This window comes from Melospiza georgiana, chromosome Z (genome assembly GCF_028018845.1).
Source record: "Melospiza georgiana isolate bMelGeo1 chromosome Z, bMelGeo1.pri, whole genome shotgun sequence".
NCBI classification, from domain to species: Eukaryota; Metazoa; Chordata; class Aves; order Passeriformes; family Passerellidae; genus Melospiza; species Melospiza georgiana.
This window is the reverse complement of record NC_080465.1, coordinates 79,292,219-79,364,307: the sequence shown is the minus strand read 5'-3', so window position 1 is coordinate 79,364,307 and position 72,089 is coordinate 79,292,219.

Here is a 72,089-nt window from a genome sequence, read left to right as displayed (position 1 = left end):
ACAGGAGAGGTGAAGTCCTGAGGTCTACTGAGAAAGAAGGATTGAAGGCAGGGGTACACAGGGGCCCCCTGGGAGCCTGGTCAGAAGAATTAAGTAAATAAGAATTAATTCTTATTGTCCTCAGGTTCCTGGCGACTTGCAGCAAAAAGTGGTCATAAAAATACAGGTTGAAGAGTGACTGATGCCATCTACTTGGATTTGTGTAAAATATTTGACATTGTCCCACACCACAGACTCATCTCTCAATTGGAGAGCCAAGATTTGGCAGATGGTGAATAAGGAATTGGCTGGGTGGTCACACTGAAAGAGTGGGGACCAGTGCCTGCAGAAGGACTTTTCACAAGGGCATGAAGTGATAGGGCAGGGGAAAGGTTAGGTTGGATATTAGAAATAAATCCTTAGCTGTGAGGCGGAGCCCAGAGCAGATGTGGCTGCCCCATTCCTGGGGGTTTTTGATGCCAGTTTGAGTGAGGTCGGAGCTCTGCTCTACTGGAAGGTGTCCTTGCCCATGGCAGGGGGTTGGAATGAGATGAACTTTAAGGTTCCCCTGAACCAAACCATTCTGTGAGCCTGTGATTCCATTTCCCTGATATTTGTGGGCCCACTTTCAGTGTGTGTGTACAACCAAGAATCATCACGTTTGCTCAGCAGCCCACCATTCCTAGGTTATCACACTTGAAGGAGTTCAGCAGCACACACCAACGGTGCCTATCATTAGAAAATCAGTATCTCATTTATGTATTTTTTTAGACACATGAAAGAAGTTTGCAAGGAATATGGAGTGAAAAAGAAAAGTACACAGGTTCAAAGTGCCATGCTAATTACTAGAATTAAATAAAGTCATTATTCAAAGGGATTTCACTAACTTATTTGCCAGCTTGAGTGAGAATTCATGTCTGAAAATTGAAAATTCTCCCCTTGTTTGAAAAAGACAAGAGAACAGATATGAACAACTTAAGGAACTTGGAATTCATTGTAAAGAAGGTGTGGGATCATGAATTTGAGGCAGCTGTGGAAAATTGTGCTCAGGTGTGTAAGGGAAAAAAACCCCAACATTGTAACATTGTTGACTTGAAATATTCAGGTGGATGCTCAGGTGAAGCAGAAAAAGGATTGTTGGATTGTAGTCAATACAGCTTCTCAAATTCAGATTACTCTGTCCACAGACTACATTTACACTAATCATTTGATGGTCAGTCATATCACCTGTAAAGTGTAGGTGAATGAAATCTAAGTAGGACAAAAATAATCAAAGATTTTTCTGAGAAAATGTAGAAAACTATGACAACAACAAAAAACTTGGTTTTCTGGGCACTTTTTTCAGCAAAGACAGACGCATGAAATGGAACAAATTGCAGGGTGAAAGCAGTAGTCCTGGTCAACAAGACTTGCCATTTGAAAGAAGGAAAAAAAGAAAGAATCTGGCCAGAAGCATGGAAGAAGTTATTATACTGTAAAATACTGTCTAAATAGTAGTCTTGAGTTCTACAGAGAGTGACACCAGCTCTCTACAGACTTGGCACTTGGTGTCACCAGTTCTAAAGCTGATCCTTGCAGCTGTGACTTGCCATCCTTACTTGAGAGCTTAAAAATATGTTCTGAATGGTAGAGGCTCAGAGGGTGTCTCTGCTGTGTGCTGAATGTTGATTCACTGCTTTCTGAGGAGACAGGACAGTTCCTGTCATATCCTCTTGAAACAACTAAACGTGATTTAGAGAGGAGTGGAAATTGAGCCTGTTGTAGTAGAGCGCAGAATCAGGCTTTGGATTGTTAAATTGGCAATGAGGTTAAAAAAGGTGAAAAAAGCCTTTCTACCAGAACACTATCTCTTTTCTGGGATTTCACTCATGACATTAGAACCTCATCAGGCCGTTCCCAAAACCTCCAATATTTGCCCTCTCCATGACTGTTTCTAAATGCTGACTTGTTGGCCTTATTGACAGATTAGTGCTGAGCATAGAATTAATGAAGAAACATGGAATCCATGAAAAGATTGGTTTGGAAGGGACCTTAAAGCTCATTCATTCCCACCTTCCGCTGTCCCAGGCTGCTCCAAGCCCCATCCAGCCTGGCCTGGGACACTGCCAGGGATCCAGGGGCAGCCACAGCTGCTCTGGGCACCCTGGGCCAGGGACTTGCTTCCATTTTGAATAAATTATTTTCTCCTAACATCTGACCTAAATCTCCTTTTTCATTTTGAATCTTTCTATTCCCTTCTTGTCTAGCTCGTAATGCAGAAAATGTTATTTATAGTGTGTTCACAGAAGTTGCCTTTTTTTTTTCCCTTTTCCAGTGTATGGAGTCTATTAATAGACAACACTTTCCTCCTTTCTTTTTTAACTTTAGGAAATAGTGAATCTTTTAATTCAGTAGAGAGAATAATGAACTGTAAATTATCAGAGAGGCTACCTCTGCAGGGAAACATAAAGAAATCTGAACAGCTCCTGTATGTGTAACAAAGCTGGTTTTCCTTATTGTCTCCAGATGGGGTTGCATGTTTTGTCCATTCATGGTTTGTGAATTCTTCTATAACTGGTCATGCAATTACTTTTAATAGCAATTTTTTGCCACACTTCTGAAAGTTGTTTTTAGTGATGTTTTTTGGTGTTTTGTTTAGTTGTTTTGTTTTTTTGTTTTTTTTTTTTCCACAGACCAGAGAGGAAAATAGATCTCAAGAAGCCACTTGGTGAACTAATCAGATAAAAAGAAATCTTAAGATACTAATATGATGATCTTCCCATGGTGGAATTTATAAACCACATGATCAAAAATACAGCAATCATATTAATGACTAAGCAGTGTTTAGTATAGCACCTAGGATAAAGAAGAATATAAATGGTAAAATACAGTAAAAAATAATACCAAGAGCACTATACAAGAAAAGAAGGAAATTAAAGAGACTTTTTTTTTAAATTTGTATGAATAGGAAGGATAGTGAAAATACCCAAAATAAACAGCATATTAAACAGTCATCAGATAGAACAGTTAACATATTATAAGATAATAAATAAGGGGAGAAATTCAGGGAGCACAATAATGACAAAATTTTGTATTGTAGTTTAAATCAGCTTGTACCATGTTGATTCAGTAATGGTATTTATTGTGATCTAATACAAAATATTCTCATTTGCAGTATGAGAAATTAGTTTCTCTGCTTGTTTGGACTTTTGCTAACCAGCTGAAAGCACGACAGAAAATAAGCAAGATTGATAACTACATCATGTATCTATCTCTGCTAAGAAACATAAATGAGATTTGTTTACAATAAGAGTACAAATTAGTCAATAAAAAGAAAATAAAAAAAATCCTGTATAGGATTTATCAACAGTTCTCAGTCAATGGAAGAGCTTGGGAAGTTGAGTTTTACCACTGAATTCCTGATACCAGTGATGTGTATGGTGGAATAAAATCTGACTTCTAAAGTACTGGGTCAGAGACAAGTAGGAAAATCTTGATGCATTTTGATGGAAGGAAAATTTATTCAAATTGACCCATTTATATTAGGAAAATATGTTGAAGCATATCTAGATTGAAATTCAGTGAAGAAAAACAACTGGTAACATCTTTTGGGAGGTATAATCTGTTATAAACTGGAAATGACAGGCTTAATAGAAGTTCTGTAGGACAGCATGAGGAGTTCATAGAGGACCACAAGCTAAACACCAGCCAATGATTTTTTATAGTTTTAGAGAACAAATATTGTATTAAGGTAAGTAACAAAGAATATAAGATGACCTCTTGAATTTTCCAGCTCTATATTGCAAAACGGAAGCAGAACCTAAATGGAACATTTGTGAAGACCTGATCAGGATCACACTCCAACAGAAAATGCATCTAATAACCATCTGATAAAATAAACCATGGACTTTAACACCAATTTTGTGAGACAGCAAGCAGGAGAGAGCAGAGGCAGTGAAGAGCTACAGAATAAACATCCATGTGAGATTGAGTGAGCCAGGGACCGAATTTGAGGTGGGATGGCATTGGAAAGAACACACTCAGGGCAAAGGAAAAGAGCTCTAAACATATAATGCTGCTGTGGAGCCAGATTTTCATACCTGCATTCTTAATTTCATACCTGCAACTTAATTCACACACACCTCTTTTATGTCTGTATCACTTTCTCATAAGCCCATCTGTCAGTGTTAACCGAAAGAAACATCTGAATTACTATCACAACCAGAAGATCCCTCAGCTTATTTTATTTTCCTTCACCCACACACTTTGTCTTTTCTTTTTTTTTTTTTTTTAAATAAGATATCTTCACTCCAGCATTGTTGACATGTAAAAAATGTGAGCGTGCAAAGGAAGAGTCCATGGGGGAGTCATATCCTATAGAGCACTTTCTCTTATTGCCAACTTTTATGTAGGACATAGTGTTAAAATAAAAATGTAACAGCTCTCCTGTCGAGGCTCACTCTGGTAACCACAGCCTGTTAAAGAAGGCAAGCAGCCATCAGATAAACATCCAAGTCTTTATGGGCAAAGGGCTGAGAGTACAAAGACAGCCCTTCGTGGAGGGTTTTTCTTTTTTTTTTTTTCAGTTGGTTGATGCTTTTTGTACATGTGAAAGGACAAATCAATATTCTTGGTTGAAAACAGTTTAGATAGTCAAGCCTGAATTTTAAAGTAATTACCCATACTCAAATGTGTGTCTTGGTTTTTAAAGAACTTTAATTTTCAGCGTTAAGTGCAACACAACTGATCACAGGGAACACAAAAAAAAAATAAATTGTCAGATGGGTTTATGAGCAAAGTTGTGTAAAATTTTATGCATAACATAATTGTGCATCTCCATCAGTAAGCAGAAGTTAGACTTCTGGCTCATATCCAACAGCTTCTAGTATTCATGAGAGTTATTTTCTCTACTCACTGTGTCTGAAAAAGTACAGGTAGATTTTTAAGGTAGATTTTTTTTCGGCCACCAGCATTATAAAAGTACTGGGAAGACCGGAGTTTGATGAAAATATCAGATCTTAGAATGGTAGAATAATTTGAGTTGGAAAAGGCCTCCGAGACCTTAGAGTCCATCCCCTGTGACCAATACCCACCGTGTCACCAGCCCAGAGCACTCAGTGCCACCTCCAGGCCTTCCTTGGGCACCGCCAGGGATGGGGACTCCAGCACCTCCCTGGGCAGCCCATTCCAATGTCCAACCACCCTTTCCATGAATACATCCTTCCTGATGTGCAGCTCCCCTGGCTCCAGCCTCAGGGCCTTTCCCCTTTTCCTGCCCCTGTTTGCCTGTGAAAAGAGGCTGACCTGGCTCCAGCCTCCAGCCAGGGAGCTGCAGAGGGATAAGGTCACTGCTGAGCCTTCTTTCCTCAAGGCTAAACAGTCCCATCTCCCTCTGCTCTTCCTCGTATGGCTGGCTTCTATATGGATTCTTTCTTTAGTGATATATCTTTATATTTATTTTATATATTCTAATTATGCATATATATTTTATCTGTTTATTTAAATAAATTAATATCTATTTATTTAAATATACTCTTTTATACAGACTTTGGAATGAAATAGTAAGAGCATTTATGATATATTATCAAGATTCTTTCCCCAAAATCAAGACCATCCTGCCTTGCCTTGCCTTGCCTTTCTACCCATGGCCCCACTCCTGTCCTTGCTTCCTGCAGAAGTTCTCACATCATCTCATATTTCCAGGAGCTCAGTTACAGAATCACAGAGTGGTTTGGATCTTAAAGCTCATCTTGTTCCAGCCCCTGCCATGGGCACTTCCAGGGATGGGGAATAAATAATATCAGCCGCTCTGAGATGCGGTCATGGAAATTGACATCACCAATCTCTCCCTAGATGTTTATGTAGCACATAACTCAGTGAGGGTTTCATTCCTCAGTTTAGAGGTTTCCAAAACAGCGGATGTGATTTCTTCTCTGGTTCCCAGCAAAAAATATCAAGAAAAAATTTGTTTGACTCGATGTGATGTAAGCAATTAATAATAGCATTAACCAAAGTCAGAAACAAAATCATGGCTCCAGCTGTGCACAATTTATTACGTAATATTTCTCAGCATGAGTTTCATTATATAGAAATATATGGTACAATATTATTTGCATTTCTATCTTCTGCACCCTGCACATAGGTATCTCAGTGCACGCTTCCACTTTATAAAAATGGAATGAAATATTTCCATGTTCCTGAGATCCTTGACATGTAATAATCCTGTGAGTCAAGATTTAGGCTGCTGTTTTCTGTTAACACGTAGAGCAAAAGAAATAAAATGATCCTTGTGCATGTTTCCTATGTATAAACTCCTTGTAGCTATTATTGAACCAGCAATTGGTTCTCCAATCTTCTATTAAAATATCAATAGTATTTTTCAGAGCTTAAATTGAGCAGTGATTTTATTTAAGGCTACACCTAGACACCACTTTTCTTCGAAGAAATCTCTTGTTGTTGCCAAAAATGAAAGCCATTCAAAAGAGTGTGATTGAAACAGGGACAGGGAAAGGGAAAAAATCAATAGAACATTTTCCAGGGTACTATATCTGCTTTTGAAAAGAGACCATTAATAACATGCTTACAGTAAAAGCAGCTGCTTGTTCAAAGTGCATTCAAGGGTGAGCTGAAAGGATGGCTCTCTCCACACAGCCTCCCTGGAGAGAGAGTTTGTAAAGACTTCAAAACCCAGCCTCAGACTATGAACAAAAGCCTTTCCTAGGAATTTTAAACATTCTCATCTAATGTTAAATTGTTTGAATGAAACACCTCCTAATATTTTGCTCCTTACGGAAGGCAATGTGGGTCAGTGAAGGAGTTATTGGTCTGAAAAGCACTTTGCAGAAAATGCACTGGCTGTCGTGTTCAGCCTCTGAGGGCAGTGGGTGCCATGCTAATGCCAATTGCTGCAACCCTCAGCAGTGGTGGGACATTGAGCTGGCTCAGCCCATTCAGAAAATTTTACAGAATCCTTCCTGGGCTGGAAGGAACCCATGGGAATCATTCAGTGCCACCTCTGATCCTGCACAGGAAAGCCCAGAAGTCACACCGTGTGCCTGAGAGTGCAGTCAAAACTCTTCTTGGATTCTGTCAGGCTTGGTGCTGTGCCCATTCCAGTGCCCAAACACCCTCTGGGTGCAGAACCTTCTCCTGACAGCCAGCATAAACCTCCCCTGACACACCTTCCATTGCCTCAGGTCCTGCCACTGCTCACCAGAGGGGAGGGATAGGTGCCTGTCCTTCCCTTTCCCACCAGGAGAAAGCTGTAGACCACAAAGATGTTTTCTCTCTGTCTCCTCTTCTCTAGTAAACACTTATAGCACCATAAGGCAAATTAAAGCGTCAGGGTTGGACCGAATCTTGGATCACTGCCTAATTTGCTTCTTGTGTTATTTATTTCATGTGCTTAAAGGTGTAGGGTGTTTCTGTTTATGGTTTCAAATTCATGAAAGATGAACAGTGCAGGTCATCTCAAGAGAAGTGGTTAAGCAGAACTTGTTTCTCTTGGGTGCAATTGTGTAACCTCTCACTCTCCTTGTCTAGACAGGTCAAGCAGATCTCTACATTTGGTTCAAGCAGATCTCTACATTTCAGGAACGCTGGGGACAAAATGCAAGGCACACCTGTAACAGTGAGCGTGCCACAGGTGTACGAAGACCTGAGCTTGTACTTGTAACAACTTGCTATTTATAACTTACATACTATGTGTGTAACTCTCTATGGAACAATATTGTCAGTTGAAGAGTTTATAAACTTCGGGTGTGTGAATGTTCTTATCTTTCTTGTAGTGATGATCAATCTGGATCTGTCCAATCCTCATGATCTTGTTTCCAGATTTTGGGTAGCTAGAACAGCTTTGGTAACTCTGATATAAGCCACTAACAGCAAGGTTTTTCTCATCTCCCTCCACTGAGGCCCTCAGCAGCTATTTCTAAATTAAGCTACTGCTTGCCTTTGGTCTTCATTCACTGAAGAGTGAGCAAGCCTACGCAGCACAAATCAGACCTTGGGTTGATTACCAGATCCTGCATTCTGTAATTACCAGCACAAATCAGACCTTGGGTTGATTAGCAGATCCTGCATTCTGTAAGGTTTTGATCAGAGGTGTCTGGAGGGAATATCAGACAAAGGACTTACAGCTGCTCCCTTCTGTCTTTGGTTGTTTCTCCCTACATTCACATTGCAGGAAGAAACATTCTGGGTTAAAAATCTTCAATACTCAGAACTACAATAACAGAAAAGCAAGATATTTGCCTTCAGAAACAGAGGGAGAAAGCTCAGCTCATTGATCCATCTCACACACAGATACTGTCCATAAGCAGGTTGTGCTAAGGTAGGAGAAAGCAATGTGAAAAGGATGTGATACATTCTGACCCCTTTTTGGCCACTAAGGCTTCTGCAACATGAAAAAGCAGAACTTCCAAAACATACACTCAATGGCATATAGTACTCTGAAAACAGAGACCACCACCAAAATATTCAATCAATCCTTAGTGCCTTTGTTCCTGGTCTCAGCCCCGCTGACTGCAATTCCATAGATTTTTGTGAAGCACTAATAATTTGGCGTCCTTTATAGCAATGGATTCGTGTAGGCACTCAGCATGCCAGATCTCATTGATTATTACATCTCCAAGTTTCTATTCTAAGGAGATGCTACTCATATAATCTGCTGGGTTGATAGATGGGGAGTTAGCATTACTGCAACAGGCTGTCCACAGCCCCTTTTCATCATAGTTATAGCTACGGACTAGCAGGAGCCCCTCTGGAAATGAATGCTGGAAATCATAATGGCACTTTGTGTGGTGCAGTTTTATTTAGGGAAATACTGTTCAAGAGCAGAAAATAAGGAGCTCCTGTAAAGAAAAAAAAAAAAAAAAAAAAGAAGAGAAAAGAAAAGAAATAAACAACTGGATACTTTAATATGATGGTTTCAATAATAAGGGTCGTTGTTGTTTTCAGTAAGAATTCTGAGGGTCCTTTTGTATTCTAGATTTTTACATTCATTTGCTCCAATTTTGTCTAAAGATTAATATGAGATATTCACTTCAAAGAGAGAGATAACCACGGTGATTAAAATCTCTTTTGTTATGTGCAAGCAGAAGAAGAACTTATTAATACTGAGAAATATATTATGCATGTCTCCCTTCTGCTCTGACTTCTCATGGAAGATATGCTTATAAAAACAAAATAGGCTTTTCTGGAACACCATTATGATTAATTTCTATGTTCTACCGCTAGCTTTGAAAATCATAATTTGCTAAGGTTTTTCTGATGGTCATTTTGTGTACAAAAATAGTCTCCCATTTGGAAAAAAAAAATCCCTGAATAAAGGTTAGTAACACTTAACGATGAAGGGTTAGACCTCAGAGTTGATGACAGGACTTTGGCTGACTCAAAATGCCTACATAACATGCATTAATATTTAAAAATATTATTTATTCTATGAACTTCCATTCTCCCTCCTAGTAAGGGAAGTGCAGCTATCCCTATTTCATAAGGGGAGACTAAGACATTGAATTATTTAATGGTTATTCAAGGAAGAGAGGGAGACTGAAATTTTCAACTGCTCATTAAACACCTCCACCCTGTCTGATTTTCGAGTGAACTTATGCACTGAGGAACCCTGAAAATATTACCACCTTTTTTAATGAATGAACAGGATATTAATTTGATTTAAAAAATCCTCAAACCTGCTGACGTATAACAGAGTTTGTTTTTCATTCAAGTCTGAGATTTTTCATTCAGCCCTTAAATTACACTCACTAGCCACTCAGTGGCTGATGCTGATGGTGACCACATACATCAACCATACGGACAAAATAATAATTTGTGCACGCAATACAAATCAAATTAAATGAGGGTATACACCAGAATGAGCAAGGTTTCCATTCTGAGGTAAATTTTGACTATTTGGATTTTGAGCATGACCCAAAGTGAGTTTTAGATGTTGACATGTCTTTAAGGTAGCTGTCCAGGGCTTGCAACCTCGAGGAGTTTGGAATAGAATCTGAGAATCACAGAACGATTTTGGTTAAAAAAGATCTCATATGTCATCCAGTCCAAGCCCCTGCCATGGGCAGGGACACCTTCCACCATCCCAGGTTGCTCCAAGCCCCATCCAGCCTGGCCTTGGACACTGCCAGGGGTGGTGGCCGCAGCTTCGCTGGCCAACCTGTGCCGCACCACCCTCACAGGGAGGAATTTCTTCTTATGTATTTTATGACTTGACACCATGACTAGAAACTTACAGCTGAAGACCCTTCAGGCTGTGGCCAGCAGATCAGCCAGAGGATAAAGTGTACCAAAAAAGCAGGATTCCTGTTTTTGTTCTTCTCCACAAGGAGCTTGCCCAGAGCAGCACGCGGGATACAGAAAAAGTCTGCCAAACCCCAAATCTTTGAGCCAAAGCAGCTTGAGTCACAGTGGCTTCAATACATCCCTAGTTGTCTATTTTTTGACTAAATTTTGACTAAATTTTATAATTTAGTCAAAAATTTACATAATCATAGGATCTTTTAGGTTAGAAAAGCCCTCCAAGATTGTAGAGTCCAGTCATTAACTCAGCTCTCCCCTAAACATGTCTTCATTGCCACATCTACACATTTTTGGAATGCTTTGGAAGCTCCATTGATTTTTAACCATCAGTCAGGAGAAGGCAAGACACTGACTCTGATAGCAGTATGAGGTACTTAGCTATATTAATTACCTAAGAAACATATCATTTGTGAAAATAATACTTAGTTTCTTTAATTCGAATGGTCATTCTGCAGCAAAAAAAAAAAAAAAAAAAAAAAGGAAGTATAAAACATAGAGTGGATATTATCAATGTCAGATATGGGAAGAGAACCTAAAGGCTTGGGATGCAAGGAAAGAAAGAAAAAGTGGGAACCTTCTTTATGAAAGATGTTAGCCTGAGAGAATATATGGAGGAAAAGAGAAATGGACTCATTTAAAGGGTAAGAAAAAGTGAGGGAAACTGATTATATAAATGTAGAAGAGATTTAGACAGGAGGAAGAAAAGAAAGGTTAAATGAAGAAAGGGAAAAGGAGGAAAAAGAGGATAAAACAGAAATCTTTCCTCTCTGGGAGGCTTTTGCACTTCTTAGCAGCTGTAATTAGTCTTCTCCAGTAACCACAACTAGGAATGTATGTCATCTATATAACATCTGAATGAAACTAAGTCACTTCACTGATGATGTCTCAGACAACTTTTCTTGAATGAAGAGAGTGTGATATGAATTCAACATGTGTATTTCACAAGCCATACAGTTTTCTTTATCTTTTGGATGGGTTTGGATTTCCCCAGTTGCTGCCTGCTGAACTGAATACATCACATTCAGTTTAAAACCACTTTATCTCACCAAGTTATTAAAGGAAGAAGAACTTCAGTACTCAGTAATCAGGATGCACACGATAGCATTCATCAAGTTAATTTCATTTAATTACCCCAGTGGTTTTTAAAGCAGACTCTACCTATTTCTATGCACATGCATGTGTTAAAAATTAAAACAATAACAACATAAACCAAAATCCTCAGTGGTGAAAACTTCTTCATGTGAAAATTAATCAGGGTTATTTCATTGCCATGAATTTCTCTAGTCTCAATTCCTTTGTGGGGAAGCTGGGGAATCCTACTTACTGCTGCAGATTTATTCTGAAAGTTTTCTCAGAGAAACATGCATGTTTGTATGCATGTTTGTATGTACAATCCTATTTGGAAGGATCATTCAGGGGCTTCTACTCCAAAAGCAGGTCTTTTTAATTTAGTAAATTTCTGTTTCTGTGATATTACAGAATAGAACACTCTTGTCTAATTCCATAGCAGATCTGAAGGATAGAACACAAAATTAAAAATAAAGGTCTAGAAAAGTCTAGATAATTCCACAGAGCAGAAGGAAGTGGGTAACAGATAGGCTCTTTCATAATACAACTTGTCAAACAGGAAAATATTCTGGAAAAAAAAATAATAATTCCACTAACTTTTAAGAAAAGGTGTTAATTCTGTTAAAATGTATTCAAAGAACACAGTGTCCATTGCCTTAAAATGTGGAAAAGAGGAGTCTTGTATAAGTAGATGGAATGAAGCAATTAAATACCCTCTGTTTAATTCACCCTTCTAAACAGTCACACGAAAAATTGGAAAGATATTAGAAAAAGCAACACTGAAAAAGCAAAACCCCCTCAGATTTAATCTTTAATTAACACATTGCACAGTCTTTTAGCACTATAAGCATTAAGGACTTTGAAAAAGGTGAACAATTCACTACAAAATATGAATATTCCCTACACCTTTGGCTCAGTAGAACTATGAATGAAAGATACTGTATATTCGGGTAACTTGAGCTTTTCTCCCTGTATGGAACCCTTTCCAATGAACCCCCTGGTTCTGCACTTCACATTCTGGTTAAATTACTTTTGTCTATCAATCAGTGTGACACTTGCACTAGAATGTCACCAGACACACCGTGTTGTCAAACACCAACTTTGCAGGCAGCTTTAAAAAACATACCCTAGCTTCATTATCCTCTTATAAGAATCCTTGACACTAAATCTCCTTTATGACCTAGGGCCTAACATCTAGTGAATTGCAGTGTTAATTGTTTGAATTGCATCCTTAAAAGCAATAATTTCCTTGTAAATAGAAAAACTTAATATTATTCTCCCTTATTAAAAATAAGGAAAAAAAAAAAAAACCAAACAAACAAAGAAAACCAAACAAAAAACCAATTTACCATCATCTTGCTAGCCATTTATCTGGCTTTTCAGTTGTAAATCCTCAATAGTGAGATGCCTGTAAGTGACAGCTTGGTCACAAATACATCAATCCCTCAGCTACAGCCATCACCAGATTTCCATCCGTGATATTTCAGACAATCACAGAATGGTTTCGGTGAGAAGGCACCTCAAAGTTCATCCTGTTCCACCTCCTTTACCATGGGCATGTGTGCACAATAATAAATATACACAAAACATTTTCTTCTCCAGCCAGAAGAAATGGATGATCTAGGAAAGGTTAGATGGTTGCTTCAATAAAACAATTCCAGACATAATAAAAAAATTGTATTTACCATATGCCAGAAGTCTAATACAAGGGTGGGCACTGTTAAAATGGCTAACCACCAGAATCATGTATCAGATTATTTTTTTTCCTGCAAATCATAAAAAGGTCACTGAGTTCTGTAGAGGTTTATAATTTAAGGTGTGAACTATACAAGGTCCAACTAAAGGTGCTTCTAATCTTTGCTGGACTGAGCATATGTTAATTAAACTCCTTGGAGCATATTACTTTATGCAAATGCTGATGACAATTGACTCCAAATAGGTTTTCAGTGATTACTTTGCTATTTCCTTCCAACACATTCCTCATAGGAAGCTGAGTCAAATGAAAACCAAAAAAAATCTTTTTTAAAAAAATTAAATTCACCAACAGAATTCACTGACTGGTGAAGAAAACTAAATTTACTAATTCATGATAAAAATCACTTTAAAAAGGTACCGTAATATAATAATAATGAAACTACGTAAATGGTCAGAGAACATTTTTGAGATTTTGTTTTTTATATAATCAGTCAGTTCCTCATGTAAGACTGAGGCTGCCTGTAAACAAATCCACACTTAGATTGGTGTGATTCAAAAGAAAAATTTGCAACAGCTGTTGTGTGAATAGCACCGTTCTGAGATTTGAGTTCCTAGGCTGATTGCAGGCGAACATCTGGAAAATTGAATTGAATCCAAATCTACTAAAAATTACTGTGCCTGTTAGTTTGTTGTGTTCACTTCAGGAAATGAGCAATTTCATCATAATTTAAGGAATTTCATTGCACAGTTGGTGGCATATACATTGAAAGAATGAAGTAATCTCTATTCCTTTGCTATGGAGAAAATAATCTTTACAAGAGGGGAAACTGTCCCACTTCCATCTCCAGACATGACTGTGAGATCCTTTCATGGATTCTGGGCAACCGAATGAAACCTGGGTTAATTGAAAAGTGAACTTATTTATGTGCCTAGATACTGATTTGTTTGGACCTTTAAAGCAGTGAACTGAGTCCTCCTTCTGAAGCTAAGGTGGGCTGAAGCCCAATCAGTGTACAAGGGACGGATTATTGATCAAATTTGAGCACCAGGTTTTTGCATCATGGAGCAAGAGAAAAGCAACCTTTTGTTTTATTTTGAGATTTTTTTTTTTTGCTTGGATATTTTTTAAAATCATTGACCTCATCCAAAATTTTAAATACTCAGACAACACTTGGGATAGTAGGTATTCAAAAAGCCTGGTCTGAAAAAATTATTAGTCATTGAGAATGATGTCTTATTTACTGGCTTTGTATCACACAGTGTCCTATGAAAAATGAGAATAAATTTGCACTTTTTTTTCCCAATTTAAAGTAGAATTTTAAATGAAGTTTAAACAAAACTTTCATTTAGTGCATAACAATATAAACTTCAAAACTGTCCTCACAACAGGGGTATGAGCAAAAAAACGTTGAACTGTACCATTTGTCCAGCTATAGACATTTCCCTGAAGGTTTTGTGGAAGTAAGTGGTGGAAGTGTCAGAAGGAAGGAAGGAAGGGAGGGAGGGAGCGAGGGAGGGAGGGAGGAAGTGTCGGAAGGAAGTGTTGGAAGGAATGAAGTGTCGGAAGGAAGGAAGGAAGGAAGAAAGGAAGTGTCGGAAGGAAGGAAGGAAGGAAGGAAGGAAGGAAGGAAGGAAGGAAGGAAGGAAGGAAGGAAGGAAGGAAGGAAGGAAGGAAGGAAGGAAGGAAGGAAGGAAGGAAGGAAGGAAGGAAGGAAGGAAGGAAGGAAGGAAGGAAGGAAGGAAGGAAGGAAGGAAGGAAGGAAGGAAGGAAGTGTCGGAAGGAAGTGTCGGAAGGAAGGAAGTGTCGGAAGGAAGGAAGGAAGGAAGGAAGGAAGGAAGGAAGGAAGGAAGGAAGGAAGGAAGGAAGGAAGGAAGGAAGGAAGGAAGGAAGGAAGGAAGGAAGGAAGGAAGGAAGGAAGGAAGGAAGGAAGGAAGGAAGGAAGGAAGGAAGGAAGGAAGGAAGGAAGGAAGGAAGGAAGGAAGTGTCGGAAGGAAGGAAGTGTCGGAAGGAAGGAAGGAAGGAAGGAAGGAAGGAAGGAAGGAAGGAAGGAAGGAAGGAAGGAAGGAAGGAAGGAAGGAAGGAAGGAAGGAAGGAAGGAAGGAAGGAAGGAAGGAAGGAAGGAAGGAAGGAAGGAAGGAAGGAAGGAAGGAAGGAAGGAAGGAAGTGTCGGAAGGAAGTGTCGGAAGGAAGGAAGGAAGGAAGTGTCGGAAGGAAGTGTCGGAAGGAAGGAAGGAAGGAAGTGTCGGAAGGAAGGAAGGAAGTGTCGGAAGGAAGTGTCGGAAGGAAGTGTCGGAAGGAAGTGTCGGAAGGAAGGAAGGAAGGAAGGAAGGAAGGAAGGAAGGAAGGAAGGAAGGAAGGAAGGAAGGAAGGAAGGAAGGAAGGAAGGAAGGAAGGAAGGAAGGAAGGAAGGAAGGAAGGAAGGGAGGAAGGAAGGAAGGTAAAAAAGAAAAAAGAAAAAAGAAAAATAAAAAGAGAAGGCAAAAAAAAAGAAAAAAGAAAAAGAAAAAAAAAAGTCCTTGCTATTACAGCTTCAGCTTAGATAACAGAAATAAAATGCTGGCCCTGAGATCTGCATGGAGTCATTCAAATGGCTTAATAACACAGGGCATAAATCACTTATTATTATGAAACAGGAGACAGGGTTCTTTGGGACCGGGAACTGTGCAGCTCAGCTCCAACTGCTGTTCAACATTCAGAACTACCAACTTCATTTCCTCCTAGCACGTAATAAATAACACATCTACCCAACATAAAAGCATTTTTATAATAGCAGTAAAGGAGCTGCAGAGAGTGTGATTATCATGAGCTAATAACACCCCTCAGAAGATATGCAGCACAGCTTGGAGATGACCTGGAAATGTGACAGCGGTTCAGGCAGCTGGTCCCATACCTGACCAGACCTTGTCCTCTTTCGACCACGCTATCCCAAAGTGCTACCGCATTTTAGTGCTCCCTCCCTCTGCCGTGGTGATTCGCACGGAGTGAGCCCATGTATCATTGCTGGTTTCCTCTCTGAGCCGTGGCTTCCAGCACAAGAGCTGAAAAGAATGCTGCTCTTGAATCCGCGGCGCTGCTCGTGCACCAGCTCGCGCTGCCTGTGGTATTTTCACAGCATCACACATCTCGAGGAAACAGAAGGGGAGCTCAGCTGGTCTCTTTTCAGTGATACTCTAGCTTTGCAGAGGTGATGACTGTACCCTCTAATGGGAGAGAAAGGGCTGCCTGGTGGTTAAAATATACAGCTGGCTATTAGCCAAATCGGGTTTGCTCCGTACATTTGCATAGACTTGTGGGACCAGCAGCTTCATGCTTCACTCGCGCTGCCTGTGGGGTGGATCCCATCTCATTCTGGCATGTGTTTTACCAGAGGTCCCAGCACACATCCGAGTGCTGATGTTGGAATACCTGCTTCTGGCAGGGGAAATTCTTCTGGGTGGGTGCTCCATGAGGTTCTCATGCATTGTCTCACAGGAGACATTTGCACATCCTGTGAAACAATGAAAAATCAGCCCAACAGCCCCACATCTGTCAGCTCTGGGAGAGAATGAATGGGCACACTAGAACTATCCTTTAATAAAAGTCCATCCCTCAATTACAGCCTCACATAATTTCCCTCTGACAAATTTTAGCAGCGTATGAAAATCACATGAACTACATAATTTCAGATCTGAAAAGATGCTGGGAAGGTTGTATTCCTATGGTTGAAGTACCTTTTAATTTTTTTCACCCTATAAATTATTTTATCTCCTCTATGATGGGTGTTTGATGACCAGAAAATAGCTGCAGTGATCCAGAGCAGTCTTGTCTGACAGGAGGTTTTAATCTTCAGATGAGGTTTGGTATCCCTATAACCTCGTGAATTCTTCTTAAGAGAGCTGTGGAGCAAGAAAACATTGGCAGCTATAATCTTAAAGTTTTTCAGTCTTAAATTAATCTTTTTATGGGATTTTACCAGATTTTGGGGACATCTTGTATAATGTTATCATTTCAGATCTAAAATAATGCTGAGCAGAAGAAAGCAGCAGTCACAGAGGGAAGACCAGCCACACCTTGATGGAAAAAAAGACAAGTCTGAGCTCTGATCCTCCTCAGCCACCTATGGGCAGCTAGCAGCAGAGCAGTGAAGGTCCATTTATTAATCATAAAAATATCCTTTGTCTTGCTTGAGAGTTGGATTAAAAACTGGGAAAAAACGGTGCTAAGTTGTTCGGAAAGATTTTTTCTTTTTTAAAATTTTCTCACTAAAAGAAAATAAAATACAGGGTCTGGTTTGCACATTTGTTCCACTTGAATTAGGAAGTTTGATTTTCGAGGGAGAGAGGTGACTTAAATTACCTAAAGTGCCTGTCAATCTCATTCTCCTGAAAGTTACAATTTGGGCCATTTTAGCACAATTTAAAAAATGAAGGGGTGCAATAAGCAATATATTTTCCTCATACCAAACTGTTTCTCATATTGTCTGTATGTGTTTTGCAGTTTTGAATTGGAGCAAGCTGAATATACATCAAAAGGATAAAAAGTTAGTAATCTTTTCTTTTGATGTGATTACACATTTTAGGGACTATTGAGATATCCATCAAAAAGAATAGTGAATTTTCTTGGAAAGAGTGAAGAGACATAAGACAAGGAAGAACTATGGTAAGCTGAGGGTTCAGCTGAGCCTGGAAATAAGCATGATATAATGTAATAAATGAAAAAGGGGGAAAGAGAAAGGAAGTAAAATTATATAATTCAGAGGTGCAAGGCAATCCCAAACTCACTGCAGAGGGAACAGATTGTCAGTCCCTGAGGGAAGGAAGCAAAGGAAGCAACTATATGCAAATGAGCATGATCATTTATGCAAATTGTATTTACAATTGGTCACAGAATTTTTGTGGGCCCAGATGATTTCTGTGGGAAGCAAAACAGCAGGATCTGGGTTAAATTAATACACTAATCTTACTAATCTAGTCAGGGTTTTCATGGTTTTTTTCTCCCCTCACAATATAGAGATGTAGGATACTGGATCAGGACAAATGTTTATCAGGATGTTGTTTCCATAGTAGCTACAGCAGATGCCCAGAAGAGTGTAAGGAAAAAGCCTGGGGTGTGTGAAAAGGGCGTTGTGATCCCCCTGGGACAACTTTCCAGCAGTGAGAATTACAGGGAGTGCTGAACTGGAGGCCACAGATGGGATGCTGTGTTTAATAGCAGCTCGATCTCTGGACTTCCATGGATGTCTATTCTCTTCTTCGAACCTGTGGATAATTTTTTATTTTCTGGAAAATTCTACGATAAACTTCCAAAACAAGAAAAAGAAACAAGCAAACAAAAAACCAAAAGCAAAGCAAAGCAAAATGAAAAAAAATAACACCTACCTTTTAAGGTTTCTGTCTAACCATTTCCTTTGGAGTCTTGCAGATATTGTACTGTGAAAAAGTGAATTATTTCCCCTCCTTATTTTCTTCACACCATTCCTCATTCTACAGATCTCTGTTATATCCACCGTAACAGTTTATTTTTATTTTGCAGTGGGTGTTTTATGCCTTTACTTGTCTTTGTCACCTCTCTATGTCTTCCAGTTCTACTATATCCTTTGCAAGACAATGTGATCATATATTCCATTCAGATACGTAAATGAAATACAGTGATACTAATCTTATTTGGAGCCATCAATGGAAATGCATAGTTAGGGTTATTTTTCCACATGTACGTTACTTTGCATTTGTAGAAATTAAATTTTCCCAACCATTTTATTACCCAGTTAGACGGTACCTCAAAGTAATTCTGTGACTCTTTGCAGTCTATATTAGATTTGACTGCCCTGTATAATTTTTAACACCTGCAAGTGCCGTTTCTTTTTCAGATTACATGTGGATACTGTGAAGAACAGTGGGCACAGTGTGGCTCATGGGGACACCGTCTGCTAAACTCTGCCCACTGTAAATCTGAATTATGTGCTACTTTTTTCCTTATCTCTTAATCACTCCTAAGAGAAGAAATTTTCAGCCCATGATAATGTGCTCCACCACTGCCCTGGGCAGCCTGTGCCAGGGCTGGAAAATATTTTTGTTGCAGAAATTTTTCCCAACATCCAGTCTAAACCTCTCCTGGAGGGATTTCAAAGATGTGTCAATCTGGGGGCTTGGTTTAGCGATGGACTTGGCGGTGTTGGGTGGACTCAATAACCTTAGTGGTCTTTTCCAACCCAAATGAATCTATGATCCTATGATCCCATGACTTCTGCTGCCCCCAGCTAAGGTTAGTGGAGTTTGCCAACAGTCACCTTTTCATCCCATGGCCTTATTGTTTATTTATATGTACTTGTTAATGCATGAGATAATCCCTCTCACCCAAATGTAACTGGGTACTGACACTGCACAGAAATTGATTACTCCTAGAAAGTTTCTGAAGTTGTGCTGGTTTTCAGCTGATAAAGGTCACGGTGTATTTGATACCTTGACATGAAATCAGCTTAAGTGAGGATGACTTTCAAGCCTCAAATTCCTCAAACCTTCCAAGCCAGAAAACACATTTTCATACTTTGGGACGGTAGGAAGTGTTTAATATGGTGCTCCCTTTTTACCAGATGGGCAGGCTACCAGCAGATTTCTGAGAAAGCTGAAACTTCTCTGCAGGATGCACGCATTTGAGTTGGCCATGAGGAGATACCACTGATCATCCCATTTGTAGGAGAGTCTGAGAACATGATCAGCTCTACCTGGCTTTGGGCACAGATGTCTTCACCTCAGCCACAGCACAAGCTAATCCTCGTAGCTGCAATCAGTACCAAGAGTCTCAGTGATGCACAAGAAGCATATTCTTATATCTTGAAGTCCTTAATACAACTACCCACTCTATTCCTTGCACTCTTTTCACATTACTGTACTTAAAGAAAGATGCACCACATAGGGCTGCTTCCTCCTGATTTTCATCTAGATGGATATTTTTTCTCATTGAAAAACCAAACAAACAAAAAAAAAAAAAACCCCAGTCTCTTATGGTAACAGTCACATGCTGGTGTAAGAGCAAGGAAAACAAGGCCAACATATATCCTTGGCTGTAATTTGCCCTCCCAGGAGAAATAATGTATTAGGTCTTTACCATATGATGAACAGAGAAACAGCACCGTGTTGACTGAAGCTACTCCTGATTTACACCGGGGAGGAGAGCAAACAGCTGCTCACATCGCTGGCAAGGAGAAAAGTAAAATACAAAACTTTTGGAGCTGGCAACAGCAAGGCTTTGTTTCTGGTCAGTATCACCAGATAGTGACTGCTTCAGGCTGTGTTGTCCCTTTTTGAAGGAAACACAGAGAATCTGTCAGCTGCAACAAATCCCAGCCAGCTAAACAGAGCAGCAGCAGATCTTCTGGTCCCTCCCTTTGGTGGTTGCTGATCCATGAGTGCTGATTTTCCCACGGGTTAATTATGCCCATATTTCTGCATTCACCAGAAGCTCCTCATGTTTAATGTCTTTAAATCTGGCTTTGCATATTTTCCTTGGTCTGTTCTGGTTGCCTTTGCATAGAAGGTGCTGCAGAATTCTCTTCTCTGCCTTTATCATTTCAAGGACCAGTTAAGTGACATTTGTGCATTCTCTTGTTTTGTAAGCGCATTTAATCCCTATACCAGGCTTATGGCAGCAGGGACATACAACCCCGCAGCTAAGCCAAATATAGTCAGTAAATGTTAGCTGAAAAAAACCTCACTAATGAAAAGTTTTTTTACTAAAATTAGCAAAATCTACTGTAGACAGAAGATGCTAGCTGTGGTTGAGCATATTCTGTGTTTAGGTTAAACAGTTACTTTATTTGAAATTTCTGAAAAATCGTGATTGGGAGATTATGGATGTATAAGGGATGCCAAAGGACATCTCAGGTTAAGGATTTTTAACTGCATTAGAACTAGTGGAGGATGAAACTCTTGTTCCCTCACCTCTTCTACCCTCAAAACCTGGTAGTTTTTATCCCTGGCAGCCTATTTATGTCCCTTTTTCCAGGCATGACAAAATTCTGGTTGTCTCCTCTAGCTGGAAAAGGATGCAGAAACATCCTTTTCCAGGATGGAAAGACAGAGGAGTGTGTGATGCCCATACCCAAGATTAGAAAAGTGCTGTGGATAGTGTTTATTTCAATGATATTGTACTAATTTATCTTTTATTTTTTTGTCAATTATAAATGAACTCATAGTGGAAATTTTAAAAGTGGGCTCCTAACTACCTGGCCTTTCCTTGTTCCAGCCTAATCTGCAAAGGAAGTTCTCTGAGCAAGAAAACAAAATCTAGCATTGTGGTCTGTGGGTTTTACACATTTCTTAACATCATTAAGCTTGGCTTACTCCATTGGTTTCAAATAAATTCATGGTAATGATGATGGCCTTTAAGTCTGGAATAACCCACGGAAGTAACGGAGCAATTTCTGTAGAGATGTTATTAGCAGAGCTTTATCAAGAACTCATTATGTTGTGGAAGCCTGTGGTGGGAGAATTCCACCCAAAAGAGCAGAGGGAGAGGTTCCAAGAGCTCTGAAGGAAAACATCCAATGAGTGTGCTGCCAGCCATTGCATAAGAGCAGGGGAAGGAATTGTAAAAAGATTTTTGCATTTCACTGGTGACTGTCAGAAGTGCGAGCTGGCTGAGACAGAGGAAGAATTTACTCAATTTCATAATTTGCTTGTTAATAATTCATTAGCTATGACAGTGGCAATTAAGCCCCAGACTAGCTTTTCCTGTTCTTTCATCTCTCAGCCTGCAAAGATGGACTTTGGCTAATCCATTCCTAGAGATCTTCCATCTAATTTTCATTTCTCTTTTCCCCTTTCATCCACTGCAGCTCTATTTCTGCTTCCAATTACATCCAATTCTTCACAGCTTCCTTTCCCAGCCACATACCAATATTGCTCCCCTATTTTCTGATGGGATCCTCCTTGCACCTTCCTGACATTATCACTCGCTTTGTTGCAAGAAGCCTGGCCCTTGCTCCTTCATGGTCTTAATTGGCTTTTGACCTTCCCATAGCACTCTGCCCTGCCTGTTTTTGAGCCTGATCTCTTCCAGCTTTCACATTCTGTGTTTCCTTCTCTTCAGTTGTTTTACTTAAAATGTTGCCTTCTTGGAATCCCTGGTTCTCAGGTAATCAAGGTTATTGTTTTTCTGTGTCCCTGTAGATGGCATCCATGCCACCTCTCCTTTTCCAAGCTAAAAGAGAGCGTTGTGCTGTAATGAAATGCAGTGTCTTTGCTGTGCTGCATTTTGGAGACTTTGTGTGATAGTCTGTCCTTAGGTCTCAGACTAAAATCAGTTAATTTAGCTTAATACACAGTATTCTCTGAGAAGAGGATAATGTAACGTGTTGAAAGCATCAGTAAAACAAGGGAAACCAAGAGTGTAAAATATCTCTCAGCATTTTTTCTGAAACTCAGAAATAATACATGGATATCTTGCACACCATTTGTTTTTCTCTTCTGTTTTCATTACTTACATGCAGACATGAAAGCTAATTTCATCTCTGCTGTGCTTTTTCTGTATCTCTTTATAACTAGAAATACAAAAAAATTGTAGTTCTTCTCTTGACTGGATCACACAGAAAGTGTCTTGGGTGTTATACCCAACACCAGTGGCAAAGAGATATATTTATTTATAACAGAGTTTTCTCTGACAGTGGGGAAAAAAATAACACTTTCTCCTACTTCAAGCAAAACTGGACAATAACAGGTTCAGGAACTGCCTATTCTAATTTTCCAGGACAGGATCTTCCTGTCTGGGTATTTATACAGCAGCTACCACTGTGGTATCTAAACCCCCTATTGATTTATTAAAGCGCATTCATAAAGAACTCTGTATTTTTTTTCCTTTCTCTGTTATTTTATGTGGTGTTATTGTGGGAAAGAGAGGTCAATGGAAGAATGTTTTACATTTTGTTCTGAAACTGCTGAGGTTTACAGTCACTCTGATGTGTTCCAGAAGCAACTCTCACAACGTGCACCAGTAATGAAAACACTTTTGTCTCCTTCTTTCCTGAGTTTCCTTCTGGATTTTTGTGAGGAGTGAGGCTTCTCTCTGCTATCTCTCTGATAGCATGGATAAAGCAATATGGGATTTTTGGAAACTGGGGAGAAAATTCTTGATTTCATGCAATAAGTCATCAGGGTCAGCTCAAATACAAGGTTACTTCCAGCTGTTCTGGAGACACATTGCTCTGTTTTCCATCAGAGTGTGTTTTATTTTTTTTTTAATTTTTTTTTTTTTTAGTTTTATTTTTTAGGTTTTTTGATGCTTAATAGACACTTGATGCAGTCACTAGTCAGGAGGTGTGGGTAGGCAGGCAGGCCAGTATTTGGAGATGCAGCCGGATCTTACAAAATGAGGTGAAGTAGTAACGTGGATGACCCTGAGGCATTTTGGGTGCCCACATGCAGGCAGCAAAAGGAAGCACCTTCTCAATAGACATGTGAATAACAGCAGTAATCTTAAATGGAATGGGAACACCACTGGAAAGAAAGCACCACACCTGCTTTTCTGAGCTCTATTTAAAAAATACTCTTCAGTTATCAAGTTGTTTACCTGTGAAACCAAGAGACTAAAAAATCTGGAGTATATTCTGGAATGGCAATATTTGAATGATGGGATCCAGGGCTAAAACCTGCTTGTGTGTTTCTGGCATTCTTGTCCATGATACCACAGAATCTTCACTTCACAGGGAAGATGGACAGGATGAGGCTGAAACAAAGGCCCAGAGGGAAGTGCACACAGTGATAGCCTCAAATGAAAAGGGCAAAGAGTTGTTACAGGAAGGTGTGAGATAAGCCCAAGTTATGGTGTTATACCATCCATGGATGGATGGATGATGGATGGATGGATGGATGGATGGATGGATGCATGGATGGATGGATGGATGGAGGGATGGATGGATGACGGATGGGTGAAAGGATGTATGATGGATGGATGGATGGATGGATGGATGGATGGATGGATGGATGGATGGATGGATGATGGATGGATGGATGGATGGATGGATGGATGGATGGATGGATGATGGATGGATGGATGGATGGATGGATGGATGGATGATGGATGGATGGATGGATGGATGGATGGATGGGTGGATGGATGATGGATGGATGGATGGATGGATGGGTGGATGGATGGATGGATGGATGGATGGATGGATGATGGATGGATGGATGGATGATGGATGGATGGATGGATGGATGATGGATGGATGGATGGATGGATGGATGGATGGAGGGATGGATGATGGATGGGTGGATGGATGGATGATGGATGGATGGATGGATGGATGGATGGATGGATGGATGGATGATGGATGGATGGATGGGTGGATGGATGATGGATGGATGGATGGATGTATGGGTGGATGGATGATGGATGGATGGATGATGGATGGGTGGATGGATGGGTGGATGGATGATGGATGGATGGATGGGTGGATGGATGATGGATGGATGGATGGATGGATGGATGGATGATGGATGGATGGATGGATGGATGGATGATGGATGGATGGATGTATGGGTGGATGGATGATGGAAGGATGGATGATGGATGGGTGGATGGATGGACGGATGGATGATGGATGGATGGATGTATGGGTGGATGGATGGATGATGGATGGATGGATGGATGGATGGATGGATGGATGGATGGATGATGGATGGATGGATGATGGATGGATGGATGGATGGATGATGGATGGATGGATGATGGATGGATGGATGGATGGATGATGGATGGATGGATGGATGGATGGATGGATGGATGATGGATGGATGGATGGATGATGGATGGATGGATGGATGATGGATGGATGGATGGATGGATGATGGATGGATGGATGGATGGATGGATGGATGGATGGATGGATGGATGGATGGATGATGGATGGACGGATGGATGGAAGGATGTCAAGTCTGATGCTTTTCAGCACCATTGCTAATAGAAACTCCAACCACTACAGCACCACTCCAAAGATCTGCAGTAAAATCCCGACCCTGCCTGGCTCTGCAATAAGGGATCCCTGTCCATGGTGTGCCACAGGAAGAGGAAACATTTATCAATGTTACAAACATTTTCTGCAGTCATTCCTATCTGTCCTCAGAACCTCCAGAGTCCTGACTGATTGGTAAACTCTCTGCCATGCTGGTAAGGATGGGAGAGGATGGGGAATCTGTAGGGAAGGTGGGCAGAGCTGGTTAATATAGCATTGCAGAAAGGTTCTGAGATATGTATGTGGATGAGCTAACACAAGCCTATTTTTGTAGACAGAAGCAGCTCTCAGAAAATTCTAGGGCATCCAGAATTTATTTGCCTGAAACTTCCATACATAAAATCCAAAGAAAACCAGTGACATTTGAAAACAAAATACTTTTGGGCATTTTAAAATAAATTCAAATGAAATTGGTACCTGAAAAACCCAATATGTTGCAAATTAAAACCTCCATAAGTGAAGACTATCAAAGACTATGAGACTATGCCATCCTTTTTTTTTTTTTTTAATTAATATGTATTAAGTGCAGCCAGCACTTGTTCATCACTGTGCTGTGCTGATACTGGAACAGACATAAATATAATCAAATCCAGGTTTCTTTTTTTCTCTCCCCTTCATTTCCATTCGGACCAAAGCACTTTAATTCAGTCCATATGAATGAGGTTCAGCCATTAATTTTATATAACCTGATCTGTGCCACAGAATAAATAATACAGTATTTGTTGCCAAATTAAAACACTCTAACTGAAATAGATATGTGCATTTAGTGAAGCCAAGCCATAATTTGCTTGAACCAATATTAGCAAGGCAGCCAACATATGGGATTTTAAACCCAAAGTACATTTGTAGATGAGCTTTTATAATGCAAATAGATATACATTTTTCCAAAGCAGTGTATATTCAATAAAACCCACCAGCTTCCTGAGTGTCAGCTGACACAGCAGTGGATAACATGCTATCTTTCCTCTTTTCAATTTCATCTTTATTGAACATTTTTCTATATTTGTTTAGTTTGATTTATTTTGTTTCTTATAGAAACACTTTCAAAAGCAGAATTCTTGCCTGTGATTCCAGGCAAATTCTTGGCTGCAATTTCTCAGTAACAGTAGTCCAATGTTATAAATTAATCTGGAAAGGAAGGCAACTTTCCAATATATACCTGAAATTATTTTGCAGTCCTCTAGGTCTTTGACATCTGTGTATTCTGAAATAGCCATGGAATGGGACCACCCAAAGGAAAAGCTTTTAGAAAGGAGATGCTGAGACATTTCTACCCAACTGGTCTGAATGCATTAACTCATTCTGAGCACTGATTTGCACAATCAAAACTGTTATTATATTAGTTGAATATACTAATCCAGAAAAGTTCTTCTATCACTCACATTTTCAGCCGCTGAAAAGAGAGCTGTATTCACGCATCTCTTGCAGGTCCTGCTACTAGATGAAAAAATTTGAAACTGTTTTGGTGTGGTTCACCAACACCAGGAATCTGTGCTTGATGGTAATTTTGGAGGAGTTGAGAATTAAAGTCTGTGATAATAAACTGTCTAACTGCATGGCTGCATAGTAAAATTGCTTCCTTGCTCCAGGTGTGTTTCACTTACATGCCTGATGAGAATAAATAGCCAGCTCTCCTTCATATGTATCACTGAGTCTGTAAAACCTGATCATTGTGCTTGAACGGACCTTTTGAGTTTCAGGCTTCTGGATGATTAATATCAGACTAAAATAAGCACAGAGTGTTGGCCACCAAAGCCTTGGGCTGCTTGTGCTTCAGGACATTCCCCAGAAGTTCAGGGAAGGAAAATGTGAAGCCTCCAATGACTCCAACCAGCCTTGATGCCTGGCACGTGTCACAGCAGAGGTGGCTCATGGATAGAAGAGACCCAACCAAGTTTAGCAGCCAGAGATGTATTCCAGATAAACTACATTACAGTTTTACCTCACTTTTCAATGATGGGAATATTTAATTTAATTTCTAGGGTGTAAAACCTGCTGGATTCTCTCATTAATTTTGCTGTACAGAAATGCTGAAGAGGTTATTTAACTTTAATTTTGACATAATAAAACAAAGGTTTCTTACAGGTGACCTTGGTGCAGTTGCAAGATTATTGCCTGCCTTTGCAGAGTTTGTTTGGAGGTAACTGCTGCTTTGACAGTAAATAAATCATTAGAATTGTACACACAGAAAGGTGAGGAGAGACTGTTGCAATAGGACAAGGGGTAAGTTTTAACCTAAAGGAGAATAGAGCTAGGCTAGATTTTTACACTGAGGGTGGTGAAATGCTGGCAGAGCTTGCACAGAGAGGTAGTGGATGTCCCATCCCTGGAAGCATGGAAGGCCATTTTGTACAGGGCTCTGAACAACCTGATCCAATTGAAGATGTCCCTGATCATAGCAGTGGGATTGAACGAAAAGGTCTTTAATGTCCCTTCCAATCCCTCCTGTGATTCCATTATTCTATGAAACTCCATCATGGCTTTCTTCATCCATGATCTCAAAGGATATTTAAATGCTGTTCTACCACTTGAATTTTCCCATCATGATAATTGTTTTTACCCAAAACAACTGTGTACTTAGAGTACTGGGAGTTTTAATTGTACCCATCACAAGCTTAAACTGAGCACTGAACTGGAAACAGCACCGAAGATCATTCCTTTATCTTTCATCTGCCCTTTATGGAAATCATTCCAGTTACCAAAGCATACATGTTTGAATTGATGATCCTCTGACCTACTTTCACATCTCTGCTCTACCAATGTCTGCATCTAAACTTAAATATCTTAATTCTTACTGTAATCAGTGGAGGCAGCCAGTATGGGTAATATGGCTTAGAGATGCAGAATCACAGGACTTCTTTTAATGCAGGTGATCTTATCTTGTTTTATGATGAGAGGAGCCACATTTTCTTGACCATTAATTTCTGTCTCACAGTGTTACTGAGAAATGCGGCGAGTAAAGCAGGATAATCGGTACACTTGCTTGGAAAATTCAGGGTGAAATGCAGACCTCACGGAAGATTGAGGTGAGATTCATGCTGATTTTTGTTCCCAGACATTCCTCAGCTCTCAGGAAGCATCAGCCTTCTGACTGTTCCTGCTCAACAATAATGCACTGACACTGCTGGGGCTGTGCCAGTGTCCTCACATCAGGGTTTGGCCCTGAATTGCCCATTTATGGCATGAGGACAAGCAGTAACAGTGCAAACCCACATTAAAGAAGGACATTTGTTTCCTACGAAATCAGTTAACAGACACAAAACCCACTTGAAATTAATAGAAACTAATTGAAAGTAATGGAGAATTACCTGAAAATGTAGCACAAGATGAAATTAATTGAAGATAATTGATAGTGACTGGAATTAATAAAAAATTGAAACAAATTGGGCTTAATTGAAATTTATTGAAAATGAATTAAACTCAATAACTCAAAACCTATTAAATTTAATAGAATCTAATTCATATTAAATTTATGCAATGTTTAATAGTAACATAACATTCTTAAAAGGGATTTTTATTGGATGTTTTATTTGTATAATACTTTTCTAATATAAGGGCAAGAATAAATTTTAATGGGAAAAAAATGATGCAGAGCATAGAAACTTCAGACTCTTTTTGGAATAGTATGGGAATAGTGTGTGATAATGATAACAAAAGTTCCCGACAGGATTTAGTAGGATTAAAATAAAGTCTTATGGATTTTATCTCATGGTTGAGACTTTTATTAGAGTTTAATGAGAACATTCTACCCATTAAGATGTTGGCTTTGATTTGATAAATAACTTTTTGACCAGATATGAAATCCAGCATCTGTCTTCTTTGTGAGTGTACTGTGAGAATCCTTATTTGTTTTCTTTAGTGATGAAACATTTTAAGTCTTATGAACTTGCTTACAGATTTCTTTCTTTTATATCACCAATGTTTTTACTAACTATTTCCATGTCCCTCAAAGTTTGACAGCTGAAAGGACTAAACATTTTCTTACATAATGCCATTAATAGATATATTCAGCTCAGTGTTTGAATTATACTCTTTGTGGATGTGTCCTCTTGCTGTAACATTCAGGAAGCTGAAGGAAATTGTGAGTTTTTTTAACTGAACTGGCACTGAGATCCCATTATTTCAAGAATGCAAAAGACAAAGAAACCAGAAAAAATAATTTAAAATAAACTAAAAAACACAGAATGTAACATATCCTGAGTATATATCAAACTAATAAAAAAACCTTAAGGTATTTCTAACAGTTGTATTTCTAATTAAGAAATATAATTGCTAATAATATATAAATGTACATGGAAGACCAATACCTCTTAGGAAACCTGGAAAAGCAGATGCTGCTTTTGAAAAACAAACATATGTCCCTGTTATAGTAAAAAAAAAAAAAAAAAAGAAAAAATACTGATAGGTATTTTATAAATATTTATAAATGCTTAACAGAGGCCTGGTAATATTGGTAGTAGAAAACAAATCCAGATTTCCTATTTTCACCTGTGCAAATCTCTACTATTTGTAGATATCTGCCAATTTGCTGGAAAAGTTAGGCAAAAGTAGCAGCAATCCTTTACTTCATCTTTCTTCATGGCAGGTACACAACTCATGAAGATTAATCCTAGTTTTAGGAGGGAAATAAGTTGGGATCCTACTCACAGACACGGATGCAGAAAGGCTGAATGTGAATTTTGACAAACATGCTTCGTGCATCATTTCTACTGTAGCCATTGGAGATCTAGCCAGTTAAGCCAATGGAGACATTCAGCTGACTAAATGGAGATGGTTGCCTTTACATCAGGATCTAGAGGGTACTTTTGGCTAGCTGGAGGTCACTCAGGATGCCTTAGGAATCTCAGAGAATGTTCAGTTTTTGTGCCAGAGCAGCTGACTCATGTCCCTGTCCTCAATGACAATGCACACACTGAGGTCACATTTAGCTATCTGCATGCCAATCTCTAAATTTATGTGCTTTAACCAACAGGTTGAATCACACCACTAGCTGAACATGGTCATTAAAATCAGATTAGAGAGTACTCTGTGCACTCCAGAAAGAATTTTGTTTTGGGAAATATATTTGTTTTTGCTAAAGCGTAGGGATGCTTTCTGACAAGAAGGACAAATTAAAAAAATGTAAGAAGGAAGAAAAGAAGAGACATAAAAAAAGAGCAAAGAAAAATTGGAGACAGAAGAAGGATAAACAAAAGAAGAGAGAAGGAATGAGAGCTGGATGAACAGACATTCTACAATTGCCACCCTGTCTGCGCAAAACAGGTTTCATGTGTTCCCAGACAAATTCCCAAGAATTTGCTGTGACATCTCTCACTGGTTGTGTATTGTGCTAGAGGTCTCATGCTAGCAGGAACCAGACAAAACTGCCTCCACGTTAAAGCTCCTAAAGCATAAATAGCTTTAGTAGCAGTTGTCAGGGAAGTTCTGATGGGAAACAAAGCACATTGTGAAGCTCCGGAGAGTACCGTGAAATGCACCTCAGGAATGAAACCTGAAACTAAAATCCATCTATCCCCATTTGTCACTGTGAGTAAGTTAATGGCCTGCTCTGCCCTGTGCAGCATAGGAGACAAAGCTTCTTTGATTTACTGATTATTTGAGTAATGTTTGAGCCACATGCACTGCTAGGTAACACTGTGTATTCTCCCTGCCCCCTACAGCCTATTTACCCACTTCTGGCTTCCTGCTGAGGCATGATTTTCTTTGATTAAGCACTTCAGTTTAATTGTAAAATGGAAACATCAACATAAGACATGTAATCCTTTTGAGATGAGAAAAAAAAGCACCACGTAACTTTTGGGTGGGAAAGGGTACATGAATTTATTTCCATGTCCTGTGTTCAACTAGAAGCATATGGCATGATAGAGGATACGAAGATAAATTGAATCCTTTGAGTATTTAAATTGGTCTGTGTAACCTCTCTCAGTGCTGCACTGCCTTCCCACTCCACAGTCTGTGTTTATCTTCTGATCTGTTCCTCCTGGAAAGAGTTTGGGAACATCATTTTGTTAATTCCCATCAACAGATGTTGGATCCTCTCTCAAAATACATAAAGGTTGCCTATCTTGTTGCCCATCAGATTAGTCACTGGCTTGAACTTTTTTAGGCCTTCCATGAAATAATTTTTTTTTTAAAGCAGTGAATGGAGGATAATTGAATGGACCTCTGAATATAACACACACCAGAGATCTGGTTAATTAGAATTTGCACAGAAACAAGACAAACAGCCTGAAAAAATACTAAACCAGATTCTGCTGACAGAAATGTTTTGTTTCCCCACTTGCATTCTGTGAAGACAAAAAAACTTATAGCAGGTTTATCAGATCACATAATCACAGGTTTGGGTTGGAAGGGACCTTGAAGTTCATCTCATTCCAACACCTTGCCATGGGCAGGGACACCTTTCACTAGGCCAGGCTGCTCCAAGTCCCACCCAACCTGTCCCCAGGTATGGGGCAGCCACAGCTTCTCTGGGCGGCCTGTGCCAGGGCCTCACCACCCTCACAGCTGAAAATGTCTTCCAAATACCTCTTGTAAACCGGCCCTCCCTCACTTTAGGACCATTCCCCCTCGCCTGTCCCTCCCCAGCTCTCCTGGAGCCCCTGGAGGCCCTGGCAGGGGCTCTGAGGTGTCCCTGGAGCTTCTCTGGTGCAGCTGAACAGCCCCAGCTGGGCCAGGCTGGCTCCAGAGCAGAGGGGCTCCCGCCCTGGAGCATCTTTTGGATTTCCTCTGGACTTACTCCAGCAGCTCCATGTCCTTCTGATTTTGGGGGCCCCAGAACTGGAGGCAGCTCTGGAGATGGGATTCTCATGGAGTGGAGCAGAGGAGCAGGCTCCTCTCCCTTCAACTGCTTCCCACACTCCCTTGGGTGCAGCTCAGGATGAGGTTGGTTTGTAGGATTCCATTAGCAGACCTATAAGGACATTCAGGAGAAGGGATAAACCTTGACATAAGAATAATGAATGTGCTAAATCACCTAGAAACATAAATTGCAATAGTTTTGTGAGCCATAAAAGCCTGTTGTATTTCTCAGTCCAGTCTGATTTTTTACCAAATGGCTTTGATTGGCCAAGGAGATTTCTGAGGAGATTGGTCAACTTCTCTGATTAGCTCTGCTCACTCAAAACTGCTGTTTAGGTATTCCAAACTGCCACATTGCATCCTAGCATGAAAATACGCTTTTGCCCTTTCCCATAAATCTTGAATTACATTATATGACAGCTCAACATTATTCAGTATCAGCTTCTTCCTCCTTGTTCTTCTTTTCCTCGTATTTATTTATTTATATCCTGATAATAACTTCCTTGGGGGCATTGCATAGGCAAGGCATGTATTTTGACCTCCTCCTCTCCCCAGGAGTGCAATTGCCTCGTGGTAATTATAAGACGTCGTCTGTTATTATGAAGGTGTCTTATTGCTCAAACACATCAGGGATATCTGATAATGTAATTACTTCACCTTATAAAGCTGTTATAAATCATGCATGGGGAACACTTTTTTTCATATTAAAGCTGTCTGAAGAATTATCACATTTCATGGAATGGGGGCATCATGGTAGGGCTAGGACTGTGTTTTTTAGGCCCATGTTAGGCAGCAGCAGTATTAAAATATTTAACAAGAAAAATTAAAGAAAACACATTCAGAAAGCATGGCTTCTTTATAAATGTTTAGGAGAACAGATTATCATCTAAATGGGCATATTCCAGGTTGTGTTATTCATGGAGGCATGAATAACTTCTGTGGATTTGTGTTTTTCTTTTTTTTTTCCCTTGACTTTTCTCCTTCCTCCTCTAACTTCCCAGCTTCCCTGAGTGCAGTATAATTGTTATAAAAGCAAATCAATAAGCACTTGAAACATTGGCCATCATACAAAGAATTGTGCTTCTATTGGCCATCACTTTAATAACATCTAATGATTATTTCTCCCTCTTTCAGCTTCTGAGGTTTCCTGGCACTTTATTGATTAGAGCCCATGACAGAGTTCAGATTATAATTAAAAATCATCAATGAGAAAACAGAATGCAGTTCTACTTAGCAATCAACTGAACAGATAATCACTAGGCAAGGTGATTTGACCACAAAATATTTCCAATAGATCCAGGTAGAAAATAATTGAAAGTCACTTCATGGGTCACAATTCAGAAGAGCTTCACTGAATCTCAGATAAAGTCTTTTGTATCCTAAGTAAATATAAAGTATTAGATAGGTAAGTACCCTAAGTAAATAGGTAGCTCTAAATCAAATCCTCTCATAACCATGGTTCTTGACTAGTAAAATCATGGAATGTTTCCGTTTGGAAGGTACCTTATAACTCATCCCATTCCACCCTCTGCCATGGACAGGGTCACTTTCTGGTATCCCAGATTGCTCCAAACCCTGTCCAGCCTCACCTTAGATAATTTCAGGTATGGACCGGTCACAGCTTCTCTGTGACAGATTTTCTTCCCAATGTTTAAGCTGTATTTCTCCTCTTTCAGTTTAACCTCTTTAGTCCTTGTCCTGTCACTGCAATTCCTGATGAAGGATCCCTGTCCAGCTTCCTTGCAGCCCCCTCCAGATACTGGAAGATGCTGTGAGTTCTTCACTTTCCTTCTCCTCTAGGCTGAACAGCCCCAACTTCCTCATCCTGTCTTCACAGAGGAGATGCTCTTGTCCTCTTATCAAATTCACAAGCAAGCAAGGCTTGCTTCAACAATTCCATGTTCCATGTCCTTCTTCCATTGGGGGTACCGGATCTGAACAGGACTCCAGGTGGGGTTTCCAAGGAGCAAAGTGAGAAAATCTTCTCCTCGTTGCAGCTGTCCACACTCCTTTGGATGCAGCCCAGGATACATTTGGCTTTCTGGGCTCTGAGTGCACACAGCTGGCTCATGAGTTTTTCATCAAGCATTATCCACAAGTTTTCCTCTGAAGGGCTGTGCTCAATTAACTGCGACTGTGGTGGACTCACAGTTTTGAGATTTTTGGCTCGAGAGTGGCATTATACCTCTCCAGGATTTGGTCAAAAAATGCAAGACTAGATCTATTAGTGTAAGAGGAAAGGACATGAAGCACTAAAGCCAGGGAGAGAATTTTCTTTAGATGCTCCTGGCAATGTGGGTATGCTTCTAGAATTCTGACCTTGAGGACAGCCCAGCATTCACTTATTATCTGCACCCAGTTTGCATGATACAGAAGCAGGAGCCGTTTTCAGGAAGGGGCAAAGTGAAATGTCTGCTATGAAATTCCCCTGTGGAGCTAGGATTGAGTCAGGGGAGACCAGGAAGAAAACTTACAAGCCTGTGGTTGGATAAGGAGGACAGGAATAAGCATCAGTTCAAGTACTTGGATTTGAAACATAAACACTTCAGAAAGGTTCTGACCGAATTCAGCTACAAATTTAGTTGGTAAACTGATATTTACACCACTAAGCATATGGAAGCAATCTAATTTAATGAGAAGAAGTAGATAAAGAGTCCAGAGACTTGAACTCTTTCGCACCTGCTGCTTTATGATCTTTTATTCCTCTATCCATTACCTTTTTCCATAGTAAGTACCCACATCTGAAAGTTAAGTCCTGGGTACTACAATGTGTAGTACATCTTTTATACCAGTTATTTTCCTTACCTGTATTTCAAAGGCTGCATTTTAAAAGCTGGAAGCCCTAAGCTTTGTCCACCCTTTTATCCAGCATTCCACACAAGCTGATGCATAAGGTGCACTGGGAATTGCTGAATGGCTTCAGCTTTGTCATAATATGCCAAAAATCTCATCTATAATTCCTTCCGGTTGTTAAACTTGCATCAAGCTAAATCGTTAAACAAATATGAGGGAAGATGGTGCTTTTAATTTTATGGCCTGCCTGTAGTACTCTGTGTCCTCTCCAGCTCAGAGGATATTCTAGGTAAATCTGTGGAATGGGACTGAGGGAATCCCATCCTTCTCATCCAATACATCCAACCCTTCTGGGAAATCATGCTGGGTGCCTTTATGTGAATCACTCTTCAAATCAGTCACTTTGCTGTGGATCTACTTTGTGCTTCATCTCAAAAACTGAACAAGATGTTTTCTCAAAAGGTAGGACAGTTATCTTTTATTGTGAGGAAATTTGATACATGTGACCCACTGTCAGTCTTCGTATACTCCTTTTTGAGCTTGCATTAATTATTTACACGCTCATTTTCAGGCACATTAAAGGAAGTCAGTAGCCCACTTAATTTTAACCTACTTTGTCCTTGCTGTTTACTATGCATTTTTTGGAATCTGACTTGATAACATTTTCAACATCCTTTTTCATTTCTACCTTTGGTGTGTCCAATGTGGAATGGCACAGCCAGGAGTGATCCTGTGCCATCATCCCAGCAGCAGAGCCTCCCTGACCTTCTAGGAGTCTCTACATGCTCAGATGGTAAATTGAAATGTTACTGTCCATCATTATCCTGTTCATCAATGAATGGATGAAACATGTCCATGTAATGCAGACCTTACAGTAGGATACTTAGGCCTTTCAATTGCTATTTATATATTAAAAGGGTCCATTTAGTGTCTCTTTTCTCAGTTTCTGCATGATCATCTTCTTCCTTTTTTTTGTTTGTTTTTTCTTTTTTTTCTGATTTAGACTGATTAACACAATTAGGTATGAAGAACAATTTTTTCTTCCTTTCTACAGCAGCCTTCTGGAAGTGTTTCACTGAGAAATTTCTAGTCCTGGTAACCGGCATGTCAGGGGCCTTCTCTTTGTCCAGGCACATGCTAAAAAGAGTAACGTGCAAGACCTTCATCTCAAAGGGTTGCTGCACTCTGCTGGTCGTCCCTGACGTGCCACAGAAACTTGTGTTTATTTGGAAAGTAAGACAGTAAGGATATGTGTGCAAATGCAAATGTAAGAATAAGAAGCACCTGTTCTTTCCCATATATATATTACCATGAAACATCAGTATCAAGTGAAAATTTGCTGTGAGGGTGTGGGGCTGAATCTGTGAGTCCATCTGACAATGTAATACCTCCTGTCCCATGGGGATAAAGTGGTGCCCAGCAAGCAATGCTTCAGACAGCCCATCACACTTGCAGCTATTCAAGATGAAATCACAGGCAGTGTCAGGAGAGGAGCACTCAGTGTGTGAGTGACCATTTGGGGAGCTGATCACAGAATCACAGAATGGGCAAGGCTGGAATTGACCCCAGTGCATGATCTGGTCTCACCTCCCTGCTCCAGCAGGGCCATCCCAGAGCACAGGGCACAGGATTGTGTCCTGAGGGGTCTGGAATATCCCCAGTGAGGGATTCTCCATCCCCTCTCTGCGCAATCTGTCCCAGGGCTCGGTCACTGCCCGGGACAGAAGTTCTTCTTCATGTTCAGGTGGAATTTCCTGGATATAATTTTCCACTATTGCCTCCTCTCCTCTTTCTGGGCACCATGGAGAAGAAGAGTCAGCAGAGTGGTCTCACAGGAGAAACTACCCCCTTGTTTATATATCTGAAAAGAGGAAAGCCCTGCGGGAGGAGAAAACACAAATCACAACATCCAACCTCTCATTTATTTTACCAGAATAAATTCTAGCTTAATATCTCCCACATTAGACACCTCCACATTTCTTCAGGTAATATTTAAGTGTTCGGAAAATTCTCCTTTTAGCTGAATCCATGTCCTACATCTTATGTTACAGCTCAAGCTAGGAAATACCAGTTGCACACACCTCATTGTACTTTTATTTTTTGTGGCAAAGCTATACATGTCTGATGCAGAATTTTACCAATAGCTGACACAGTGCTATCAATTAACATTTGCTGTGTCTATAGGGTCCTGCAGAGTTTAACATGTTGGCTGTTATGTTTGCTATGGAGCCACTTGTCTCCATTTTGAATGCATGTTGAGAGGAAAAAGTTAGAGCATAATGGGTCAGCAGTTGGTATTCCTCAACAGACTTCAAAATGCTGAGCAGGTTTAAGGCTGAACTATCCCTTTGCAACATTGTGTAGCCTTACACAGTGATAGTAAACAACTGTGATCCACTGTCTGCACTGCTGGCTTTTCTAAAGGGGGCATTTTCCATCTATCTGCTCCTCCTGTGCTCTGAGAAGGTCAGGTGTGATCCTGGGCCAGTCCAAAATGAACAAAGATGCACTATTCCTGCAGTAAAACTGAAGTGATGGGAAAAGCTAGACAGACACCAGGGACGACAGCTGATTGCCAATATCCTTCATCATTACCTTGAGACTTGCTTTGTGTTCGTATTTCCACTCCCAAAATTCTGCTGCACACATGCCAGGATGGTACTTTCTCTCTTTTTTTTGTCTAGAAATGGTGTTTTTCACGTTCCAGGTCAGACCAGATGATGTTATCCATGTTGGTTTTACTAACACTGAGAGTGGTCTTTATGAGACAGCACAAAGCTGCAATTGTAAAGTGATGGGAGACATACAAAATATTGCTGTATTCAAGGCCATGTGTAACCCTTTGGGCTGCCAGACACCTCAAGAGATGCTTGCAGCACATAGTCCTGTGCTTGCAGAGTTTTCACTTGAAGGCAAATCAATCGGATTCTCAGGTGTGGCCTTTGGTGTAGAGCAGTTTTATTTATTTCTTTAACAACATAACACACTTCCTTTGCATGTGTGTTCGCACTGGTGATTCCAGAATGCCTCTGAGGTGTGGCACTTGCTGATACATTCATAAAATTACAGAATCATAGAAAGAGGTTGGAAGGGAGGTTATCTACTGTCTAAAGGTTATCTACTCCATCCTCCTTGAGCAGGGACATTTTCAACATTGGTCCTCTTGTGACACAGCCAGGTTCTGATCAGTTTGTTCCCTCTTGGGTTGCTCTAGTCAACAGCTTGATCCTTCCCAGATGAGTCTTATCCCTCTGAAGGAGTGAGGATTGTCACTATTTCCTGCACTGTTCACTAAATGTCCATAAGAGTGCCAATATTCTCCGTTAAAAACTCAATCAGTAGCTGCAAGTCAAGGACAACGAGAGTTCACAGAGAAAGGAGTCAGGACAGAATCTACAAGTTTCATCCTGAAAAATGTGCCTAGCCTGGAGTTTGTGGGACTTGACAAAGAAATGGCTCACACAAATTTCTGTGTGGCAAGAAACAAGAGTAACAAAAACATCCTGACCACGCAGCTTAGTTAGAAAATCTGCAGTGCACCTTCTTTAGAGTCTCTTTTTCTGTTCTTATTTTCTGGATGGTGGAAAGGACTGAAGATCTGCAATGCATTGTCACTACAAATTCCAAGTGTTATTAGCAATGAGTCTAACTCTGAATTCCCATGTTTGAAAGTCTGAGCTGTTTTTTCCTTTTTTTCTTTTTTTTTTTTCCTCACTATTCTTGACATATCTAAGTCTTTGTGCAAATTTGGTGAAGAATATAAAATACATTTGAAACCCAGGATTCATCCAACTGGAAACTAACAGAACTGCAACTGATGTGAGATTTGGGAGATCCTATTTTCCAGAAATCAGACAAATATTCAGCAGAACAAAGCACATTTTTGCTATCAAAGCAAGGTAGTTTAGTCTATATGCCCGTGTGTGTATGTCACTTGAAATTATAGGTGAGCCAAATTACCCATAAATAATCTGGCTGGTCAGTGAACCACAGGGGCTGGCATTTCCCAGATGCCATGAACATTTTCCCATTCACTTCACTTTCATTTTATTTAAAATAAACTACTTGACATCTAAAATGACTGAGGTTATTGCAGATGAAAAAAAAAAAATATACACTTAGAGTGTAAAGTCTTGTGCCTATTCTTTCTATTCGTATCAGCCTGTAAAGGGACGTGCTCTGATTGATATAAACTATTATGACACACAGGAAAAAAAAGGCATTAGAGATTGAGCAAGGTGCATTGCTGCTGATTGTTCACCCATTACTCTAATATATTGAGCAAGCACGTCGCCTTGATATAATACTTTTAAGCCTGATATAATTCTACTGATATCGGTGTGAAATTTTTTATTTCCATGGTTGTTGGATCAGACCTTAATGAAATTGTAAAAGCTCCCCATTTGTTTAAGATATGCTCAGAAGCAAATCAAAGCAAGAGGCTTCCCTAAACCCTTTACAAAAGGCCTTATAAGCAGCATAGATGAAGTCAAAACTCTGCACAGCCACTTCCCTTTGTGGTCTCTAATAATAATATATTTGTGAATAATCTGTAATTAAATGAGAAGAGCATAACATTAATTATTTCACTAGATTGTTAATCAGCAGGGTATTCTATGCCCCCCTCTTCCTAGTAGCTAACCTGTCAGGGTCTAATAATTGTTGCCATGAACGGGGTTGGGTTAAGGTCCCCAAGGAATGCCAATTCTCTTGTTCCATTAGTGAGAGCACATATAGATCATTTTCAGTACTAATCTAGGGCTAAAATCAATTATGTCTCTTGTATTTAAAAATTAAATTGACTCACCATGGGAGTAGGATAAAGGGAAAAAATACATTCCTCCTATTATGTGTAATTACAATTGTAAAACATTTTCCTTCAAAATGTAATTGCTGCCTATAGAGACTAAAGCTGGAGAGCTTAAACTGTTTAGCTGACACATTCAGTTGTCTTTCAGGTTTTTCCTTTGGATTATTTAACGTGCTGAAACAGTCTTATAGTCTTCTTGACTTTTAAAGGCTCTCAGAAAGAGCTCAGGTTTTAAGAAAAACAAAAAGAAGACTTCACAATGATTTAATTCTATCATCTTATTACGAATGTGGTGAGAGTAATTTATTCTTATATGTATTCTTACTCTTTCAGGAAGAAAAATGATCAACTACCCATAGCCTAAGAGTTTCCATTTTCCCAAATACTGTATAGCTTGCTGCCTATGCCTGCCTTTTCTTTTCATTATTGGGTTCTTATGAGGCCTTCCAGAGTAGTTAATCAAATCTATGCAATATGTATGACCTGCCACTCAGGGACAAGGCTTTGAAGGTCACCAGAGAGTGTAACATTTGTCCTTTCCTGCGCTGGGCAGGAACACAGCAAGGATCATATCGTTCTGCAGGATGGCCATGTAAGATATTGCTCAGATACTCCAGTCTGGGATCAGGCTGCAATCCTACAACACTCTTTATTACCAGTTTTAGGTTTTCTGCAGTCTGTCTTGTTGGCCATTAGTAGCAGAACTGCACATCCACCAGCTATATATGCTGCAGAATAAGTTCTTTATAGCATAAGGAAGTGCTGATGAGGAAACTTGTCTTCCTGTTTACAAATATATATAGATCTCTGAAAGAGCCTTGAGTAGCAACAGCACAGAAATAATCTGCATCACTCGCCATGCTAACCACGTCCTGATCTTATAAAGATTTGTACAATATCTGCACCTTCCCTAAACAAGCTGAAAACCAGGAATATGCTCTTGAGGTGGACAGCACCTCTATCTTCATGAAAGATTTTCAAGCTCCCATTGTTTTTTTGCCAGCTTTGGAACCCCTAGACCAGTGAGATGAATGGTTTGCAGGGGTATGTTCAACAAATGTGTGTGTTTTACATTTTTGTTTCTTAATGTATTATTCATCAAGCCTAGTTATGTGCATATTATGGATATGAATGGCTTTCTATACAGTTGCAAGGATGATGCTTTCTGGACAGCTTATTATTCATGTAGTTTATCTGCCATGTTTAAAAGTACCCTATGACCTGTGGATTCTATAACGATTGATTAGTCATTTATTAAGACATCTAACAATCCATTATTCATTTTCCATAAATTATTTATAAATGTGCTTCTTTTTTGATGCATGACTGCTATATTTAGAGTACATAAATAAGTCAGGAAAAGCTAACTCCTGCAGAGTCCTAACATTGACAAAGATTGTATCAATAACCAAGTATCAATTTAATGATAATTTTAGTTCAAATTAATATTTAGTATTAAAACAATGAAAAATTCCTCCTCTGTCATTGCAAGTCAACCAGACAACTTATTTTGTTTTTTAAAATATAGAAGTCCATCTTTTCTATCACCCTGAGTAGAAATAAACAGTAACCTTTGATTTGTGTGAAATTAATTCTGTTTTCCAGGCATTGGCAAATTCTATTTCTCCACAAATTTTCTACACAGACATGGCAAGGTATTTACATTTTTTGTAGCTGTGTGAAAAGGGGGAACTGAATCACAAGCATGCTGAAAATCCATGGGTGGTTTGATTTCAGCCTGGTTTAATAAACTCAATTTTTTGAGGCTCATGAAGGATTAATGAATGCGAGATGGAAATGGCTGTGCCGGTGGGAAGCCAACAAACTTCTGGGCATTCATCTAATTTCTGTTCTGTCTTGTCATATCTTATCTTACCTTATTTTGAGTCATCATGTAGTGCCTGCATCAGAAAACCAACCTTATGTATTTTTCTGAGTTTTAGTCACACCATGTCAGGTAAAATTAAAAAAAAAATCAAAAAATTCCAGGTATTTTATTAATTTCTGTTTGATAAAAATATACCTCTTCCCATGATCTTTTTCAGAGCAATCTAAGACTCAAGAAGCAGCCTCTATACTTGAAGAAAAAGGGTGGTCAGTACAGTTTTTTCTGAGGTCATTATTTTTATTTTAACTATTTCTTTATCTGAAGAAAGAGGTTGGGAAGTACTGACCATCACTCTTAGGTAACATGGGACAGACCATGAGGGATCACAAAAGTAGAGATCAGAGTACTGAACTACATTGTATATTGTGTGATAAGCCCACACAGAGAGTGTGGTGGACTCACAGTTTTGATCTAATTGGAGTCACTTTAAAAAATTGAGACAACTGGACACGGTGCAATAATTTATTTCAGCTTAGAATTAATTTACGAGAGTATGAAGCGACTGGATGGGGGGAAATGGCTTCAAACTGACAGAGAATAGGTTTAGATTGGATATCAGGAAGAAATCCTTCCCTGTGAGGGTGGTGAGGCCTTGGCACAGGTTTTCCACAGAAGCTGTGGCTGCCCCATCCCTGGAAATGTTCCAGGCCAGGTTGAGCAGGGCTTGGAGCACCCTGGTTTAGTGGAAGGTGTCCCTGCCCATGGCAGGGGGGCAAAATTGCATGGCTTCACAGCTTTCTTCCAACCCGAGCCTTTCTATGATTTTATGAAGTATTATTCTGAATTTTCACAACTGGAAATTGTCAGAGGTGTTTCAAAGCTCAGAAGAAATTAGAAAGCCTCATTGCTGGAAAAATCTACATTTTGTGCCAGGTAGACACTATAAGGCACAAAAGAACTGCATTTTGTGCTACATTCCTTTGCCCATTAATGAGATACAATTTGTTAAAAATCAGGAGGAACAGAGAAGAGCCCAGATATAAAAAGGCCATGAAAAGAGAGATATCCTCTCTTCCTTCACCCAGAGGTGGCCAGTCTGTTTGAAGTCTGACCCGGCTGGGCTTGCAAGACAGTGGGGAGTATTGCACTGCCTCTGCATCCTCTGCAGATAATCATCACTCTCCATTAATGTCAATATAGGTGCCAAAATAGATATTAGGCAAATATAAGCTTTAGAAATGCAGGCAGGCAGACAGCAAGAGTGAGACGCTCTCTCTGTCGGCAGGAAGCCATTTTAGAACTCGCACAGTTTAAACAATTATTTTAAATCTCCTCTCGCTATAACTGGTGTATAGAATAATGAAAGTGAAAGAATGAGTGTACCTGGGTGTCTTTCATGGATTATTTGCTTTTGCTCACCCTCACCACAGAAATAAGAAGCAACATGTTCCAGTGACATCTGACTCCTTCGCTACTTGCAAATGCTTCCTCAGACAATACATTATTGTGTTTGTAACATCTTCCCCGTGGTTCCCACAGCAGCTTCAAAAACACTGCAGCTTGTTGGCAAAACAAATGAGCCTGAGACATTGTGATGAAGGACACTCTTTCCCAGAGTTTTTATCCAGAAAGGATCACTGCAGTAGCCATAGATGAGTTTTTAAAGCAGAAGCAGAGGGAAAATAAGAAAGCTGGGCAATTTGATCGGCTGTACGTGGGGACTCAGAATCTTATTTGACTGCAAAATATCTAATTGACCTTGGAGCTGAAACAACTTGTCAGGGGATCTGTCGCTTCAATTGCTCCCTGTCAGCTCCTCAGCTAGCTGTTTCTTCCTTTCAGATTTCATCTAAAAAAACCCCAGGCTGGTGGAAGTGTGATAGCACCGGGCCAGGGTGAGAAGGACTGCATATTCAGACAGGAGAAAAGTGTATTCACAGTATTTGCTTTAATTTTTGCATTGCCTTTTATGCAAAATCTAGTGACAGCTACTGAATCAAATGATATGCAAAAAAACTGAAAAAAGAGGTTAAAAAACAATCTCAGAAGAAATGCTGTGGCAAAAGGTGGTCAGGCCTGTTGTGCATGGATTTAAATGAATAAACAATTAATATAAAGGCATTTATCATTATTGAACAATGCACAAAGCTAGAGGTAAGTTCAGAACAGAATCTGAGGTGTTATTTACAATATACAAGTTACTACTACATGAATTTTCTTGATGTCATGAGATTTTTGTGTGTATATATGGCTTAGGGTACAAAGTTTCTCCTTTTTTCTTTACAAAAATAGGAATATTCATATATCACTCCTGTGGTCTGAGTAGACCACTGGTTTTAGCAATCTGGACCCCTTTTCCCTGGCCCAAGATTTTAACACAGGAAACGTCAAAATTTCTAAGACGTTCTCTTCTGTGGCATTTTTATCTTCACTGGTACAAGTTTCCACAACTCTCATTTTAAATTTTTTGCTGGAATTATGTGTTGACCTACCTGTCAGAGATGTCAAATATGTATAATTTCTTCTTCCTCAGCAGGGGTCTCAGGAAGGCTGAGGAAGAATATGTGGCCACTATCAGCATCACCCCCAGGATATCTTCTCTAGACTAAACAACCTGAATCACTTCAATCCCTCTGCTTGGGTCATTTTGCCAGACCCCCTCTGATCTTCCCTCCTAGTTATGTTTTCTGAATACCCAGACCATGCTTTTTTTGAAGTGATATGTTCAAAATTCCTCAAGAGCCTGCAGATACTACAAAACATCCTATCAATATTAATATTGTTTAATTTTGATCTTTACAAAGTACCCTTATGACATAAAGAATTGATTAATCTACTGCATAGAAGTTTCTTTTTCCTTACCCAAACCAAGCAAGCTGCGCAATGTCAAGCATTTCTTTCAACAGCAGAAATTCTTTTAATTTGAAATAAAAGATCAAGTCCATCCACTAAGGTATTCCTTCAAATCTACTTAAAGTTTTTAAATGGTGCAACCACAGAGTAAATTGTCAAATTGCCTCTAGGGAGAGTATGAAGAATGGGCTCAGCAGTGGATTTAGCTGTCTTTGAAATGTTTGAACAGAGGCAAGGTGAGATTTACCTTTAGCCACCACTTTTTGTGTTTTTTTTCAGTGGTGCTGCGGACCACAGAAAATATCTGGGCACTTCCATGTACCAAAACAAATTTTCTTACCTGATCCTCATCATTTGGCTTTCTCTAATATTTTCACAAGAAACTCCAAGAGATGAAACTCATGTTTAAGTTACCATATCTTCATTATCACCACATGTCCTCAGCCCCAGTCCAGTGTCTGAGCAACCTGGACTAGTGGAAATTGTCCCTGCTCATGACTGAGGGATTGGAATGAGAGGATTTTTAATGTCCTTTAAAACCAAAGCCATTCTGTGGTTCTGTGATCATATGATGGTACTCATAAATGCAGTACATAAGAGTTAATTTGATTTACCACATATGGGAAGGCGTTGATCCCAGCTGAAGAACTTTAAATTTACTGATGCTAAATCCTGCATATAAGATGTAGGAAACAAATTTAAATTACAAAATGAAGATCCCTTAAACTGGAGAGATTTTGTCAAGAGCCTGCGACGAAAGAAGATTCTATATCCTGAAGTAATTCTTCCCCTGTGCTTTTGATTGCTCCAAGGAAACATAAAAGATAACAGTTGACAATTAGCAAATTAATTTTGGTAATAAAAGTGGTTTGGTATTAGTGGTTAGTCACAATAACTCCCACTTAATGACATCATTGCAGTGACATGTCTTTGTATTAAATTCAGATACCATCAAATTCAGATACCATCAAAGGGAACGTGGTCACCTACTTTTTTCTCATTAGGGTAAATTGTGGAGGCAATCAGGGCACAATAATCTCTGAAAGCTCATACAGTTTTCTAGACTAAACAGGGTGTCTGCCACCTAATCCTTACATGATCACTTTTCAAACAGATATGGGGAATAGACTGCACCTTATATAATCATAAGAAAATTACTTTTAATGAGAGATAGTGTTTGTAGTGAAAGAATAAGAAAACTTTTTTCTCCATCTGAAAGTAGTTCAAGAGATTTCCTTTGGGATGTCTAACCACCTGTCTCCAGATGTGATGGTTCAGGTTTCCCTCTTGAAAATTTGATTGGTAAGGGATGGCCAACAACATATGATTAATGACCTACAATTTTAAAGTTGTCTGATGGATTTTCAACTTTTAAAAATGTATAGAAATAAGAGGAAACACCCACCATTTCTACCATGCCCTGCTCTAGTCTGGCAGTCAGTGTCAGACAAGAAGGCAATTGCATTTGAGGAATACTCTTTTTTTTTAAGGAGCTCTTATGGGGAACTTTACCAGAATGCTAAATTGTTCATGGACTAGCATGACAACTATTTCAGCACTGTATGTGTGTTTTACAGGAAATAAGTAACATGAGCATTACATTTCAGAAAAATCCCATTCAGGAGCAGAGCTTTGCTGTTTCAGTAGTGAAATAGAGACCATTGCTGGCCATGGAGCATCACAGCTGCAGCAATGGGATCAGAGCTTCTACTGCAAGCCTGTGATACTTTAAAGGTGTGCCTGCATTGCAGTGGGCACATTTTGCCTCTGAAAGCCACAGAGACCCTCCCTGAGGAAAGGTCTGCTGAGATCTCTGAGTGTGAATTAATGCACAAGTGTTATAGAAAGGGACCAAGAGACTTTAGAAATATGAGCAGGAAACAGTGAGAAGAGATTCAGCCTGGAAGAGTGGAAAAAACCTATCATGGAATGCCTCTGGAGAGAGGTGTGTAAAGAGGTAATCTGAAGCAGACATTTGGCAAATGGAAGATGTGATATTTAGGTTGCAGCAGCGAAGGAAACCTGTGGGGTGACAACAAGCCATTTCTCTGGTAGTAAAACACAGGCAAAGGGAATAGCAGAGTGTGAATGTGCTTTTGGGGAGTCCTTCCAGGGAACATGACATCATCATGGCTCAGAGAGGAGGCACAAGTAGCATCACACACCCATGTGGAATTATAATGATCCAAAAACATTGCTACAATAAAGAGAAGGAGGACAAATAGTTGTTTAAAAAAAAAAAAAAAAAAAAGAAAAAGCAGAAAGTGACTAGGGGAGAAGTGTCTGATCAGACAATCAAGAAGCAAGAGGGGGAATAATAATTTTCAGGACATCGTGGAAAACTGTTGATATTGTGAAGGCAGGAGAGTTATTAAAGATGGTCTAGGGGGGCCAGGCAGAAGAAATAGAAGAAACTAAGCACACACCAAAAAAAAAAAAAAAAAAAAATTAGGCTGAATGAAGCAATTAACAGTTGTTAATAGAGAAGTCTATTAGACAAAGAAATGTTCTCCTAAGGGACACAGCTGTAAGCTCTTCAGCGCAGGCACCATGACTGCTTATATGTTTGCACTGCACCCAGCACAGTTGGGATCCTGATCTTTATTTGATCCTGGGGGTTCCACAGCAATAGAAATAACAAACAGCAATAATTACACACTGTGGTACAGCCACAGGGGACACGTGCTGAGGCTGAGCTCTCCTCCTAGCTACACTCAGCTGAGGTCAATGGGATTGTTTGGATTCAGGCTGGTGGTGCTAACAGGACAATTTGGCCTTGTCCATCTGTAAAAATAGAATATGTGTGGCTTCTGCCCCGAAATCTACCTGATTGTTCTTTGCTGTAGAGCCATGCAGGCTGGACATTGTCCAGTTACACAGTGGGGAATATTTCACACCCAAAGAACTCATTTGCCAGGGCTCACTGGTAGAGGTGCAGAGCCAGGGCCTGGAATGCCAGCAAATGCTTCTTCAGAGCAATAAAATTTCCTAGAAGCTGCAAAATAGAAATTAGCTCCTTCAGGACTGAGAGGGCACAGCCTTTCTTCCCCATCACCTACATTTCAGTGTCTGGTTCCTTCTCTAGCAAGGAATTAAGAGAGCAGACCCTGAGATCACTCCTGCAGAAGCAAGGATCCATGCAGTGCAATAAGTCAGGAGCAGAGGGTTGGAGGCATTTCTGTGGTAGGTTACATGGAGATGATAGCCTTCCCTGACAGGAACGTGGTACTTTTCTCTCTAAAGTGCTCCCTTGTTTTTCTCTGGATGCATTATGGTTGCTGTTGTTGTTTTTATTATTATTATCATTACTGGTTTAATGGCTTAAAGCTAAGAAGAACTTGGGCTTGTCAGAAAACTGAGCAATTGATGAAATAGCAGTTGATGACAGCAGTCCAATTCTAATAATTTCCTGTCTTACTTTGTTGGTATTGGGGTGTATTTTAGCTAAATGACTGCAATAAGTGATGCATTTTTCCGTCAGCTTTATCCCTGACTCTTGTGCATCTGAGAAAGACCCAGCAGTGGGTTTGGCAGATAAAGTGAAAAGCAAGTCAGGAACTACCATTATGAAATGCAGAAAGTCAATTTGAATGTCAACAGGAAAGGCATGGGACGCAAGCTTTAAAGAGCTCCACTTTGAGAAAATGAGGGCACCACATTGTGTACCCCTGACTAACTGCTCATATTTCAAGCTGTAGAAGAATGCCACGTTTAGATGGTTTTTTTTAAATTTCACATTGATTGTTGTTATTTTAGACAACAGGACTCCCCAAGCTTCTTGCCGATGCCTCATAAGTCAGAAGCGAAGGCCCAAAACCATGAATTCTGTGAACATCTAAATTTTATTGCATAAGCTTTCTCATTTGTTTGGAAAAAGAGCTGCATTCTGTCACTGTTAAAGGGGAGAAAGCCCAGCTGTGATATAGTATTACATAATGCTAATTTTAAATTGTTTTTTTTTAAGGGGAAGTTACTGGGCAGAAATGAAAGAATTCTTATCTTACTTTTTGAGGCTGTAAAAGCAGTGAGTGAAGAGATGAAGTAACCTGCCTGGGTTATTGGAGCCATGGGACACTGCTTCAGCCTGGCTTCACTATTTTTGGTAAATCACCAGAAAGAAAAGAAAAAATAATGAACAACAAATGGCATTAAAATTGATCACTAAACCCTGTGAAGTACTCTGTATCTCACTTAGCTCAAATAATGTTGTGATACTGGAGAGATGTATCATACATAATGATCTGCCTTAGGAGGAGGCAGATGCATGCAGGCCATTGATTAAACACAGTGTTTTTTGTCATTAATGCTGAAACCAATACCAAAGTGGCTACCTTCATTCCTGACTCAGAGACGATGCTCTGGCTCCTGGGTTTTCAAACCAGCTGCCACGTGACCATAAATAAGTAGTTTCTGTGGGTTTTTCTGTCTCTGCTTACCTGTATGTCCCACAAATACCCTTCTCCTGCAGCGCTGACACTCAGTAACTTCCAAGCTCTAATTTCCTTCCTGACATCAGCCCTGTGTTTCCATCATTTCCTCTCACTGCCTGCACAAAACAGACACTGTTGAGGCATGATTCATCCACATTTGAGATGTCTGTTTTAGGATGGGGTGAATCATGCTTGCTTCTCTCCAATCCCTATAAAGGGAGACAAGGGTGACTAATCGAGATGTAGATGTCTGTAGTGCAGACATCTAACATTAAATGAGATGAATGCCACTCTCAGAGCCAGCTCATGTCTGACAGAAATGGTGACAGCCAGCTGGGTCCACCAGAGCTTTGGCTCTGGCACAGCACTACATGAAAGAAAACTGCTTCCAAGGCTATTTCAAGACCAGATAACCCTCTTCTCATGGTGTTCAGAGCCCAAGTTAATTAGCACGGAGGACACAAGCCAGCCCCATGCAAAGCCAGGGTGTCTCTGCATGTTTCTCTTGAATTAAGTAGTTCTGGGGAGTCTGGTACAGGGAAAAGCATAGTGACTCAGGTTTAACATCATTTTTGTTCTCAACCACAGCACTGAGACCTTGCTGTGCTTGAGCTGGCTCTGTGCAGAGAATCTTGTGGGTGTCTTTCTATGTTTTAAAGCAGCAGAGATGCTCAATGCATTTCCACAGCAAATAATCTGTAAAGTCACACTTGCTTCTTGAATCTGTAGAAAATTTATGGAAGCAGGTTTTGTGACAGTATGCTGAAGTCTGGAGGCATTAATGCTTTTAATGCCTGTTTACTCTGTTATTTATTCATATTATGACAGGCCTTATTGTATAAAACATCTGCCTGAATAGGCTGAATGGTCCAGTTTTATAACCATTTCACTGGCGAGAAAGAAATACCGTGGGTAGTTCAGCTAGTCATAGTCAGCATATTACTTTCTACTTTTCTACAAGAAAACTGAAAGTAGATCATTTGGATCTGGAATAAAATCAGTGAGATTGTGTCATGGCTGAGAAATAGTCACATGTAATCTCTTCTTAGGGTCCACAGACTCGTTAGCTGGACTAAAGGCTTGCAAAACATGATGGAAATTACCACAGCCTAGTTTTCCTAATTGTGTAGTTACTGGGATAATGACTTTTCCATCTTACCTGTAGTGCTGGAAGTGTGCAAGCTGAACACTCAGGAATGCCAGCACATTGCTGAATTGTGTAAAGCAAATACCTCCTCCATTTCCAGAGAATATTATCTGGTTCCTGAAACTCCCTCTGCCATGACACCTCATCTTAATCAAGCCTTTGAGGGAACTGAGAAATTCACAGATATAATTTACATGGAATAAAACCTCAACATCAAACATTAAAAAAAAATCCAATTCATTACAAACATACACCCTTATTCTCAGCAAGAGTAAATGCCATATTTTAAGAATGACCTTTGGAGGCTGTTCACCTCCATACTTTTGAACAATGTTACTGTCCAAACATACAACTTGCCCAAGACCAAAAACTGAATTTTAAATAATTGATAGAACCAAAATCTTCTTTGTGTATTTTGTCCTGAAAAATGTTAGTTGTACTATAAATGTGTCAGGAAATTTACAAAAAAATGCATGAATAATGCTTCATTTTTGCTGACATGATTCAGTCATTAAAAACCCCAAACTTACAAAGTTTAATTTTGAGTATTTAACTGCTAAACAAACTTGGAGGGGATTGCTTTTATTTGGGTAATTAACTGCTAAACAAAGTTGGAGGAGATTGGTTTTATTTGGGTATTTAACTGCTAAACAAACTTGGAGTAAATTGGTCAGCTAAGCTACATCTTCTGGCCATCCCTTATTTTTTTAGCTTGTGAACAAAACAGGAATCAATTTATGCTTTCAATAAAAATGGGAGAATAAATATTTTATTTCTACAGACAACTCTTTGGGTTAAACACATTTTTCACCAAAGGCAACATTTCAAGTGAAAATGTACACAGAATAAATGTGCAGTTTACACAAAGTCTGAGCACAGGGTAAGATGAATTATTGCTTGGGTAGGGTGATGGGAAGAACCAACAAGGAGACCAGAATAGTAATTGATGGAAGTGATGACTAAACCAGTCTTATTTCCAGCAATAGAGGTAGAGGGACAAACAAAGACACATTTAGGAGACATTAAACAGACATAAGTGACAGGATTTGGAGCCTGGATATGGAGTTCTTCTGTAAGAACACACTGGCTTTTGAATTAAGCCATCCATCAGTGTGGTGTCTTCATAAGGAAATGAAGTAAAAGCTGCTTCATATGCATCTTCCCACTAACAAAATTATAGAACATTACAAGCCAGGAAACAGATCATCGGCTGACAGATCAGCTGCAAGGAGAGTTCCCCACAGCACTGGCTACGGCCAAGGAAAGAATTAAAACATGTGCTAAAGTTCATCCATCCATCAGAGAAACAGAACTAAATGACCACGGTGTGAGAGTAACTTAGTAGCTCCAAAGTTTTAATATATTTATCCTCTCCATTGTGCAGTTGACAGTGTCATCTATTATCTCTGATTCAAGAGAGGGAGCTTAAACACATTTAGAGCAGGTTTTTAGTTCTTTTCTTTTGAGGGTCTGGACAGTGAAGGGTCTGGACAGTGAAGCATGGCACAGGGAGACCTGAACCACTCAGGTTCAGCCCTGTTTATGAGCAGGGCTTTGTTAGTGTGGGCGTAGCAGCATCCTGGTGCTGTGGGGATGCTGCCAGCCCTGAAACAGAACATCCTGAAGAACTCTGGGGTCATTTTTCTCATGGGCACACCACAAGATAACTTGAGTTAGGGGAGCAACGGCATCCACAGCATAAATTTAAATATCTTTGGAGATATTTGGGTCACTCATCAGTCCTCTAGAATGCAGCAAAACTGAATCCAGCTTTATTGTTGCCTAAAATTAAAAGATAAAACTCTAGTGGCCATGTTAAAATAGTAAGATAAAAAGAAGGTGTTTATTTGGAACTTCCAGGTGACTCCATGGTGGCTACGGAGTTATGTAGAAATTAGATTTCTGCAGTTTTGCTAAGTCTGACAACTTAGAACATGTAAAACTATTGTCCAATTACAAGAGCAGATGCTTTGGTAATTTTCCCCGGTTTACTGCCCCATTGGAGTTGGTCCAGGGGCTTCTTTGTTCCATTTCTTTTTGTGTCCTCTCAGATCCTGTTTGGAAAAGAAAAAGTCCTTTGTGGAGGTCCTCTAGAAAGTAAAATTAAACAGTATTTCAGGAATATGTTAGAAGACTAGCTTATTATTCTAAAATCTAAGAGAAAGTGTAGAAAAAATACCAGGAGCTGGTATAACCGTGTATTGAGAGTTTACAAAGCTACGAATATATGGAAAAAATTATAGAAAACAACAATCTTTAGGCATCATTATGACTTTAACGCTATTATCCCAATGGATGGATGACTTGTCTCCAAAGAGCTGGATAGAGAATGCCTTTGGCTTTAACTGGACTACACATATCTCTGATCGGAGCTGCATGCTCCCAGCTACTTGCTGTAACTGGGGCTGAGACATGGAATCATGGAATATGCTGTGTTGGAAGGGACAACACGTATCACCAGGTTGTTACTACAGGGAGGGATCCCTGGGAAACTGAAGAAATACTGAATGAAAAATTGCTAAACTTCTAGAAACACAGAAAATTCAATGACGCAAAACAAAAAACAAAAACAAGCAACCCCCCTTCAACAAATAACAATAACAGCAACAAAAACTACCACATTTTCTCTTCTCCTTTTTTTAATACTTGTGATTAACTCTAGACACAAACTCTAGACACAATCTCTAGAAAGCCATTTCAGCTAACAACAACACATTAGACAGGAGTCAAACTTTACATTGCAGCCCTTAGTGATCAACAACTGACTTGAGCATTAATGAACTAACTTTTCCATTAGGTAACAGCCAATAGATTGCTGCACTCTTATATTGTCTCTGTGTTCCAATGTCCTAGTTTTCTCCAACTGCTAATTTAAAATGCTGTTCACTATTGCAAAGAGCGTAGTTAACTGCTATAGAACAATTTTATTGCCCTAAAACAGTCATATATTTGCATTCATTACTATGAGTCTTAAAACCTATTACTGATATAAAAGTCAGGATAACAACATGAAGGGTTTGAAGGGCAGTAGATAATAGTCTGGAAAGAGCTCTGAAATGCCTGAAGTATCAGACATAAAAAAGCAATGATAAACAAGCTCATTATTTGTTAGTGATGGTTATGCTGGAAGGAACATTTTTTATATCATTTTTCTCCTTTTTAAAGTTTTATGGAGAATATATTTCAGTCCTAAGCTGAGTATAAATTAAACATGTTTTACCCAGCTGTTCTGTTAAGAAATAGCAAGAACTAATGAGCTGTATAGTGGCAAAGCTGTTAAGGCAATCTGAAAGGACTCTATAGGGCAATCTCTGAAGTATAAAAGAGAGAAAAGTCCTCTCTCCATAGTCATTTACTCCTTTTCAGACATTTGGGTTGAGCTCAGCTCCACACCACCTTGAGCTATATGTGATCAGCAGAGACAATCCTGTCTTGTCTGCTTTGCCAACCATAAAAGAAAAAATATAACTGTAATGTGAAGGGATGTTCCTTAAATAAAAAGCAAACTTCTAAATACTTTGGGATGTCAATTTTTAGGTCAGTTTTCAGGGCCTGATTTTTAAAGTGCTCACAAGATATTACTCTCAGAAGCTTTTTTTTAAGGGTAGAAGTGAGCTGCCCCTTTTCTCCAGAAATCAAGTCAGTGAGGGCATCTAGCCCGTTGAGAAGCCTGTATTTAAAGAAACTATTTCCCTTGAAGTAGCTTTGCACATATTGGTAGGTTTGAGATCACATTTTATAGTCAAACACACCTTCTTCTTCCTTGTCTTGAAATTCTCTTCCTCAAGTATTAGCTGCTTTGTTCTTTTAGCAATAACCACTCATGAAAGCTTGGGATTTTCACACAAACTCTTTTAGAGGTAAGAACCAACACAAAGGACAGTTTGCAGGTGGACATTTTCATTGCAGAATAGATGTTTTCATTGGTTTCTTTACTGATCCCAGTGCGAAAGGTTGAATTCTGCTCATTTTATTCTCTCTGGCAGTTAAGACTGAGCAGTTATCTAAGCTATTTCCTTTAACTGTTGTTCAGCAATACTTCTCAAATGGTTGCAGATTCAAAGTCAGTGTAACAACCAATCCTTACATATTTCCAGGTGTTGAAGCTGTAAATCCTGAACAACCCCAACCTCCCAGCTCCCTCTGGGGAGAAGGTGAGAATGCAAGTTCACCAGAGCACCTCCTCTTGAAGGATGCTCTGTAGAGATGAGCAGGGGACTTTTGAATTACTCACCTCGAGATTACATACCAAGAGTTTCAACATTACAAACCGTAGTGGGACCAGTGGATTGATCAAATTATTGCAAGGATGTACTCCCCTTTATTTCCTTCCTGAAACATAAAGAAAAAGCTCACATCTTGTGTGTGTATATGGTTGGTTTTACAAAATCTGATTTAGCTTTTCAAAATCTGATTTAGCTTACCATGTTTGATTAATCCTCAAAGTTTCTATGATGCCTAACATAATCAGATCCAGACTGCATAAAATCATTAAATAGGTAGCACTGCATTTTCTCTTCATCCTTATCATCATTATCATTGTCATTATTGTCATTCATATTAATATTGTTGCAGTTATCATTATGATTAAAGCATCCTCATTCCAAAACAAAGTTCCATCAGTATAAAAACCTTATAAAGAAAGGATAAATATGCACTTAGGTGGTGCTTGACCTAAATTTTAGGCTCTCTTTATAGCTGGTGAAGAGAAATTCACCTGGCCTGATTTATAAATCCACTTTAGAATATGGTGAATTTGTCCCCAACAAGTTTAGAGACAGCAGTCTCCACTGTAGATGTTTCTGTTGGATGACACCTACCAGTTTTAGGGGATGGTTTGTTTCCAAAGTGCTCAGGCACCTTTTTTTTTTTAACCCCACATAAAACACACCCAAGAATTTTTTTATAGTGTTAGCAGAATGCAGAAAACACTGTGATTTTGATTTCATAAACTCTATCTCACATGTTATTAGTCTGTCACAGAATAACTCCATGAATCTGTAGTTCTACAATCAACAATGAAAAAAGGAAGCCATGAAGGACCTTCCTCTCCCATTGAAAAAATAGCCATGTAGTGAAGGATATTGAAAATTGGGGTGAATAAGACTAGTCAGGTCAGAAAAAAGAAAAAAAAAGAGTGAACAAAAGGTAAAAAAGAAAGGAAAAAAGGAAAAAAAAAGAGAAAAGTGAGAAGAAAAGAAAGAGAAAGAGAAAGAGAAAGAGAAAGAGAAAGAGAAAGAGAAAGAGAAAGAATGAAAAAGAAAAAAGAGAAAGGAAAATAATAAAAGAGGAAAAAGAAAAATAAATTTCTGTGTTGAATTTCCCCAATAGTTTTTATTCAGCTGTGCTGGAGAACCTGAACTCACCAACCTGCACTATATTTTGGACACCTGGGGGTTTGCTTTGGCTTTATACACGTCAAGACTGCTTTTTAAAACATCATTGACAGGACAAAAGAAAGCTAATTAAATACAGGTAGAGTAGAAAAAAAAATACAGCCCAAAGCTTGCATAAATATTATTCAAAGTTTGTATTCCTTTAATGATACAGTTGCTAGGGCATTTCTGTTTTCTTCAGACTTAGAACTGATCCATTTTATTTTAATTTTTTTTAACTGAAAATTAGTTTTGTTATTACACAATGCTAAAGAAACAGCAGCTGTGAAGGGTGTGCATGAAACACCACAATTTTAGTAGGAGCTGCGATGACCTCAGGTGAGTTATCAGCTGATTCTTTTGTGTTTATCAATCTCATGGCAGCAATGACCAGGTTCAAATCATTACCTAACTCCTCTAAAAGGACCAGGTGTATCAAAGGGATCCAAGCATTGCTGAGGGATCAGTGAGGCTCCCCAGACAGGGCACCAGGGGTTAAAGCGTGCGGGATGCAGCCATGCCATGCACCGTGGTGGGACTGAGGCTAACACAGCCGTAGATGGATCACCCAGTCTGCAAACTGTGATTCCTCATAAATCATTATGAAAAATAGACTGACTCTGCCAGTTCATAAATTCAAGGCAAGTGTCTATTTCCATAAGGCCCAAGCAGACAGGCAGTGTTAGGGATGCAAACATGCCACCACCACATGCAGTAGTTAATGTGTTAGCATTTTAACAAATTGAGCCACTTCACTGGCCTATTTATCAGTTCAAGCTATTTAGAAATGTTGCTACCATATGTTGTCCATTGAAATGAATGCTAAACACTGCATTTATAAATGGTAATTTATGACTCATAAACGTCTCAGCTATTAGAGTCATTCTGCCACTGTGACTGGAATTGATAGCAGTTTCTGCACTTCATGTTTTGTTTTGTTTTTTTTTCACTACCCTCATTTCAGGAATATCGTTGATATTAAAGCTTTAGTGCCTCATAGAGGATGTTATTTAAAAGATTGTGTGTATCAGAGAGAGGTTATTTCTGTGTGCTAACCACCCCATAAATTGATTCCAACTTTTGAGTAAACCCCTAGGATTAAATATTTTTTAAAAGTCCTCTGGATTATGGGAAGTGATCAGTTTTCAGTTATAATAAACTTGGTTTAAAAAACAAATAACATCTTTTTTACCTTCCCTGCAAAGACTTTTCCCAAACTGTATTTACCTTGGTATAAAGGAGATGAGCATGAAGTTACATCCTCTTAAATCCCTCCCATTACAAAGTGCACGTTCTTAAGCAGATTTGATGTTACTTAACCTTGAAATTAACTTTTGGTGAAAATCCCTGACTGGATATTTTAAATATACATTATGAAAATATTGTCTAGGTGTTTTCCTGTGAATGCTGTTTCCTAGTGATAAAGAGCCATAGACAGTCTTGTTGAAAACTGAACTTGTCAGAAAGGGTAATTTTTACCAAGCAGGTTGATTGCAACTTCCAAGGTGTTTTTAAGGTTAAATTTTCAGAGAGCCTTTGGAGTACCACTCCAAAGTGGAAATAATTTGTAAGTTTCACGTCCAGAAGTTTGATATGTATAATTTTCTATCACAAAGAGCATCTTGACAGGTCAGTTCATTCTGTTCAGCTCAGAGAGATCTTCACATGGCATGAATATCTCTCAAGAGGGGACTAATGAAGAAGCCTTATGAGTTCATTCAGACCAAATACTTGATTTTTAAATAGGTCTAATTACACAGATGGAATTCCAGCTCTGGAAAACACTCTTATATGTTTCTGATGCTTTTGTACAAATATCTAAAGGCATCCAAAGAAGCTAAGGAGGTCTACAAGGACCGTCTCAAGACTTGTCAACTGTCTGCAAATATAAATCTCATGCACGTGAACACAGACACACAGCTCACTTCTCTTTCTGCAAATTTCCCTGAATACAGAGATGATTTCTGTAGAGCTGCCTGTGTTAACTAGACTGATGAAATATGTGTCATTGCATGTCACCAGTCAGATTTGAGACATCCCTGATGAAGACACACTGCACTGATACAGACAGTTCTGGCTTAGTGCTCAAAGATGGGTTTTGCACATAATATAGTCCTCAGTCAACATGACCCAAGCAATAGCAATGCAAATCCTACAAGTAGCATCTTGGTGTGGGAACGTGATTTATACCTTTGTGTTAAGTGTATTTTGGGGACATTATCCGTTTAAAAACTTCTAAAGAGCTATTCATGCAAATCTTCATTTCTTTTCCTGGCTGATAGGCAGGTTGGGTTACAATGAGTTACAATAGATTTTACCTTTCTTCTCCTTCTTGAGAATGGCACATGTGACTACAGACAAGGGTTTTGGCCTGCCATATTTTATTCTTCTGTGGAATAGAGATAATTTATCCTTCGCAGAGGATTTGTAAAGGAAAAAAACTGTACTTTAGTGTAGCATACCCAAATGGTATGACTGTGATTCTCAAGGCAAAAGATGGAGAGAAAACCATTTAACATAAAATAATCAGAAGTTTAGGTCAGATATTAATCTCAGTGAGAACCTAGTTCTCAGCTTAAGGAGTTTGATAGTATTGTCTGAAAAAACACCTACCTCAGGATCTTGAAATCTCTTTTCATGTCTAGAATAATACCTTCAAGTAGCCTCCATTATTACATTGAAATTAAAAAAAGATGATATCTGCTCTTTGGGGTTGCAAGTACAGAGGATGTTGAGAAACAGCCTTCATTAAAAACAGGATGTATGGAACAGATAACATGAAAAGCAGCTATTAAATGGATTTGTTATCAGTGGCAATAATACTAAGAAGTCCTATTACAATAGTTACAAGGAAACATCTTTGAAATATCTTCTGCAAACATTAATTCAATCTAAAAATTAAACCTCTGCAAACCAGAAAAATATTTTATCAGTGGAATGCAAGGAAACAAAATTACTTGCTCGACACACTGACAGTCAGAATGCAAAATCCAGAGCAGAAGGCAAGGCTGGAGCTCCCTCTTGCCCAATTTTAACAAGCATTTGGGGATATTTTATGTTGAGCTTCTGACTTGTGCTGTGAGTGTTATGGCTTTTACAGCTGATGTGGAGTCCTGTGTGGTCAGCAGATGAGTGAGAGTGTTGAAGGAAATAGATATGGTATCATGCAGTTTTATTTCCTCTTTTTAAATGTTGTTAACTGTGCTGTGAAAATGCCAGTTTGGGGTTGGTTCTTCAGTTTTTTGGGAAACCTTTCTCTTTCTACCCTCATATGGAAGTAAATAGATTTTTTTTGAGCTCCAACAGAAAAAGTAAAATGTTGTGATTCCCATTGAAATGGTTCCTCTAGAGCCTATGTTTTATTTATTTGTTATTTCAAAACAACATCTGTTTGTTTGTTTGTTTTAATGCTTGTGAAATGACAAAACAATTCATCTATTTATTTTTCAAAGGCCAAATTAAATTCAGGCTTGAGAGCTTGACTTTCAGAAGTGCAGGTCTCTTGGTGCTCTGGCTAAAGTTAAAATCACATTCATGAACTCAACACCTCTGACTCATGAAAATGTTACTTAGAAATGTTTGACTTTGCTTTAATAAGTCCATTAAAATATTTGCAACCAGGGACTGCAAAAACAAACAAAAAAAAGTGCTTTGTAGAGAACAAGTTAGAACTCTGGTCTGTTGTGTATTGCTAAATTTGAACATCAATCCTTCACAGCAAGTGTCGTTTTCATTCAAAACCAATAAAAATTAAAACCAACAGATGGCAGATGTTAAAAAATGTTTTCTGGCAAAGAAATTGCTTTTTGGCTGAATAGAAAATTTGAGGAACTTATTTATTTTACTTTTAACTTGGATCTGATTTTAGCTTCTACTGCAACTACCTTTTCTGTGGTCCTACTATTCATGTGTGTGAGGACAAAAGATCCCTGCTGCATTATTGAAATGGAGTAAAACACTGAATTAGTAATAGTAATTCCAACAGTAATAGTAATAGTAATTCCAATACAAATTGGGATTTTTTTTCTACTCAGTATTTTATGCTTATTCTTCCAGGGGTACTACCACGTAAAAAATACAGAGAATAAATTAGATTTTAGGTTTTCAAAGTGCAGTTGTTTCATTCTGAGCAAAGTGTCAAGGGATTAAACACACACAGTTTGAGTATGCTGCATTGACTTATGATGTCTAATAAAGTGAATGGGGAGAAGTGGGAATTTGAATAGAATGATTAATTTGATCCATCTTGAGTGTCCTGAGACCACGAGGTGAGCAGTGTCCTAGTCTGACTGCTCCCAAACTGACAGCAAAGGGAGCCTAAGGTGTCTAACACAGCTGTATGATCTGGAGTTTAATATTTTCTCTTGTGTATACTAAATCCTGGAAAGAAGGATTCACGTTCCACATCTTTGATGATTCTCCCAATAGCCATAAATAAAAGGAGTATCCAGGAAAACACTGAAAAAAACCCAGTCTTCATTTAGAATGATAAAAATCCATTAAATCTCAATCACATGATGGGAGAAAGGTTTGGGTTGGAAGGGATTTTAAAGATCACTCCATCCCAACCCCCTGCCATGGGCAGGGATACCTTCTCAGGTTTCTCTAAACCCAGATCTGAACACTTTCATGGATGGGACATTCAGCTTCTCTGGAAAACCTGTCCCAGTGCCTTACCACCCTCATAGTAAAGAATCTGACCTTAAAATTCCTAAAATACAAATAAACAATAAAATAAAGATTAACAACAAAAAGGAAAATGAAATGGCATGAGTGGAATGCAAGTATCAGTGAATTTATCTTGAAATATTGCTCCCCAAGGAAATTATCTAACTGTTTTGTAGATAGGTATAAGCTTCAGGGCATCTGTTGTGGTAGAGCCATTCACAAAACTACAAATAGTACAGTCAGCTCAGAAAAGAGGAGCCCACTCAAACCTCAAACTGTGTTGTAACAGCTTCTGAATTCTATTGCCAACTCCACAGGGAACCTCTGAGTTGTTGACAAATTTTAGGGTATATACACAGGCTTCTAAATATGGATTTATAAGTTTAATTTTAGGGATTTTTTTTCATCCTGTGTTTTGGATCTCAGCAGGATGATGATATATTATGGACTTCCTTTCCACAACCAACAGAATGAAGTATTTTTTATCTTTTATGTAAAGAATTGACTAAAGAGTGATCTGTAAATATTTTATGTTATTAATGTTAATTTCCCAATATGATTATTCACTATAAAAGTCTTAATGAATGGCAAGAAACTGTGGCAGCCAGAAAATGATAGAGAGCACATTGTTATATCTTTTCAAGATATGAAACTGTTTCTCAATGTTGTCTGATAGTGGAATGAGTGAAATTGCCAATTTTCAAAAGCTGCGGCTGTGTTCCAAGGTGACACCAAATCTCAAAAGCATGGAGGCAAAGATCTGTCCCACATCAGTTTGTCTCTGGGGCAAATACTGGCTTTTCAGAAGCTTTTTGCATTCTCTTTGAAGCACCCCTTAAGAGTCATGTGAATAATCATTCTATTCCATCTGGTCACTGTCACCAACAATTACTGCAAACCAGAAACCCAGGGATGAGCAACAAAACAAGGTAGAGACTTTCCTCAATGAAACAAATCCTGCAAGAAACAGAAACTTCAGTGCCTGGAGTTCTTTGAGCTAGGTATTTGTATTTAATAGAGAGATACTGCAGGACTTTGTGAAACCTTGGGCTGATATCAGACTGTAGCACCCACAGCATCCCATGGCACCTTAAATAAGTGTTGCGCAAAGCTGAAATTGCTGTTTTTTCTCCAAAAGTCACCCTCTGACAGGGTGACCTTCTTTTAATACCAATAATTCTTACATTATAAGATACTGTAGAAATCTTCCCATTCTTGCTTCTCCATGCCACAGTTTTACAGACCTCCGTCCTAGTTTCCCTCAACTGGAATTGTTCAGGCTGGAGATTCCAAAATATCTCCATCGCTCCACATGGAAAGCCCCTTTTCCTCCTTCCACCTGTCTGACCACTGTTCTCTGATCATTCTTGACTGACACACTGAAAACAATGAGATTTTAGGACATAGACTCAATGTTGATAGTCCAGCCCAGTTCCTGGAGGTCTTTCTAGCCAGGTCAAGCTGTGTTAATCTATTCCTGATGGCTAACAGGATTTTCATTGCAGATATTTTCACTTCAGGGATTTGCTATTACACTCACTGGAAAACTATTTCACAGATTAGTATGCCCCTGAATCAGAAATGTCTCCCTGAAAGTTCATTAATTTGTTTCACTTCAATAAGAAAAGCTGAGAAAGATAAAGGAAACAAAACTTATGAAATAAAATTGAAATCACCTTGTTAGTTATAGCCTTACCTCTCCATCAATGGGAGAGTGAGAGACTGAATTGTTTCTTTCCACATTCAAGCTATGTGCTCTTTCTTGGGGTTTGAGGCCATACCAGATAAAAATGATGTCCTCAAGTCTTTTGGTTCTTTCTTGTTTGGCTAAGGAAAAATGGTTCTATCTCAGCCACAGTAGGGCATCTCTATTCTTAATCTTATTGTGATAGTTTAGCTTGACTGCCAAACACAAAAACTGGTAAGAAAGCAGCTTGTCGTGGTATAGAAACATTGGTGCTATGGTCCTCTACACTGGCAGATGGTTAGAGAACACACCAATGAATGCAGAGATAAAAGAGTGATTAATTTTGGCTCAGAAAATACAACAATGAAGGAGGTAAAGAAAAAAAAAGCTGGAGAGGTTTACGTGGCGATGCATAATTTTCTTTATGGTCCTTTGGTTTACTTCGTTACTGCAAAGCCCACACAATCTTATGGGGCACAAATCATAGATTCAGAGGTGCCTGGAAGGGACTTCTGGAAGTCTTTAGTGCAAACCACCTCTCAAAGCACAGCCAATTAGATGAGGTTCCTCAGTACATTGTCTAGTCAAGCTTTGAACATCCCCAAAAAAGATTTCGCCTGGATAACCTGATAAAATGCTTCACCACCCTCATCACTATCTAGATTTTTTTCCAAATATGTAGCCGAAATTTCCCACCTCCAACTTGCACCAGAACTCCAGCTTTCCCAAACACAGGCAGCAGTAACATTCAGCTTATTCTTCTCTTAAAGTGAAACTTCCACCTTCTCCTTATGCCTCACAAGTTCTGTCCCCTGATCATCTCCTGCTGAATGATGCTGGCCACCTCCACTGCACAGGAAGACTAGGGACTCCTGCTCAGCCTCTTGGCCATCAGAATTCCCACCTATTTTTTAGCAGAGCTGCATCCTGTTCACTCAGCTCTCCCATCCTAGAAAAGAAATAAATTGGGAGAGTTTGATCCCACAAGCAGATATTTTTTTTCTTCATAAACTGTAGAGGCAATCTAGAACAATTAGCTCAAGTGTAGTTATTGATCCTGAAAATACCTAAACTTCAAAATTCCTGCACTTTATTGACAAAAGGTATGATTCTGTGGAAAAGATGTTAATAATATTAAATTAGAATTATGGAAAGATTTCATAGAGGGACGTCAAGCAGCAAGAATACATAAAAATGTAAGGAAAGATTGCCCTCCTTTCTTGGGCTCTTGCTTAGATTTCTCTATGAACGTTAAATTCCTTCCTAGGAACTTCACACAGGGCTGAGATTCCAAGAAGAATACATTATCTTGCCTGCTGTTTGACCATTTTATGCCAGGCTTGTAAATAAAACAAATTACACTTAGAATACATACAAATTCCTTACCAGAGATTTCTTTCTTATTCCTCTTACGAAACAAACATGTTTATGTGACACTGACATCAAACTAAAAAGTGAAATACAGAGGTATAGTGAAACAATATTTTAATTTCCTTTCAACTTCAGTTTCCCCTCCCCATTTTTCTTCATTTATTGCAAACTTCTTTCTTTTTTCCCAGCTCTTGGCTATGAACCAAAGAGGAGTGAGCTGAGGAAAGACAGCCCACTTCCTATTGAAAGCAGCTGGTTTAAGAACAGTCAAACAATTTGCTGTCATAAACATCCACCCGACACTTCTGTGAAGTTCACTTTGTTTCATTCAAAATCACTCTGTAATTTCACAGTGGTGCAGTGATAATGGCAGAACAATACCCTTTTAAAATATTCAGCAGGTTCCTACCTAGTGAAAAACATCTTAAACATCAGTTAAAGAAATAGGCATATATTTTCTGTGAAAGATTTTTCCTCCATCTGTTCAGATGGTGCATTTTCCAACTAAACTATCACCAAGCTTGGTATCTTAGGGGAGAAAAAAAACTGTATTTAAAAAAAGAAGTAAAAAACCCCCATCACTTTGTGACTTGCTGAACCGGGAAACAGATGATTCTGCTTAACATAAGAGGAGCTATGTGGGATGTGTCAGCTTCACAACACAGTGGTCACTTCAATTTGGATTAAGGCACTTTTTTCTTACTTCTTAATGTAAAATGAGAACAGAAATAACAGAGCTCACCCTTAGTCAGGGCAAAATTACAGACCATGGAAACTTTTGCACAGCTCTGTTAGAGCAGGATGGATAAAAGGGACAGGCAGGAATGGAAACAAGGTCTCTGAGGAGTTGTCACTGTCACAGATTTGTTTGCTGCAGCAAGAGAGCCAGTCCAGTCCTAGGGTGAAGGGTGCAGGACATAAAACCCATTTTAGGATGATGTGGTACAGTCTGTAGGAATACTGCTCAGCAAACACCCCAGAGACCCACCTGGAGGGGATTGGGTGTTATCCAGACAGCTTTGCCATTAGCTCGGTGGACACCCAGGAAAAGTAAGGGACAACATCAAAAAGTCCGTGACCCACAAATGTAACTAAACTCTGCATTGGTGGAGTGGTTTAGCAGCAGCAGGACCTCAATCTCCAACAAAAATATTTGGAGCTTTGGTGTTCAAAATCAAGTTTGTTATCTAATACTTGTTCTATGAGCAGAAGAAAAAAAGGGGAAAACAAATGAAAATCTGTGTAAATGTTTTGTCTTGTTTAGAGACAGGCATATGGGATGGGTCAAATATGCCTATTGGCATATTGAGTCTCCTCAGCTGGATAAAAAGGGTCCAGCCCAGCAAATAGATCTAATTTGAGCGACCTGGCCTAGTGCAAGTTGTCCCTGTCCATGGTAGGGGGGTTGAAATGAGGTGAAATTTAGGGGCCTTTCCAGCCCAAACCATAATATGACTCTGTGAAGCTATGGTGAAACTGATATGTGAATACTCAGCTGGTTTACAGCAACCAAAGCCTTGTTTTTCCTGAATATCCACATCCCAGAGGGCTGTGCAGCCATTCCAAAGGGCCTGAAGATGGGCAGAGAGGAACCTGCTGGAATCCAACTGAGCAAAGGCAGGTCCTGCCCCTGGGGAGGAACAACCCCAGCTCCAGCATAGGCTGGGGTGCCCTGCTGGAGCAGCTCTGAGGGGAAGGTCCTGGGAGTCCTGGGGGAGAACAGGGGGTCCATGAGCCAGCAGGGGGGGCCAAGAAGGGGGGGGCCAAGAAGGACCATGGAATCCTGGGGTACATTGGAAAGAGCATTCCCAGCAGGGCAGGGAGGGATCCTGCCCCTCTGCTCTGCCCTGTGAGGCACATCTGGAGCGCTGTGTCCAGGCCTGTCTCGTGAGGACAAGAGAGACAGAGAGCTCCTGCAGTGGGCCCAGAGGGCTACAGAGGTGAGGAAGGGCCTGGAGCATCTCCCTGCTGGGGAAAGGCTGAGGGAGCTGGAGAGGAGCCCCAGCTGAGAGGGAACCCATCCCTGGGTGTCCCTGTGTGCAGGGAGGGGCAGAGCAGGGCCCAGGCTCTGCTCTGGGGCCCAGCAATGGCTCCAGAGCCACGGGCAGGGCCTGAGCCCAGGAAATTCCCCCTGGACATGAGGGAGAACTTCTGTCCTGGGCAGTGACCGAGCACTGGGACAGTTTGTGCAGAGAGGGGATGGAGAATCCCTCACTGGGGATATTCCAGACCCCTCAGGACACAACCCTGTGCCCTGTGCTCTGGGATGGCCCTGCTGGAGAAGGGAGGTGGCACCAGATCATACACTGTGATCCCTTCCAGCCTGAGCCATTCTGTGATACTGAAATTCTTGTGAGTGCTCTTGGTCTGTATTTGCTGAGACTCTGAGAGTGAACTGTTTCACAAAGGATAATTCCTAAGTATTTTGAGAAACTGCAAATTTCACCCATGGCTTAAATGACTGGATCAGACCACTGGGAGGAAATACTTCCTCCCTGTCCAGAAAATCAGAGAGATCCAACACTTTATCCCTTATAGGGATCTGTACCTCGGTCATCTGCCTATTTAAATTTGTTTTTAAAGCTCTTCATAGTGACTCTAAGTCACCCACAGGAAATTAGTTAAGGTTTGGGCATGGTGCTAATGCTGAGCATTCAATGAATGTGCATCTTCAGAGAAGTAAGAAATGGCTGCACAAACAGAATTATATTCTTTTTTCACCTCAGCTAGTCCATCCAGGGCTGGCTAAGTTACCATCATGTTATGTGCCTCTTTTGCTTTGTGCCTCCAGGAACATAATCTCTTAAGATGTATTCTTAATGATGCCCCTGGCAGTCTATGGCTTGGCATCTGGATTCTTTCGACGACTTGGTACTAATTGTATGTCTAAAACACAGCCACTAACTCAAAATAATTTTTTTATTCTCAAATTTCCATTATTTTGAACAAACTTAGTGGATTTTTCTTTTCCTCTTTGCTGGCAAACAAAATTATATATTTGTGAAAGAAGTTTCAAAAGAACTACTTTACTTTGTTTTGTGGTACATATTATTCTTTGCTGTTCATTTAACCTTTGCATTTCATTTCCCTCCTTAAACCTCTCTTTATCTTTCAGCCATGCCTCATACATATTACTTTCCTACCCCTCCCATTAGACCCCATCCTGAAACCCTCAAAGCTGAGCGGACAGCTTTAATTTCAATTTGCATTGATTTCCTTTTATAATAATAAACCACCCGCAAACACAGGCAAACTTTTGACTTGATTTAAAGCCAGCTTTCTGATGTGTCTCCAGCTTTGCCTTCTGACTTTCTGTCTGTGCAGATGTAAATTATTCAGCGAGGGGTGTTGTAGACATGCCTCCTTTATTAACATCAGTGGGACTTGTGAGGCTGAAGGAAAATGTACCCTCCCCACAGGCATCTCATGTTGGAAATTTACACTTTATGACTGTGTAGAGGGACCATATATCACCCTACTCTTCATAACTGTTGTTCACTCTCCGGAAGGGGAAGAAAATAAAAAGAGAATAAAAGGACTGAAAAAAGAGAGGAAAAAAAAAAGACAAGAAGAAAAGGAAACCTGTGGTGTTCTTTGTATTATACATGTCCTTTGCCACATTAAAAAGGAAAAAAAAGAACACAAAAATAAAATATACTCTGCTAGTTTACTACTCAATATAGTCCAAATATAAAAGGCAAGTAAGTTCCCAAAAGTGGGTGTCATTTGTGAGGCTGCAATTATTCACACATAGATTCTTGCGGTCTGTGTAGTACCTACTGAGTGATTTTGTCAAACATGATTTGCCCAGATATGATGCAGTTGGTGCCTTGTAGCCTTCTCTAGATTTCACTGCAGAGTGGATTGTTAGTCAAGACACCGACAGCCCACCACTAGAATTTCGTGTGATCCACGCTGAAGCATTATTTGGCCCATGGGCAGAATAGTATCATCATTGTTGCAAAGCACAGAATAATAAGGCAGAGACATATACTAACAGTTTGGGATAGCCAGATTCATCTGATTCATTTTAATGAGCAACTAGGCCAGCAAAGCAAACCCAACCATCTGTGCTGCAAAGACACTGAATGCTGGAATTTTCTTCCCCCTTCATCGTCATATTGCTATATCAGCACATGTGCTAACTTCAAACCTTTCCCATAACACATGTGCTCCAATTGCAATCATTTGGATGCAATTTGGTTTATGCTTCCATTTCCCCCCTGTTGATACGAGCGGGGCGGTTGCTGTTGCTGTTGGAAATGCTTTGACATCTCTGTCTCCATTTCTTAATGTTTTTCTCTGTGACCTTGTCCAATCAAATCTAACAGGTACTGGCACAAGCTTTTGTGCCTTGATCTGAAAATACGCACAATTATGTGCTAGTTGTTTTGTGAATGGTAATTGATGGTGCTTGAAAAACACGCATAAATTTCCCAGCGAGGTAAACAAACAGGCAGGATCCTTGGTGCGGGATGTGAAAGTGCAGGAAAAGGCATCTTACGTGTTCTTTCGTGGAATATTAAACTACTCAGCTTGAATTAAAGCCAGGTGACCTGCAAGAAAATGCAAGTAAATAAAAAGGTCCCGGTCTTATAGAAGAAACCAACAGCAGCCTTAGAGCTGGCAGCTCTTTCAGTCATTATTGCCTTTTAATGGAAATTAAAAATTAAAAATAAACTCAGCTCATTTGCTGCTGTTCAGCAGTTCAGGCTTTCAGTTTATGTTGCTGTTCACCTCAGACTTCCTTTACAGTTGTAAAGAGAGAAAAAGTCATTTAGAATCTTCAGTACAGTGTCCTCTGTTCAAAACACCACAGCCTCTGCACACTGAGCTGTCCCTCCCTCTCCCACGGAAGGAACACAGGCTGATGGAGCTCCCTGTCGCACACATCACTTAAAACCTTTATTTCTGCAAGATGTGTGCAGAGGCACAAGCAGCCCATCAAAAATGCAACCAAAAGCAGGCCTAAGGGGGCAGATTGAACCCCTGACAAAGGGGGCAGACACTTTCCTTGGCAGTATGGGCAGGGTGGCCTTTGGAGCTGGGCTCTCCATGGCCACATCTGTGTGTCCTACCTGATGGAAACCTTTATTAATGCAGCTCCCCTGCTTTAGAGGCATAAACAAGTGCTTGTGTGTGGCTTTTCACCCGCCTGAGTGGATACATCAGCTCATCTGACACTAATTCAGGGATTTCTCCGATTGCTTGGGGCAGCCATAACCCAATTATTAAAATTATTATTGGCTTAAAACGAGGCACACGGAGCAGTGTTGGATGCACTGATTCATGATAATTGTGATAACACCATTTCTCTCTGCCGAGCCAGAGGCATTTGGGAGCTGATATTTGTTCCATTAACAAGCAAGGATGTTACAATGCTACCAGGTGAAGCATATTACAGGTGTTAAATGACTTGAGTGAACAGAGAACAGTGTCAATAGTTGAATAATTTTGATTATTAGCTTGTTCAGTTGAAGGTGGCAGGATAATAAGCCTGTGTGAGGGAATTATATGGTGGGGGAAAGAGGAAACCTAGATAATGGACAAAATGTGGTCATGTTTAAAAATAATGGCTACATTATGTCTTTGTGCTCCTTCTGTGGTGAGAGGATTAGGCTGTAACATTCACATGGATATGGCAATGCTGTGTGAGAATTTTAAGGGAATATCCATAATTTAATTAATGTTTTCAGAAGTCTCTCTACACTTATTCTGAATTTCTCTGCTAGCTTACTAACCTGCTGCCTCGGTTTCTGTTAGATAAAGCAGAGGTGCCTTCTGCATTTTTTGAACACCAGTTGTGGTCTTGCATGCCTTCTAAGAACCTCTTTCTTCACTTCTGTAAGTTATTTTATTCTTGCCCCCTGAAATTTTAACTGAAAAATAATTGTTGCTGATTTTTGTTTTTGCAGAAAAGCATTGGTAACATTATAATGGGTAATAGATATTAGGGTATAACAACACTGAAAAAACTTTATAATCCATTTTCCTCTGTGCCATCAGCCTGGTAAGTTTTGGATAAAAATAAAAATTTTAAACAGAGAAGCCTGAAATGGAGTGTTCCAGGATGACCCTTTGTTCTCCCATCTAGACCTGGATGAAACCCCAGTGATAAACTCCTCATCAATCCCCCCAAAACCAGCATATTTGAGTTAGCTGAAAACAGACTTCTAAGGGAAAAAAAAAAAAAAAAAGACGATTCTCTCAGACAAACCCAAAATATGTTGTTTTATTGAGACAATTGAAATATTTCATTTCACCGCAACAGATTAGACACCTGAACAGAGATGTCTAAATTCATTTAAAAACATTGGAGTGTCTGACATCTGCATGGGCCTGAAAGATTCAGCCCAGGAGCCACTGAGGACCAACACCTTTGCCAAGTGATGGCTGGAGGCTGAGTGGGGAAGCCCAGGGCATGCAGGAGGATGGGAGAAACATCAAGGTTTGGCAGCATAATAGCCCCCAGAGAATCAAAGTTCTTGGTTTCACAACACCCTTCTTATTTTTTGTTATTCTTTTTGTGGTTTTCTTCATGCACCATGAAGCCAATAGATAAAGAAAAATACAAAAAGTGAAAATTCACTGCATTTGAAGTCACTGAAAAATTCTGTCCTACTCAAGGGTATTTTGGGTTTTGGGCAGAAAAAATACTCCCATCTCTCCCTGCCTTCCAAAACCAAACAGAACTAAATCTTTTCATTTCCTCTTCCCTACCCAAATATTTGCAGTCTATTTTTTTTACTTTGGGAGAAAATTGCCTAAGACCCTAAACATTGTTTAATGAACTTGTGGCAGAAGTGACAAAACCACAGCAGAATAATTTAGTAATTTAGATGATTATGTGGGGGATAAAAATTAATCCCAATAAGGATTTATATAGCTACAATATTATTTAAAGTTTATAACTGTTTGCTAATTGGCATCATTAATGAAAATTAATGTGGGTATTTCACCCCTTAATGAGGAAATGGACAGTGATGTGAAATACTACTAATAATTAATACTAATATTTTCTAAGACAAATAGCACATGCAAGGCTTTGCCAAGAGAAGAAAATACAATTATCCAGCCTGTGTGTGGTGGCCACGAGTTAGCATTCTAGCTAGAGCTGTTGAGAATAACCCTTGGTGATGCAGACACATGAGAAAGAGATCCCGTGCCACAGAAAAACCAGTAACAAGGCTGAACCCGAGGCAGAAGTTTCTAATATGTCACGTTGGACATTTTAGTTTGCTATCTGTAATTCACACTTGCATTTGCAAACCCAGATCTTATACTTTCCCTCTCACTGTGTGGTGGAAAACAGACACAGAGGCATGGGGAAGAGGCTTTGGCAGAAGGACTGAGGAAATGTCAGGGCAAGGGGCATCAAGAGGACTGCAGGTCTTGTAGGTAGATCCATGTGGCAAATTCCTGCAGCAAAGCTGGAATTCCATGTCATCTACCTGGGATCACAGTGCATTCAGGTCTGCTTCGTATCAAAGGCATCCTACATGCTTGCTTGAGAAGCATGAAATACAAGAATACATCTTTGAGAACCCATAATTTTCTGAATCTTAGACACCTTGCTCAGTATTTAGAATGTACCCCAGCACTTCCTGGTTACAGTCCCAAATATTTCTCTGGAACATATTTATTTACGACAATTTTTATTTTTTTTAAGGTATTAGAAATCTTTTTCTGACATTCATATCAAATGTTGGTGATCCAAGAAAGCCCTAAGAAAATGAGTGGCCCGATTTTATTTGATTTTTTCTTTCTTATAATATTTTAAATGCCACCTCCATCTTCCTAGGAGAGCATGATGACAAAGAGCATAAGACTGGAATTTTTATCAGTTGGATGAAATAAAGAATCAATAGTAAGAACTAGAGTCGGTTTCTAGCTGAATATTCAAGGACATACCAATTCACTCAGGTTTTATTCTTTTTCCTTGAATCCAATTAATCAAACTTTAATTCATGGCTATAAAACTGAAATTATTTCAGAGCAGAGAACATTTTTACCCCATTTGTAAAATAACATATAGAATACTTCCTTATTATGAATTAAGGGGTGCAGTTGCACATTCCTGGTGCCCTGTTGAAGCTTTGTCATTTAGCACAAAAAAAATTTCAAGATTCCTCAGATGTAAGGAAGGAAAATAGATTAAATTCCTGCAGGGAGGAATTGAACATAGCTTTCCCAGTCCTGGAGGGCTTCTATAACCACGGTGTTACTGTTATAAAGACAGTTTCTATCATTACATTTTCAATCTCACTCTCTGGAGGGAAGCTAGATGAAAGACTTACAGAATGTAACTTGGATTCACTGTATGTACTCTTCTGAAATACAGCCATGAGATCCAGGGATTTTATTTTGTTCTTATTTATTTTGTTCTGGGCTACAAGTCCACCCATAGATTAAATTGCTTTTATCAATTATGTCTTTGGGTGACATAATGAAAATTAATTGTTATTTGTAAATTGCAGTGATTTTTGGCATAAATTCCACTGAATATGCAAGTTCTTTCATTGATGTAACTTGTTTGACCATTTTCAGGCATTACATGGAGTAACTGGAAGTTAACTCCCTTGGGAGTTAATTTACCTTTCCATTATCCAATACACCTGGCATTCAGAAAAGTATCTAACCAGGCACCCCTTCTTGCTATGGTTTCTGCTCTTAAAATTGATTGAGAATTTATACATAGAATTGCTCAAGTTTCCTTACAAATCTCACAGTAAAGATTATCCTAGTGAAACATTGCATTTTTCATCGACTCTCCACCATTTCTGCTTTTACACCCAAAGCATTTTTAAGGAGCAAGTTTAAAGCATCACTGTAGAGATATATGGCACCTTTTGCCTTGCCCTTGTTGTATATGATTAAATTAATGCAATGAAAGGAATTAATTCGCCCTGACTATGAAATGCCATCAAAAGACTAATTTTTTTCTATCTGTCTTCCTCTGCCTTTGTGTTTTGAGTTTTGCCCTTCTTCATGATGACTCACCCTGGTAGAATGTTTTCCCAAGGGATGTTTGTCTAGTAGGTAAGTGATTTTATTTCAGATCTTGGTTAGAAGGTCACCTTTTGCCTGTTTACTTTGCTTTGCAGAGGTTTTATTCATCTTTGTGCTCAAAAACCCTTTCCAGCATCCCTCCTATTATCTGTTATATCCTGCTATGTTATTATCAAAATAGGCTGACTTGTAATATTGTATTAATTACACCTACTTTTGAAAATCCAGCTTGTAGATGTTTCCACCTGGGCTCTTATAATAAGTTGTTTGGGTTTTTTTAAAACCATACCAAAGC